Raw genomic sequence first — 72,089 nt, forward strand, 5'->3', positions numbered from 1 at the left:
CTAAATTGATAAAAATGAAATAAAATTTGTATATAATTTATGTTCAGTTTTCTATATGATTTGATAGTTTTACTTAATGTAATAGAAAATAACAATTATGTTACAATTTCTCTAAAAAAAAAAATACGATATTTTTAGAAAATGGCAGTACTAGGTACCTAGTATTTATAATAGTAATATTTTATTTTTTTTTCAATAATAACATAAATAATTATAATGTAAAAGAAGACTAATTCCGAATTACAGAACACGATAATAATTAAACATAAAATTTGTCACTGCCAAAAAACTAAATAATTTTCCATGTAATATAATATTTTTTCCTACATTTCAACAGGAAATTCTACTACTTTGACTTAAGTTAAATTTTTATGTCCACATAGTAATCGTTAATGTTCTAACATAGAAAACGTAACTATTTTCTTTTCTTCGTGTACACGGAGAGAAAAATATGATAACAGTTCTTAGTATTATACGTTTCTACCCATTATTTATGGGAAGTTTCCATAACTATATGAGAATAATTCCTATAATAATGGTAAAAGTTACTGTATCGTATGGTAATTAAATTATGGTATACCATAGTGATATGGTTGTATACCATAATACACTGGTCACAAAAATTAAGGGATAGAAAAAAAATCCGAAATTTTTAGGTGATTTTCAACATGCTGTAACTCGGTGAAAAATGGTCGTATAAGAAAATTAAAAAAAGCAAATTGTAGCCTCAAGTTTCTAGTTTTCAGATCTGGACCTCAAAATTTTTTATCATGTACAGTTCCGGAGTAATCATAAGAAAACCAACGAAAAAAAAATTTTCAAAATTTTTGCTGGTCTTTCAATACCTCTATGGGCGACAATAAATTTTTTTGAATAATCCGACTGTCTGACTTTTCTAGGAAATTTTATGCCCTTTAATTTGGTGACCTGAAAAAGTCTCTACGACGATTTGGCGCCGAGTTATCATTGATCAAAGCAAAAAAGTCCATTTTGGCTTTGATAATCAATAACTCCCGATGTATTGATCGTACAGAGAATGGAAGCAGGGTTTTGAAAAATTCCTAAAATTTTTTTTACCGCCAGCATTAGAGGTACCCAAAGCGTATGTTCGTTAAGTTGACATTTAAAGCAGATGCAGTTACAGCGGTAAAAAAAATTTTAGGAATTTTTTTTGACAATGATAAATCATTGCAGATACAACTAAAAAAAAAAATTTTGAAAAAAAATTTTTTTTTCCATTTTTTTCGATAATCGATCTTTTTGATCGAAGAAATGAAGATTATCGGTAAAAAAAACATTTTCAAATCGAAAAAATGAACAAAAATCGAGAAACTACCAATTGTGGTGATTTTTGACAAAATCGATAAATTTAAAGCTTCGGGGCACTAAGAAAGAAAAATCACAGCGATTTGAAATTTTCAGGGTTTTTTCAGGACACTTTGAGGTTGAAAAAAAGACGAAGATATCCTTTGTTCATCCGTTATATCCAAAGTTATAGCAAGATTTCCGAATATCCTTAAATTTGTGAATTTTGACCTGTTTTTTACTAAACAATATCGCTTTAAAAAAATTTTTTCTATCAAATGCCACTAACTTTGCCTTATAGAGAATGTTTTCCAGTTTTTAAAACCCTGCTTCCATTCTCTGTACGATCAATACATCGGGAGTTATTGATTATCAAAGCCAAAATGGACTTTTTTGCTTTGATCAATGATAACTCGGCGCCAAATCGTCGTAGAGACTTTTTCAGGTCACCAAATTAAAGGGCATAAAATTTCCTAGAAAAGTCAGACAGTCGGATTATTCAAAAAAATTTATTGTCGCCCATAGAGGTATTGAAAGACCAGCAAAAATTTTGAAAATTTTTTTTTCGTTGGTTTTCTTATGATTACTCCGGAACTGTACATGATAAAAAATTTTGAGGTCCAGATCTGAAAACTAGAAACTTGAGGCTACAATTCGCTTTTTTTAATTTTCTTATACGACCATTTTTCACTGAGTTACAGCATGTTGAAAATCACCTAAAAATTTCGGATTTTTTTTCTATCCCTTAATTTCTGTGACCAGTGTATATTGTAGTTGTTGCTGTAAATTTCTCTTCGTGTATATGAACAAAAGTTTTAACGAATTTAATTAATCTGATGTAATGTGATATTAATGATTTATAACGAAATCTACGTTTAGTGAAATTAGTTATATATTAAACTTTATGTGATAATAATAACCAAGTGTCCAAAATTCAAAAAATGACTAAGTATTTTGTTGTTAATTATTTGAACAATACTTAATTGACTGATTAATTTTAGAAGCTAAATAAAAAACTCTTTACGAAAAATTCAATGACTTGATGATAAAATTATCAACGATATATTTTTAAACAAAAAAAAAAAGACTAAACACTTAAAGACAAGTATTTTAGAACAGCCTATTATCTATACTAATATAATCCTCTCTTGGAAAAACGAAAGAGAGGTTGGACAAGATAGTCATCACAAAATTTGAATTTAAAAAATTTATTTTTTATTTTTTTATTAATTATCATCTATTTGCCAGCAAGGATAGAAAAAAAAAACATTTTAGCTTGCAACTCTTTTATTTTAAAAAAGTAATGAAATATTTTAAAAACAGTTAGTAAAAGTTATATTATACATTTAACAATATTTTATATATTTCCAAATCATTTACAATAAATGAAAAAAAAATTTTTTTTTTACCACTATATGAATTTTTTACATGCATCACATAAACTACAACAAAAAGAATTCATGAAATTCCATTGAAAGCTAATTATTATAGAAGGAGTGAGTATGGAAGAAGTATTGATTTTTTTTACATACTTGAATAGTGATATATTCAATTACTCGAAACATCAGCTATAAATTAAATTAACTTTGACTGAAATCATTTTGTTATTAAATTCCCTTATGATTGATGCAGATTTCAACTACTTTTTAATTACGGATCCTTCAACGGTTTTCAATTCAATAATATTTGACTTTTATGCTTTTGAACAATTAACCCTTTGGTTGCTAGCGTAAAACTGACTTTTCACTTGTACTCCATGTATTTTTTGCATACCATAAACGCGAAAGCGCTGAGGGTGATTTATAAATGTTTTTTTTTAATTTTCGAAAATAATCAATAAAATAAAAAATCAACATTAAAAAGTAAGAAAAATTGATTTAAAAAAAAAAAGTTTTTATTTCCAATGTACTCGTATTGTCCAAAATCTCTTTGCTAATGAGAACTCTATTCTCATCTCGTAACAAAGTGATTTAATATAAAACCTCAAAGTAAAAATTAACTTTCGTTTTTTTTTTTTTTTTTAGTCTAAGATAAATAATATTATAATTATTATGTATTCTATAATTAGTTTTTAAATCGGAATAACGTGAATTAAATTTACTATAATTGGGGGAAAGTTTTATGTTATTAGTATAGATATTTGGCTGTTTTTTAATCAATAATTTTTATATCATATTTAATTCAATTAACGTATATCATTTTACAATATGCGATAATCATTACAGTAACTATTTATTACTTTATACTTATTTTTAAAAAACAACAAAGAATAAATTAAAATTTCTTACTAAATTATTTACACGTTTTATTAAGTTTAAAAATAAACGTAGAAATTTTGTTAAAAAAATATAAAACATTATAAAAAATATAATAAATAATAATTAAAATGAATCTATTTGTTAAATGTGTGATAATGATACCCATAATCCCGAATGATTTTCATTAGTATTAATAATAATATAGAAATTAAAAATCAGTAACTCTAGGTCATCAGCCTGATATCAATGAAGCCTCAAACATGTAATGTCGATGCTGATATATATATACTCAGTGTATATCGTATTTAGGTAATATAATAATAGCTGCTGAGAACGAGAGAAGCCGAACAGAAACAGACTCGTATAAGCATACCTATAAGGTATACTGTTTGGTGGGAGGAAGAATCAGTTTGAAAGTGTGAGCCGCGAGAGACGAACACAATCTCTTTGACGTACTTTTTTATCCACCATGAGATCTTGGATATGTGACTCAGTATTTATAATCTTATCAATCATCATAACTGGTAAGACTACTCAATATATGTAAATATACACCAGTTTATTAATGTACACATATATTTATATGATTGTGTCAATATTATTGCCATCAGTTCATCTACAATATATCAAATTTATCATAAGGGAAAGGTCCAGTCGAACCGGAAGTTTCACTTCCTTTCTTATACGCAAGTGAAAATAAATTCCATGTGCAAAACGTTTCTCTCGCAATCACAATTTTTGGTCCTGTTTTATTTTATATTATTATAGATTGTATATTTTTTTAATTTTTTTATGCATAAATTTTACAAACAGTTACGTGTTTCAAGTAAAAGTATTTTCTTGTGTGTTTTTTATTTTTAAGTGTACAAATAATTTATAGCAATATATTTAAATATAATCAATTGATCACTTTCTCTATTTATTATTTTTTTTCATAGCTCACGGGTCATCCATCGATGTGCCGTGTATTGAGGACAGTAAATTTTATAGAAATCCAAATACATTAGCTCACAATGTATGGTCACCAAATGAATGTGCCAAATATTATTTATGTTTAGGTAAATATATGTTCAATTATAACTAATGTTAATTTTTTATTTATTGCGAAACTAAAACTTTATTTCTTATAAAATTTTACTTTTCTTTTAGTGTCATTATAATTTAAGCGTAGGAAATTTCTCACGATTGTTTATCAAAAGACTTTCTCGTATATAAATACATACATACATACATATACATATATATTATTCAATAATAAAGAATACGCAATTAAATTTACAGACAATGAAGTATTTGAGTTTAAATGCTCAGAGGGTCTTCTATTCGATGTTACGAGACAGATATGCGACTTCAAAGCCAATGTAGACAATTGCGATGTAACTTCAGGTATATAAAAGTATATAATTTAATTTAATTCAGCATAAGAACATTGATGCATTGTAAAAAATTCGCGGAGTGAATGCGGATTAAATCCGGAGTGAATGCGGAGTGAATGAATTTTTAATTATTCCCTCCCCTGAGAGTGAAATTCACTCCGAAGGGGAGTTTTCGCGGAGTAGATAATGTTTTATTAATTTAATCCCTCTGGAGTGAAATTCACTCCGGAGAGGAATTTTAGAAATATTATTAATAAAAAATCACTCCACTAAATAGAATCGAAGTAAAAACTCGCTTATTAGATTACTGATCAGCTGATACGCGCACACACACACACACTTGCACGCGCTCTCACGCATGCACACACACACACTCGCACACACACACACTGATTAACAGTTTAATATAAATTCATTTAAATGTTTAAACTACGGACCGGAGTGAATTGGGAGTGAAATAAAATCCGCGTTACTCCGAGATCACTCCGCTAAAAAAAACTTCCAATTCACTCCGCATGCGGAGTGATTTTTTTCAAAACTCCGGAACTCCGAGTGGCGGAGTGAATACGGAGTGAATTCAGATTGAAATTAAATCCGGATTCACTCCCGATTTTTTACAGTGTAAAGATGATGACATGATTTAAATAATTTAATTGGCCTAATTACGATCAATTATTTTTAACTAAAATTAAAATTTTACAGAACACCAACCGCCTAAGCCATTATTGGAAAAAGGGGACTGCAAAGATAACACACTAGCTTGTGGTGACGGTACTTGTCTTCCTAATTCATATTTTTGTGACGGAAGTGTTGATTGTACCGATGGTTCCGATGAAGGCTGGTGTGGTAAATTTTTTTTCCAATATCCTGAATTTAATTTATTGAATATTAATTATTAATTACGTAAAAATAATAAATGACAGGGTATGAATTTACTTTTAGATGGAGGCCCGGATAAAAATTCTGCGACAAATTGCAATTCACAAAAATGTTATTTACCAGATTGTTGGTGTTCTCAAGACGGTAAACAGATACCGAATAATTTAACACATACTGAAGTGCCACAAATGATAATGATAACGTTTAATGACGCTGTTAATGCAGAAAATTTTGATTTTTATAGTAGTAAGTTTTATTAACATAATTATTGTTATTTTATAAATATTTTATTTGGTTGATTGATTATAGAGTTTTTTAATGACAAGCGGAAAAATCCAAATGGATGTCCTATAAGAGGAACGTTTTATGTAAGCCATCAATACACTAATTACAGAGATGTCCAGTATCTTTGGAATAAAGGCCATGAAATCGCTGCTCATTCAGTAACGTAAGTTTATTTTAATTTTTACTAACCCTCCGTCCGTCGCGCGATCTCGCCACCCTTCATTCATCGCGCCGTCATGTATTTAATATTGCGGTGTTGCCAAGTATCATAACTATGATTTTAAAAAATTAAAACCACACAAGCTTATACGACTTAATTTTTTTTTAATTTTTTAATAAAATAAAAATTTTGTATTAAATAAAAATATTAAAGAAAGAGATGAATTAAATGAGCTGGAAATAAGTTGCTGGTGGTAACTGGCAACACTGCGCGGAAAATCCGAACAAATTAAACTCCCGAGTTTACTCGCGTCAGCGGCACATCGCCGCGTTTCTCAGGTTTTCTAACAAAAAAAAAAAATTTTTTTAAATATTTAAAATATCGAAAAAATAATTATCATTCATTCATTCGATACTAAAACGGACAGTAGAAGAACTCATAAAATTTCAAAAGACTAGGAAATTTTTTTTTTCTTTTTAAATAATCTTTTAATAAAAATTGCAGCGCTGCGCTCATAGCGTGACGGACGAAGGGTTAATTAAATACATTATATTTTCCAATTTTTAAATAAAATTTATTAAAGATAAAAGACGTTTTATAAATTGAAAATAAAGAATTAAAAAAATTAAAGATTAAACATCGTGCCTTTTGTTGACCGAAAATTCATGCTTGACTTTGTCCTAGTAATATTTTATGAACAGACAGAAATCTGACACATTATTTGAATTTTTAAACTGAGCGAATAAATACAACTGAATCTATTCGAACGTAAAGATATCAATCGTCTGTGATAACTGCTTAATGTAATAAGAGGTGTAACGTCCTTTTGTGTAAATAATCCGCTGAAGCATACATATATGCAGTGAAGCATTCAATTGTTCTTCATTCATCTAATTGTAAGGGATAAATGAATAATAAAATTAGAATTCAAGTATACTTGAGTATACTCATAGTTGAGCTTTTGAATTCCCTAACAATATATGTTAAGTTTTGACTATTGCCAGTGTCTAATTGCCATGTTTTCGACTTGATTTTTAGTGGAGAATTTAGAGCAGAAATACAAAGACCTACGTTTATGGTGAATAAATATATGCCCAAAGCAGCTTAAAGCGGCAAGCCGAACTCGCAATTAAAGTAATCCTGAGCCAAAAACAAAAGAAATACGAAAAAAATAAAAATTAATATGCTTTTTGTTTTATTTTTTACTTTTTATTGTTTAAAAATGACTCGTTCGGATTAACTTCATAAAAATGATTCGCTAATTAAAAAATAAAATTACTTAAACTGTAATGATTTTAAATAATTATATTGTAAGCCACTTTAATCAATTTAAAAAAAAATAATTAAAGTGAGTGATGAATAACTGAATCTATATCTATAGTTGGATAAATAGACATCGACTTTCGGCTAGGACAGCCTAATTTCAAAACCTAGTAAAAGCTAATTCTTACTTTGTTTTAAATTTATCTTATAAAAAAAATAAATAATAAACATATCAATAAAAGACATTTTAATATAAAAAAATTCCGAAACTTCCCGCTGTTTTCCAGCTCCTTAATCCGTTATTTTATCCTCGACTCAAATGTTAAAAAGCCAGGTTTTAAAATCGGATTTAAAATACCAGGACAGAGGTGATTTTAGTGATTCCGTCCGAGTAAGCTTATTCTAGTCAAACTTTATATAGTATTCTACTAGGATCGTGATACTAATAATCGTGATAAAGGACTGATTTAATTATTAAATAGATTCGAATTATTTTATCCAAACTCATCCGACTAATTTTCAAGTATAATTATTTTTTACAATCATTATCTGCTTATCTACCATTTTATCATTTCCAAATAAAGACAAATGCTATAAATACTTTTTATTTTTAAAATTGAATAGACATCGAGGACCGGAAGAATGGTGGTCACTGAATGCTACAATAGAGGACTGGTTCGATGAAATGGTTGGAGTAGCAAATATTATAAATAAATACGCTGGAGTAAGAATCGAAGATATCAAAGGACTAAGAGCGCCCTTTTTGCGTGTCGGTTGGAATCGACAATTTTTAATGATGTCAGAATTTGGTTTTGTTTATGACGCATCTATCGTTGCACCGTTTTCTGATCCACCTTTATGGCCATACACGCTAGACTATAAGATACCTCATCAATGCGCGAGTACGGGTCAAATGTGCCCAACTAGAACATATCCCGGTTTATGGGAACTGCCATTAAATCAACTTCTCTCTGGGGTACGTAAATAATTTTAGTTTGTTTGTCACTCATCAATGCTGTGCTTTGTTTTTTAATTTATGGTATTTAATTTCTATCCTGCAGGAATATACCTGCAGTATGATAGACGATTGCCCCATAAGTTTGTCCGGAGAAGAAATTTACAAAATGTTAATGCTGAATTTTAAAAGACATTATTTGAGTAATCGGGCGCCCATTGGCTTACATTTTAATCCGATGTGGTTCCGCAATCCTACAAGCAATTACGCTTTCAGCGTAAGTGTAACTAATTATCAATTTTTTAATACAACATTTTAAGTATAAGTATTAAATTATTTATTACTATGGCTTTTTTTAGAAATTTGTGGATGATTTGCTGCAATTACCGGACGTCTACTTTGTAACAGGTAATCAAGTTATTGAGTGGATGAAAAAACCTACGCCAGTTGTTGATCTAATGGAATTTGAACCATGGCAATGTAATAAACGATTTAAGCCCCATGAAATAGCATGCGAGTTTCCAAGCTCTTGTAAATTACCTAGTCGTGTTTTAAAGTCCTATAGATACTTGAATACGTGTTTCGATTGTCCAAAACAATATCCTTGGTTAAGAAATGAATTTGGAACTGAATGAGCTTTATAGACTCCTATAAATATTCATTTATTTAAAATCCTTGTTTGAATTATTTTTTAATTGAAAATTATGCTTTCATCTTTGTATGTACAGTCCAGTTTCGAAATCGGGACTGGAGGGAAGAAAATGTTGAAAATTTTGATTCCTCCACTACCGCGCATGACGTGTATTAAGTCTGGACTCGTTATAAAACTAGTTTCGATGTTTTTGTTTTTTTAAATGAGAAATTAGTATCTTGTCGTAAAATTGTGTAAATAAGAAAAAAATTAATTTATACTGCATAACTAAATTACGAATTTGCTACTTAATTTTTTGCGACTGGCGATATAAAATAATTGGGTCGTGATATTTGAATAGAATGATTGACAGAAGTGTTCGGGGCAATATTTAACGAATCACGGAAAAGAGTCTTATAATGAGATTGTATTGAGCATTGAATAAAACTGAGTAGTTGATAATAGAGGGAAAAAATAATGAATTATACGTCAGTTTTTATTTTAATTGTTTGTTGTGAATTGTATATATGTGTTTCAGAATTGTATTATTTTTTATTATTATTGTTATTGTTACAACTATTTGTAAAAAACTACAAAATTGGCATTCCATTTTTATTGTTTAATTTTTTTATTTTAATAAAAGACTGCAAGTTTCATTTGAATTTTTTGCAAATAAAAAATAATTGTACTGTACACTTCTCATAAATAAATAATCTGTAGACTCTGAAGAATTATGAATACATATACATGATTTTTTTTTTTAGTTTTATTATAAAAGTAAGCTTTAATTCATATCTATTACAAACAGTCACATATTTCATTGTTTGATTTTTATTTCGCTTATCGTTATTTTTCCGATTTCACTTCTCTACGTCTCTTTTATCTCGAATTTTTAACTACGCGTTTTGTCATTTTTAAATCAAGACAATAGCTACCTTTTTTTATTTAATCGTATAATGGAAGTTTTTTGATTGTCGACTGAATTTGTGATAAATTTTCCATCACCGGTTCTATAAGCATGTTGAGCTAAATTTCGATTTTGAAGTTATTGATCTGTTATTTACAAATAAAACGAAGTACATTTTCCACCCTTCTATAAACTTGGCAACTGCTTACGCAACAAGTTTAGCGCGCATGAAAACCCGGGTCAAAAAATTAGATCTGCTTCAAAATAAATGATAAATTCAAATACTTTAAAGTACGAGTTTGGTAGCTTTTAATTTTATATAAATATTTTCCCGAATATATTTCATTATCTATATTAATAAAAAATTTTAATATAAATTTATATGCTCAAGAAATATTGGAAGACATGAAAATAAATCAGCAAAGTATATTAAGTAAAAAAAACTTTATTGTATACTTTTTCTTTAATATATATATAATTAAATTAAATCAGTACATATTACTTTTCCCATTTCTTTGTAATTTACATACAGGCGAATTTCGTTAACTTGGAACTTCCGCTGAATCTCGACCCCTATTACCAGCTGCGCTGTCTCCCACCTGATGCTGTACGTTTGTATTTGTCTGTGTATATTTATGTGTGCATCATTCATGTAGGTGTAAACACGCATGTGTGTAATGTGATCTTTAAAGGAGAAGGGACATTCGATGAGTCGGAATTTAAAGGATATTTTGGCTCCTCTGTAGATTGACTGCCCGAATTAGTGAAGCCCGGCTGTAAATATATAAACTATTAAACAAGCATTAATTAATTAATTAAACAATATTAATATTTCAAAATTTAATTACTTCACGGAAAAAATGAATTTCGTCCTGATAATAAAAGACGGGATAACGAAAGATTTTTTTATAATGACAAACATGATTAGCTTACGGTAACAAATCAATTTGTTATAGTAACAAATGAATTTGTGTCGTAATTAAGAAGTCGATTTGTTATGAGTACACATGATGTTTATTATAATAATATTGTCGTATTTTAAAGCCGGCATTTGCTACCGTAAGTAATCTTAGCTTATGATTACAAATTTTTTTTTCAATGCTACAAATTGATTCTGTTACTTTAACAAATCAGTTTTTTTATTGGAACACAACAGTTTTGTTACAGCTACAGACCATTGTTTGGCCCAACAAAGAATTTGCTAGCATTGCAAAAACATTGTAATCCCAATGAATGCTTTGTTATCCGCATATTAAGGCAGAATTTTGTTACCGTAAGTTATCTTTTCTTGAGGTCACAAAAAATTTTTTTCCGTATTTAATTAGTTGATACTTCACAATAAAAAATACACAGGCTTTTGAAATATACTGTAGAGTTAGTAATAACAAAATAATATAATTACTTAATAAAGAAGACCTTGCAGTATTCTTATATTTTATAAATAACAATTCATAACAAAATTTGAATTGATTATCTTTAAAATAAATACACAATAACATCATCATTGTTTGAAAGATCATCTTCATCCAAGATTCGAATAGTTGCTTGATCAGCCTTTAATTTTTTATTTGACTGACTTCCTGTTTCCTTTCCTAGTTTTTCAAATTTTCTTTTGAGCTCTTGATGGCTTAGTTCGTCTTCCGTTTCTCGGTCAGTCTCTTGATGATTTAATTTCATATCCGATGATGAATCACGACTGTTGGATTTTATTGAAATAATATTTGAATTTTTTTCATCTCGATTTTTTTCACTTTGCACGCTTATGTCCATTACTTTTTCACCAGTCGACATTGCACTTTACTTTTATGTGATCAATATTCTATTTATTATTATTAGTATTATTATGTGTGTTAGATTATTTTGAACTTGCTGTGCACGATTAGCAATTGAACTATCAATAAAATTAATAAATATTATTTCTAAAAGGACCACTAAGAGAGAGTATTTATCAGCAACAAACAGTAAGGTGGTCTTTTAGAGAATGTAATTAATCTTGATAAATTTTCGGCTATACTATAAAGACAATTCTCCCCACGGAATATCTATATGTAAGTGGATACTGACGTCAATAACCCACACAATTATCTTATAAATTGACATCTCAAATAAACTGTTACGTATACTTACTATGTTCATAATTGATTAAAAGATATTGTTATTATTTAATTGTATTGTTTCGAATATTCTGTTAGCTCTTAATATAATTTGATGATACAGCGAAAAGAAAGGGTTTACCGCGATTTTTCATTTAAAAAATATTAATTCATGCCGAATAGATTTATTTAATAGATCTAAATGTAGCTGCATTCAGAGAAAAGTAAATACTCAAAGTAACTAATCAGTTTCCACGCAATTATATTTACAGTAGAATTTCTCTATATTTGACCGCTCTCTGTATTTGACCAAATTCTCTCTCTATATTCGACAATCCTGTCTCCCACTCTCTAAAAATGAATCAGTTAAATTAACTTCGAATGAGTAAATAATCACTGGGAACCAGCTATAAGTATACCACTGGTTGAATAAGTGGTATACTTATAGCTGTGGAAATAGTGACTATCCACTGATACGCAGTGAATTTCACTGATTCATTTTTAGAGATCACTACGACTGTAAACGCTTTGATTATAAGCGTTTGTTGGACCCTGCTTAGAAAATCTCATAAAATCCGATAGATTCTTATAAAATCTTCATGAGAAGGAATGAGTTTTATAAGAAAAATTTTAAAAGAACCGATCCAATTTTTTTTTGGCGGGCAAGTTTTAGTTATTGCAATTCGAAATTTCTCTGAGTTTTAGAATAAGTAAAATTATTGTTAGTACTACTAGAAGAGATAAATAATTTATTTGGATAGTATCTTTGATTTAAAATATTTAGTTCCTTGAAATAATAATTAAATAAATTTTCAGTAAATGAAATATTTACTTCGGGTAAGGAATCAAATTTTCTGTATGTATATTTAATATTCGATTTCTAATGATTAGACTGAAATCACTAACTTTTTTTTATTTTTCTATTAATTCAATATTTTCATTACGGAAACTTAAAAATTTTTTTTATATATAATCAAATAAATGTTTTTTTTTTAATTCTTCTTAGCTATCGTCCCTATTGGGCCACGTACCACTTACTGCTGTAATTGCCAAATAAATGGTTAGTGACGACTGATTTTATTTAAAACCGTCTATAGGGAAGAGATACCATTTGTGACCACTGCTCCATTTTTTGACATTTAATACTTTATTTTAATTAATAAAAGTCTTAAATAAAATTACCATTTTAATAGTGGGATAAAAGTATCGTTTTACATATTTTAAAAATTAATTGTCATTACGTCGTTTACAAATTATTTAATTTTAATTTTTCAAATGTCAAAAACTGGCCCTAACGTGGCCAAAAACGGTACCTCTACCCTATATATCTACATAAATAAAATGATAGAGGTCTGCAGTTGTACGCGCATCACGGAAAAACTACTGGATAAATTTCAATTTAGTTTTCTGAGTTTTATTTCTTTGACATTTGGCCCTAATCTAAAGAAAAATTATTGCGATATCTTCATTTAATATAAAGTTATTACAAAATGCTCAGCCAAGCGGGCGGGTAGCAGCTAGTATATATATATATATATATATATATATATATATATATATATATATATATATATATATATATATGTATATATACATCGACGTCTTCAATAGCAAACCTTTGAGCTCCGTTCTTTTTTTTTATTTTAGAGGAAAGGCTAAAAACAGTAATAATATAATTTTTTTTTCATATTCATTTTGTCCAACAGAAAAAAAAAATTCATAAAATATTTATCAGCTGATATATATAAAAGCAAATTATATAATAAAAACTAGCTGATTTATTTAAAAAATTTTTTTATCAATAAAGCTGCTCATTTTTTTGGGTTGCGAATTGAAAAATTCTTTATCAGCATCAATAAACTATAACCCATAAAAATTCAGCGAATCCCATCGAAAGCTGGTTTCTAAGAAAAAAATGCGGAGCCGTTTATTAAAAATACCCCAATTCATAGCATAATCAAGTACATTTTTTAAAAATCAAGTACTAAAAAAAAGTAGGTTTTATTGAACTTCATAAAGTCGTTTTACAATGAATATTTTAGTTTAATTAAAAAAAAACATTTTAACTTAAATACTATAAATTATAATAAATCATTTATTGGCGTGTTGGAAAAACAAATAATAATTAAATAAATTACAAGTTTAACTGTCTTGTTGTATAAATGGATTTGGTATAGATTCCATCCCGTCAACGGGACAAATCAATACAACAGAAGTACCTCTGCATACAACTAATCCCAGCATCCTGGTGTCTTGGTTAAGTTTATACGGATCATCAGGATCTGGAAAAAAATTTAATTAAATAATTTTTTATAGAGTCCTAGCAAATATATCAATTTTTTGAGTAATGTCAATTGATTATTAATTGATAATAATAAAATAAATAGATAAATATATAGAATACCTCGTAGATACTCGGTGGTATTGTCAAGAACGAGGTTCAACAATGGATCATAACCTTTCAAAATTCCAGCGGCTTCTCTGCCACCGGCGAATTTAACTCGTATATTTTTTTCAAGATACTTTGATAAATCTAATATACTTTCTTTCCTCTTTTTCTCTTTATGGTCTGCATTTTGTTGCTAAAAAACGATAAATTGTTAAAATAATAATTTTATTTTGAGGTTAATACTTGATAATTTTTACTAATTAAGTTTTCTAAATCTAGTGAGTGCGTAAGCAATGACAATAATTATTTAAATTAAGTAAATAAATAAGTTCATTTTTTAAAAAATAATTGACATTAATTAATTGTTTACTTACAGACATATTTAACAAACGTCGGTATTTATTTGTTGGAATGCGTGTTCTTGATATTGCTTTTTATTTGCAATTTGAAATTACGGTAACTGACACTAGAGACCGCGCAAAACCGATAAACACATCTTAGTATTTAGCGGGAATTTTGAATATTAACGTCCAGTAAATTTAATTTAATGATACCCACGTGATATGTTCGACTTAGTTGTATTTTATTAAATTATTAAAAAGAAATTATTCAATTCTTAAGTACAAAAATGCAATAATAATAATAATAATAATAATAATAATAATAATAATAATAATAATAATAATAATAATAATAATAATAATAATAATAATAATAATAATAATAATAATAATAATAATAATAATAATAATAATAATAATAATAATAATAATAATAATAATAATAATAATAATAATAATAATAATAATAATAATAATAATAATAATAATAATAGTAATTATTGTTATTATTATTATTATTATTATTATTATTATTATTATTATTATTATTATTATTTACAAGCCTATATCTAATACCAAAAATTTAGAAGGCGATATATAGAAAAATTTTCTTAGATAAATGTATATATATATATACATATATATATATATATATATATATATATATACATATACATATATATATATATATATTGTATCATATATGTATCGTATACGCAACAATTTAAAAAAATATTTAGCCAGAAGACAAATGATTTTAACCGTAAAATTTTTTTTGTTTTTTTTTTTTATAAAGAAAATACTCATAATTTTTTAAATTTCTTACTCATCAATTGCAAATGTTCAAATATCTAAAATAATGATAACGTCAATATAAATATTTATAAATCAACCAAAAGAGTAAACTACATAATTATAAATATAAATTTCAATTACGAAGGAAGACAGACTCAATATAAAAAGAGATAGTAACAAATATATATGTATATATATATATATATATATATATATATATTAGCCTTAGTAAAGTATAACTGTCCATATGAAAGGCTCTCGTGATAGGAATTTACCCTGAGGCTTTACACGCGTACATTCATCGTTGCAGACTATCTGGCACCTGTATATGTTATATATGTCTAACCAACCGAGGTACATGTATACGTATATATTTATATACATATTTTATAAATTTAAACTAGAAGGTCGTCATATTTATTTCTATTTATTTTCTTATCGATTAAAGAAAAAGACCTAGTACCCGATCAGGGAACTAGTATTCGATCACTACATATATTCACTGCGTATTTACTAAATATAGATATACAAATACATGAGTGATCGGGTACTAGTTCATTAATCAGGTATTGGGTCTCTTACCTTATGTCTGATATGTTTAAAAATATTAAAAGAATCTTCTCTATCTACTTCACCCATTTTATAGTATAGATGTAGTCTCAAGTTGTTTAAACGGAATTTGCCTCTGGGCTATCATTACCATTCAAAGATTCTCCACGTCTTCAATGTTATACAGCCTTACGATTTTTTAATCAATCTAACTTAACTGTTACATCCATATTTTCTTTAAGTTGTTTACGTTTTACTATTATTTAAATTCCATTGGTTGTTCTCCATCACATCTAATCGGTTAAACCGGTGTTACATGAAGTCGTCACGTGCGCGCAACTCAATAAAGGCTAAATACTCTGAGGTGTAAACACGTTGTGTTTATTTTTAATCATGTTTATTTTACCAACGTTTGATGCAGTCTCTCGAAAGTAATTAGTTGCAATATTTTTGTGCTAAGACCAAATAAATCTGCAGCACATTAGGTACCAATAGTACTTTGTACTTTTCAAAACTTATATAAAAAATGACATTGATAAAAAAAAAGTAAAATCTCTATTTTTGTCGCCATAGTAATGACCGTCGTCCACAACTTTGATTCATTCAAGTCGTATTAGATTCTAAAGATTCGTACCGCCTACTTCTTCATCAGAGGCGGGTCCTATCTCTATGACTCAGTGACGTATAAAAAAAAATTTTAGTTACACTGATACTCATCCATGGACCGTTCGGATATCTTCTAACATAAGAAAACTGGATAACGTTCCTTTCTCTTTTCGCAACTCAAAGTCTTTTGAAAATAAAGCCAAAATCAAAGTTAAAGAGACAGTCAAAGATCATGTCCATTATCTTCAAGAAGAAATAATCGCATACCTTCAGTTCCTGCTGTGAAGGTACACAATTATTAACGTAACAATTTTCCTCTTGAAAGTTAGGTCGTGTCTCATGCCTGGTTTTTCTACTGAATCTCTCGTCTTTTCATCACTTGCGTCTAAAGTTACATTGGATGGCGACTTGTTCTCCATAAGTTTTCTCTCTTACAAGTGACATGGATCAGGTAGACACGTGAACCAGTCAGGGCTCTTGTTGTCTTTAGCTACGCACCTGGGAGGCGGTGGTGAGGTCGAAATCGACAGGGACAGAAAACGGGGAACAGTCTTATTTCATACGAGCTTATTCAGATATTTCTTACCAGACAAACAGACTACGCGTACGTGGTGATTCAATTATCAAGTACATATTCAACAATTTATTTATCATTTTTTTTTTTAAATCCGTAAGTTAAATTAAAACATGCAATAAAATTGAGTCAATTAACAGTGACAGTTTCAACAATGGATTTATCATTATTATTTTATATCATCCAATTAATATTTGATTGATTGAATTGTCATTTCCTATACTAAACAGTTTAACGAAATTGTCAATTAAGTAAACACCACGGGGTCTGAAGAAGACGAAGACGAAGGAGAAGAAGAAGTGGAGGAAAGTATTAAAAGCTTTTGTTGTTTTATTATTTTTAATTATATTGTAAAGTGAAAGTCGTGAGTGTTCATAACTGTGAAATGTTTTTTGAACAAGTGTGTAAGGATAACAATAATTTAAATAATAATAATATCGATAAAGTAAAGAGACCGAGAGACAGCGTTTTAACATCATGTTCGTTGTGGTTAACTGCTGTTGTTTTTGTTGGGGTGATAAGTGAGCATGTGGTACCAGTTACGTCTTCGCGAATAAGCGGTCTTTATGTAGACAATGGACTGGACCAAACAGTGGTACACAGAGTACTCACTAAGCGGGAAAAACGGGATGTGGAGCACGAAATTTTGAATTTACTTGGGCTGCCGGACAGACCGCGTAGTGTTATCGGTAAGGTACCGCAGGTCAAGAGGTCAGCGCCCAAGTTTCTGTTGGATATTTATAAAAATGCGCTTGGTGAGGACGAGGATGGCAAACCGGTCGCAACGAGGCTACATCAAACCGACGGGGAGTTCGACCTCACTGGTCAGGATCTCAGGGCCATCGACCAGAGCGATGTCATCATGACATTCGCCGCGCACAGTTGAGTACTTCCTTCAATAACTTTTCCCGTTTATAAATTGTCTTTCATTTCATTGGTGACATTCGATTTAAATTTAAGATTAGAAAATTATTATTTTTATGATAAAACCGACTTGCATCAACATCTAAGTATTTTCTTACAGAGAAAGTTGCGAGTACTGATGATATTATATGTAATATATAGTAAACAACATTATGTAATGGTAAAAATTAATTTTTCATAAATCATCGGATTTATTTTTTTTTTTTTTGTAATTTAAATTTTTCTTGAGCAATATCACCGTTTGATTTTCTTCATATTTATAAACATGAATCCATTAGAAGTAAATTTAAGTTTATTTGCCTTGGACGATTGCAACTGAATATTTATTTACGCGGTTTTAATTTAAAGTAAATTGACATTCAATAAGTTATTGCTCATAATAATAATTCATTATATAAGAAGACAATACTCTGTACTGTGATGGATGCCTCTGTACATTAGTTATTTAAATAAATAATACATATAGATATCTGCCGCATAAATTACACACCACTGGCGTGTTAATGATTTGAATAAAATAAATAAAATTACAATAATTTAAAATAAAAAATTATTTGCTTCTCAAATATTGAATGTTTAAACTTACATACGATACCTAAATAAATATAAAAATTAGAGAACCACACGGCTTTATATATATGTATCATAAATTCACGAGCTATAACTATTATTCATTCGGTTTGTGTCTTGTACACGTACTCTGTCCTCCCTTCGAAAAAAAAAAAAGAAAAAAAATTAACGCAGAATGATAAATAATTCGATAAGAAATCGCTTATAAATAAATTCTATTTTTTTATTCTATCACGACAAATCTTTGAGTTAAAACATTTTATTATTTGGACAAAGGCACACTGACCGAAAGGTTATCTTGGTTCAAAGAGAATTATCTTGAGTCAAGAGAATATTTAGGAAAATGGAATAAATCTTGGTTGAAGAAAATTTTTTCTTAATTTTGATTATTTTGATTCAAAAAGTTATTTTTTCGACTCAAATGGGTTAAAGTTTTAAGTTAAAAATATATGATTTTAGTTCAAAAAGAAAAAATATTTTAAGAAAGTAAATTGTTTTTTGAATTAATATTTTGAATTTCTTCATTCATGTATATTGAATATTTTATTCTATGAAATTTAACTTCTCTACGTAAGGAGTCAGATTTCTTAAACCAACTAGTGGCTATTGCTTGAAACAAAAATAAAAAAAATTCAAGTCAAGAAAATCAAGCTCTTGGTTTTTTTCCATAGCAGCATTCGGATAACAGGAGCACTCGGGTCTATGCAGCTTCTCTACTTCGGACACTACTTTGTGTATACACGTAGACGCCCGAAGATCCCAAAAAAATGAAACGAGTCTGTTCAGCGCTGGCGCCGTATATGTGCAATTATATATTACACACCAATATTCTAATAGTATTAGTTTATTAATTATACAATTAACTAATTCATATACATAAATTGTTTTGAATTGAAGTGTTCGGTAAAAATGTGAGTTATTGTAGTTATTAGTCATTATATCTGGTGTTATTTCCTGATTTAAGTTAAGTTAAAGGGTGTCGTTTCAATCGCGAAAAAAGTAAGTTAATTTTTATTTATGCTGTTTTTAATCATATATCAGATAATCAAGTTTGTTTTCATTTCTAATCCTAAGTTCATATAAAATTGTTTCCTTTTTAGTGTGGTATCATGCAGTTCATAGTGTCAATGAAGCCAGGATAAATAACATAACCTTTAATTTATTTTCATAAACAAAAAAAATTTCTTATTGTAATAAAGAATCAAAATTTATTTTGATAATTAATTGTATATATTCTGAGAATTGAATTTTTAATAAAAACAATTAATTTGAAATTGAACTTATTTATTATATTTTAAAATAAAAGTATTTTTTATTTACATTGATGTATAATTTAGTTTTAAAATGAGTTTTTTATTTTTTAAATCTAAAATTAATCGTTCTAAGATGAAGTCTACATTTATTTTGAACTAAATGTTATCAAATCTTTAAATAAATTAATTTTTACTTGGAGTAAGTTAAATGTGCCTCCGTTTAAAAACTCGATGTATCGAAATGAATCGATATCGACTACATTCGAGAGAACGATGTTTTTAGAATGAGTTGGTATCTTCTAAAACCAAGAGCTAAATTTTCTTGAGCCAACCAAGTTGTTTTCTTGTTCGGAGAAACTAAAAACATTTAAAGCAAAAATTTATATTTTTAAATCAAAATTGAATTTCTTTATTGAAGAGCTTTATATACTCTAATTAAAAAAAAAAAAATTTTTTACCAAGAGAAAATTTTTTCAAACAAGAAAAGAGGATATTTTAATTTAAGAATTTATTTTTGGAAACGATTTTCTTCTTGACCCAAGAATTCCTTTTTTTGTGTGCATAAAAAAATACACGCTGAGAATTTTACGGTATTTTTTGCATCAAAAATTTATATAAAAATTACTATAGTCATAGTAACATGAGGACAGTATGGAATTATTGTACAAATTACCGATACTGTAGAAATTTTTAAAATACATCAAACAGAATTTACAAGGTGCATTGTAATTTTGACAAAGCATCAGATAAAATTTATACCAACTGCATACTAAATATTCTGATTTAACCTAATAAATTTTACTATGCAGTTGGTACAAATTTTATCTGTTGCTTTGTCAAAATTACAATGCACCTTGTAACCCATATAACAATCTGTTTCAATTCTTGAGCAAGTCTGCTCTCAAGATCGATAGGTGCTAGTGTCTTTTTCTGCGTATGTGTCTTGCTGCAGATACTTGTGACCAGATTTAAATTGCAAGTCTAGTACAAGCCTTACACAAGAAATTTGTGCCAGATTATAACTCAATTCTGGAGGAAGACTGTAGTTGAAAATAGTTGAGCATGGCTTGCTCAAGATCTGCTCAAGGCTCAAAATTGACCTTGAGCCTTAAGCAGATCTTGAGCAAGCCATGCGTAAGTACCTACTGTAAGTTACTGGTGCAAGAAATGCGTCAGACACTGTTTCTTTACACGTGTTCAAGATATCTTTAATATTCTTGCGTACGTTACCATGAGCAAGAGATACACAAATCTTGACATAGGTTTCTTGATACACGATCTTGCGAAAGACACATACGTAGAAAAAGACACTCGCAGCTAGGAGTCTTGCTCAAAATACTTACTCCAGAATTTTGCTCAAACACGTGTTACTAGGGAAATTCTGTTTGATGTATTTTAAAAATTTCTACAGTATCGGTAATTTGTACAATAATTCCATACTGTCCTCATGTTACTATGACTATAGTAATTTTTATATAAATTTTTTATGCAAAAAATACCGTAAAATTCTCTGCGTGTAGTAATCATGTCAGTTAAGGATGAAAATAAAAATAAGTAAACGCGATAAAAAGTCTATTTGTAATAAAGAAATGCGCGGAAGTAAATATATCATCTTAATAAAATTAATAATCGTTTTTGTGTGCATACATTTTAGTAATATTTATATTTTATATAGATATGAGGATCCGGAAATTGTTGAGATGAAGATCGATTAACGTGTTGGATATCGATCTTGTGGCTTGAGTGTACGGAAATTGAGCTATTTGAGCCTAAAATTTACGTCATCGGTGAGAGCATCTAAGCCTTGGGGTGGGTTATTTGGGTGTATCTGAACACACGCAAAGTATCAAACCACAAAAAAGTAAAACGTCGGCAAATTTATAAAGAAATCCACCGGCAGTCTAACATATCCCGGTTCCCGATGGTAATATATTATCCGGCACAGCCTGGCTGTTGTATAGTGAGTTGTATACGAAGAAAGGGTTAAGGAATAAAATGAAAAAAAATATTTAAAAAAGGAGTATCAGAAAAAGGCAACGGGGATTAAAGAGAAATAATAAATAAATTTAAAAAAAAGACAGGAATATTGACTCAATATCTTTTCCTTAATAGCCCGGGGTCTTGAAACATAAAAATGTCTCAACTTGCTCCTGCAGACTTTTTTAACTCAGGTCTTTAAAAAAACTTTTCTACATCGTTTTTTCACTCTTTAAATCTCGACGAGAGAGAGTTTAAAAAAATAGGTAGTATAATTCGAGGTAGAAAGAGAGAGTTTGGAGTAAAAAAATGAAAAAACAAAAAGCATCACCCGAGAGAGATCCGAGAAAACGGTCCCGGGGGCCGAACTATTCGAGACCACCCTGAGTGCCTGAGAGAGCTCTCCGGGTCTCTACAGCTTTTAGCTCTTATATAGCAATCAGGTGTGTTGTATAGTCGTCTACTCGGGAATAAGAATGCGACCATCAGCAGCAGAAGCAGCAGCAGCAGAAAAAGAAATGAGAAAAACAAAAACAAATTTTTATGCTCTTGTCTTATCCAAGCTGGAAACATTAAGCATTACTTAGGCACCACCCGAGGGAGTCCGGTTTGCTTTCTATATTCGGTCTTTTTCGAGGGGCGGTGGTCGGCTAAGCGGCATTCGACTGTAAACCAGGATGATGGGAACCAACGAGCCTCTGACGATTTCACGCTGCGAATCCTCATCCACAGCTCGTTATGTGATTAGGGACTTTTAGAATCTGACCTGCTGATACTCTATACTCTTCTTTGTTTTATCTACATATATAAATATATAAAAAGGCCTGTATTGTTTTCTTTTTTTTTGCGATACGCTATTGCGGCTGTGATTTATTGGTTTGACGAATGACCATATAAATTACCGTTACATTTGAATTTAATCACCACAAAAGATCATAATAAAAGTCATTCTACAGTTTTATTGCATTTGATTTGGGTCTTTATAATTTATTGGGCTAAATGGAGTGTGTGTCTTGTGAAACTTTAAAGAATTGCACAGCACATTTATATGACTGTGCCATAATGATAAAATGTAAAACAAAGTATATAATAATTCTGTATAAGTTAATTCCGTTTTTTTATTTTTAATAGTTTAATAAAAATTTATCAATCAATGGCATTGCAATTCATTATGAATGAAAATAATAATCAATTGTTATTTGTCATGTTTGAGCATTACACAGAAACAAATTCGCGAATTAAGTCCGCAGGTGGATTTGGAGTGACTTCCGAGTGAATCACACCGGAACTATTCGAATGATTTTTTTTAAAACTCCGGAATTTCGAGTGACGGCGTGGATTTAGATTGAAATAAAATCTATAATCACTCCGAATTTACTCCTAATTTTTTGCAGTGTATTGACCAATAGCTTGTCTGATTTGCAGATCATCACGTTCCCGGTGTGCGGCACGAGCGCGGAAAAAGGCTGTGGTTCGACGTGTCTGAGGTGCCTCCCGGAGAACACATAATAGGTGCCGAGCTGCGACTCTATCGCACAATGGACATTAAGCATCGAAGAAATCGCGGTTCATTTATGATCACCGCGTACCGAGTTCTACGCGCCGATGACGGGTATAAATTTTTTTACATCAACAGAAAAAAAGAATTTCTTGACGCAAGAAATATTTTTCATTGTTAAATGCGGAAATAAATTTCCTTAGGGTTAGGAAAAATTTTTTGGCACAATAAACTTTTTTTTGCCCCAAGAAAATTTTTGTTTGCGATTTGAAATTTTAAAAAATTCTTAGGGCGAGTAAAAATATTTTCCGTCAAGAAATCCTTTTTTCCTGTGTATTAAAACTTTATTACAATTTTATTTTTAGCCACTCCACCCCGCGAAAATTTCAAACTGCATTACTGTTATATTTGTTTATCAAACTTTGTAAGTTCTTACTTTTAAATACTTCCGCTCGGCGATATATTTTGAAAGCCTGAATTTATTTTTGGATTATTTTAGTTTTCATTCAAAAATAATTATAATTTTATTTTTTAATTTTTTCAAATAAATGAAATAGGAACACCCATACAGTAAAATATTTCTATTCATCATCATTATACATATATACACTTAACTAAACTAGACCTTTTTACCTTCGACTACCAAGAATTACCTATGATTTTAAACATCATCTTGTTCTTCCTAATTAGACGTTCGAACGTTGTAAAATAAAAAAAAAAAAAAAAAAAACCTTCGAAATGTCTATACCTGTACTATTAGTATCTTAAAAGTTTTGATCTAAAGACCAAGATTTGATCTTGTGAAAGTAATTTCAAGGTTTTGCCCAGTAACTGTCAATCAGCTAAACATCTTTTTTTACAACCCGTCAAACATAGACAATAATAAAACACTATATATATATTTATATATATTACGGTTTAGTTACAGTTGAATAACCTTGTCCTTCACCTTTCGTAAAACGTTAAAAAAAAAGAGGACAACTAATGGTCTCGTCAAAGTAATAATACGACCGGAAACAATATTCCGTAAATTGAAATAAATTAACCGCGCAGACGGTCACTGAGTCGTTAAAAATAATTTATCCTACGCAGTTAACGTACACATATTACTTTATTACTACTCGTCTTTAAAATTTTTATACGTGAAGAATAATTTCTATCATCATTATTTTATTTTATATATGATCTTGTCTTAGTCTTAATCTGCTCAATCTTTGAGTCACGACGCGCGATTCTTAAACGTCTAACGAGACATGACGGCGACGTTTCTATTATATTCGAGTGAATAAAATCTACAGATTTTGATTTATAGACTATGTTATTATGTGGAATTTAAAACGCGCAACATAATTACGTAATTTATGCTTTTAAATTACCCCATCAATATATATAGAATTCTAAATGTACATATATTTGTAACTAAGTTCATTTAACAAAATAATTATAATTTTATTTATTACTATAATCAAAGTTATGTAATTAATTATTTATATATTTATTTAGGAAAAAAGAATTACAGTATGTTGATTCAGTCAATACGACTACTGGAAAGGAAGGTTGGCTAACGTTAAATGTTAGCGCGGCACTTCAACACTGGGTAAATAATCCTGAAGGGAATCGTGGTCTTTATCTTTCTGTTCATCCGGCAGATCGGTCTGGTAAGATTGTTATTATTGTTATTAACAAAAAACAAATATAAAATTTTTTTCCTTGTGTTATTTTAAAGAATGTTTGGTATTTATTCAGAGAATAATCAATGAGTCATGTTGTCTAAGTGGTAGAAACTAATAAAAATTTTTTTACATAATTAATTAATAAATGATAATTAATTCACGCGATAATAAAAATATATTATTTTTAGAGTTAATTTCGCGAATAACTAAACGTTTTTTATAAAATATTTAAACAATTAAAAATTGCGTAATAGATTTAAAAGTAAATGTTTGTAGATGACAAAATGATAAAACTCAATGAATTAAATTCCGCCACCGAATCAGCGGAGAAAGAAAGAGATAAAAGATAACAAGTTGAAGCAACTTGATACTGTAAACGTATACGTGTATACTAAAGCTATAAAGTATAAGTAAAAAGGGTTTTGAGGATCGTCGAGATACGATCCAGCAACGGATAAAGAAAGTAGATACACCTGTTGAATGTTTCCACAATACCTCCTCGGTGTAATGCCACTATGGCTTATATACTTTAAATAAACTGTAATCCAGCATCTAGTTATTTTTGAATACTCAATCATTGACCTTAACAACAATATATAAACTCATCCGTATAATAAGTACTCATACTTTAAATTAAATAACATACTAACTACAAGTTTTAAATGAATTCAAGCAACGAGTTTACCAGAAGAAATCAATTTGCCACACCTAAATAATTTTGTCTCCGCTCTCTCATCGGTCTCTCTACTTTATCTTTTATACATATATATCTTCTGAGCAACCTCTCGTTATTCGCGTTGCTTCTGTACATATATATATATATGTATATATTAAACACAAACCCCACCAGGTGACTTCTGGTAACCGGTTTACCTTTGATCATTTAATATACCTAGACATTGGTACACAATATTTATATAAAAGTCACATACAGAAATATATACAAATATATATATATACATATAATAAACGTGTATGTACACTGAGAATTGCGGACTCTCTAAAACTGAGTTAGTGAATATTAACTAATTCACTTTCAGAGAGGAGTGAACGCGTATTAAGTCCGGAGTGAATTCGGAGGAAATGATTTTTCATTTATTCAATTCCTTCTGCACAGAAAAAAAAAAATTTCTTGGAGCGAAAAATTTTTACTCGCCCCAAGAAAACTTTTATTTGTCCTAAGAATTTTTTAAAATTATGAATTGAAAAGAAAAATTTTCTTGGGGTGAGAAAAAATTTTCTTGAGCTACGAAATAACTTCTTGAGGCAAGAAAAAAAATTCTTGCGCCAAGGATTTTTTTGTCTTCATTTCATAATGAAAAACTTTTCTTGAGCCAAAAAATCTTTTTTTTCTGTATGAGTGAAATTTACTCCGGATAGGAGTTTATTTAAAAATTAAAACACCGGATCGGAGTGAATGCGGATTTAAATAAGGTTCACATCACTTAAAAATCACTAGATTTTTTACAGTCTATTCTATACTAGTAAAACAATACTAGAGTAGTAATTTTTACTTATATATATATTTATATATTTATTTGACTTGCAGATTGTAGATGTCTTATTCTTATTACTTTCGAAAGCAACTAAAATCTTGTTTCATTTCATCAGTTTATGAATATCCACTTACTTAAATATCACACTTACATTACCACCCACGCATTCGAGTAACCGTTTATTTTCTTACCGAGTATTTTCATTTATCAATATAAATTTTAAATTCCAATGAAAAATAATTAGTAAGTAAATATCGGCAATTAATAAATTAGTATCGATGTTATTATAATATTTTAATAATACACTGTAAAAAGAGCGGTGTTAAAAATGGACTCATTTTAACTCCGTCCGGTGGTAAAATGAAATTACACCGGTATAGGAGACGTAATTCGGCGGTGTTAAACCGGTGTAAAAACGGGGTAAACTGCGTCCGCTCAGAGTATTAGCTTTGGGTAGCTTATAAAACGCAAAAAATATTTTGACACACACACACGCACTCAAACACGCGCACACACACACACACACACACATATGCACACATTCCCAAAGTAAAATATTTTAACAGAGAAAAATTTCATTCAACACCGGTAAAGAATATTTACACCGGTGGCAGCGTTATTTTCACACCGCTTTCGGGGTTAAAATTTAACACTGCTGATTTTAACACCTACACCGCTTGGACTTACCCCGGTGATTTTTTACAGTGTAAACTCGTTTTTATTTTTATTGATAAAGATATTAGTTAAGGCTTTATTAGAGTGAAAAATAATTTATTAATTATTGATTGTCAGGTGTAAGATATAATTGAAAAGTATAAATAATATATGTTAATAATTAATTAATAACATGTATTATTAATATTTATAATTGTTATAAATAGTTATGTTAAATGGTTTTATTTATAAGTTTTATGATATATTATTAAAAATTGCGTATGAAGATTCGACAAAGAGAACGTATTGAGTAGTATGTAAAACTGCAAGGGTGTTGAGTGCTGACTCTTAATAGCTGATATATTTATATGAAGGTTGACTATTAATAACCGTAATCGTGCACACATGAGGCTTTTAAATACTTATTATAATTATTTCTTACACATATTTCTGTATAATAATAATAATTATTATTATTATTATTCATAAAATAGAATGTTCTAAGCGTAAATATTATGTGTATATAATTATATTGCAATTTCACGTGACTGTAAGACCATAAAATATAATCAGTAATCTCAATTATAGGCTCTTTGGACTACTATATATATATGTGAGGATAAATACTACATTAATCAATATTATTTTTTAAATTAAGACAAATTAATGAACGAAGGAGAATAAGAAGAAGGATAAAAATTGAAATTTATATGCCTTAATTTGACATAATAATTTGATTATAGTGCATGAAATGAGACCGGAAGACGTTGGTATCGTTGGGTTTCGCGGAGATGTCGACAAGCAACCGTTCATGGTTGGATTTTTTAAAAGCTCAGGGATTCGTGAGAAAAAAATTCGACAAAAACGTGACGCCAGGAGACGAAGGAAAAGTGACGTTTCTCCACTTGATTATCGTAACCCGTATATTGGTAATTATTTTTGATTCATTTTTATATAGAAATTGTAAACTTCAAAATTACCAAATTAATAAACATTTTTTTTACAGATCCTGCAATACAATATAATTCTCGTACATGCAGGATTCAAACGCTCTATGTTAGTTTTCGTGATCTTCAATGGCAGGTAATTGAGATTAATATATTCTACAAAGGTTATGATTTAGTTTACATAACTGTTAGTTGCTGAGATTAGACGCGATTATTATTTTCCTTATTTATTTGTAGTTTCAGTTAGTTAGTTAGTTAATTAATTAATTAATTAATGAAATGCTTGAAGCAGAATGAATATTAATTATATTTTTTTATGTAGGATTGGATTATAGCACCGGATGGATATGACGCTTATTACTGTAGCGGCGATTGTAATTTCCCACTGAATGCTCATATGAATGCTACCAATCATGCGATAGTGCAGACTCTCGTCCATTTAGTCAGCCCAGGAAAAGTACCCAAGCCTTGCTGTGCGCCTACTAAACTTTCACCAATCTCAGTGCTTTATTTTGTTGACGAAAGCAATGTTATACTTAAAAAATATAAGAATATGGTCGTTAAAAGCTGTGGATGCCATTAAAATTTCATTTCGCGCCATCAAATTAATTTATCATTTAGGGTACAGAAAAAATTTTATATTTTAAAAAATTAAATATGTCATTAATGGAGTTATATCTATAAGTATATACCCGATTATCATGTCAGTTTATTATTATTTTGAAATATTTACTTAAATTGAAAAATTACTGGTTGTCAAGCCAACTACACAGTATTTATTTATCTTTAGATATTATTAGCTACTCACTAACATTTTTATCTCTCAATCATTCATTTTTTTTCATATTTTTTTTTCGTTTGTAATGTAATGCTATTTTAAAATATTATTAAATTTTTTATTGAATAATAAATAATGTTAAAATATTTTTAAGATATTATTATGTATAATGTTTTTAGTTTTAATTAATGCAGAGAATTGTTGTTTTACAAATTATCGAACAAATAAATATAATTATTAATACAAAATGATCATCTCTGTATATAATAGTCATTTATATGATGTAAGAAAATTCTAATTACGTAAATAGAGGAATCGGGGCAGTTAAATTAAAGTGTGTAGCGTCTTTTTAAGACAAAAAAAAATTTCAAAAGATTTTTTAAAAATGATATTTTAGAAAAAGACCATCTGTCCCGGAATATAAAATTTTAAAATGTAAAAAATCATTATTTTACATTTTTTACATTTTCAACTATAAAAATTGCTGTAACTCATAAACTATCGGTCGGAGCAACTTAGGTACATGGACCTTTTTTAAAGAGGATAAAATTTTCTTCACATATATGTTTTCTTTGTTTCCCTATACTTAGCGGTTCGTCCTAAAAAATGAAAAAATCACGATTTTCGTCAAAAAATTTAGTTCGATAGCTCTTACTGGTGAACCAGCGTGAGCTACATTAAAAAGTCCAAGAGCAATTTTAAAGAGCATGGAATCCTCTACAAGATTCAACAATTTGTTGAAAAGTAGCTCCCCGAGCAGAAATTTTGACCTGACACTAGCCAGGGCCGGACCCGGCTTTCCTGCTTCGTACCTGGCTTGGCATGTAACGCAGATGAGTACTCCGGACCCAATCCGGCATGCCTGGCCCGGGCCCTGTCGGGCGTGCCGGCTGTGAAACTGCTCCGGCAAGCCTGGCCTAAGCCTTTAGAAATTTCTTTTACCAAATTCTTATCGCTACATCGGGAGTAAAAATTACTTTTATAAAAAAAAAAAATATTCACGATCAAAAAAGTTGACGTTTTACAGACATTAAGAATTATTTTTCAAAAGTATTTTATTTCGCAATAAATAATTTGAAGATTTGCAATAAATTAATTTCTTTGATCGAGAATGTATGTTTTTTTAAAAGTAATTTTTTTCTCAATACACGGATTAACGGGGATTTAAAAATATAAAGAAAAATTAATTTCATTTATTTTTTTTTTATTGTTACTGATACATTATGTAAGTTGTACATCCTTATAAATCGATTTTTTTTTATTACTTTCTTCTAATCGCATCAATCGATGTCCATTCCAATCTCTAGCATTATTCTTTGCTGATGATAAACCTCCCTGAATTTCATTGTCATCTAAAGGTGTATTAGAATTACTGCGTAAAATTCTTCTTATTACTTCTAAAACAGAAAATTATATACTTTTAATACAATTTTTTTTTTTTTTTTTTTTTTTTTTTTTGTTATATTATAAAATAAAACGATAGCTCTTCAAAATTGAAAATAATTCTATTTAGTAATTGAAAATTCATTAATTTACCTGTTATACATAAAAAAAACGGTGTATCTTTGAAAATTTTCTTATTGTTATTGGTCGTGTTTTTTATCGCCACGTATAATAATACAACGTCTCGAGTCAGATAAACTCGCAAAATTGAGCCGATATTTTTTGATATGTTTTTTTTGTTGCTCACTAAATAGGATAATCGGGTCACCTAAAAAATATGATAATATCAGCTATAACTCTTTAAAGGATTTAATATAATGTTTTTTATAAATTATTTAATAATTAATAACATCTTACCAAATCATGACGAAATTTATGGTTATTTGAAATTTTTGTATTAAATTTTTCAAAATCTTCATCATTCTCAAGAGGAAAATGAAGTGAAAAATCTTCCTTTTCTCCTTCTCCTCCTCTTTCACTTCCTTCTTCGGCTTCTTCTTCAAAACTCATGTCCTTATCTAGAGCCGAAGAGCATTTGCAATTTTTTTTTAGTAACTTTACTTGACAAGAAAGTTCAATTAATTGTCCGTTGATGTTGGAAAATTGTTTACTCATACTTTGAAAAGATGATTTCGTCAATTTGTAAATATCTTCTGTAAAAAATAAAAAAGTTTATTTTGGATTTCTTTGCATAACATATATCTTTTTCAAATAAAAACAATAAGTCTTACGTGTGGTCATTGGTGTTGTTCTTATTTCATTACTATCATACTGTGACAGAGAGCTGCTACATGCATCTATATCGTCCTATCCACTGGTGATTAATTTTGGGCGTGGTTCTTTTGATACAGACGTAACATGAACATTTTTATCTTCATTTTCTATTGTCTCAATAATATGATGATTATCATCTGTCTTAGTTTTTTTGGTATTTTTATTAGCATCAAAACTTGATTTTCTTTTTTTAGATAAATAGCCACTAGCACTTTTATTGATGATATCGTCTGGGTCATCACTGCTTACATGACTTAAATCGTCGTCCGAATTTAATTCAAAACTTTCATTCTCTGATGATGAAGACGATTGATGAATAGTTTTGGGTTTTTTTTTATATTTTGAAACTATTTCAGAGTTTTTCCTTTTTTTTCCAGTAACATCTGTTAATTGGAGTCTCGCTGAATGAAATTTGTTTGAAAAACAATGAAAAAAACTTACTATTTTTTTTTTTCGAGTCTCTTATGAAAATTTGTCGGCTTGCGATGTTTTAAGAAGCCTCTCCAAAAATCAGCTCGATAAAACATTTTCAAGAGATCGCTCACGAATTTTGAAAATATCGAAAATGATTGAAATTTGGATTTTTTATTTCTAAATTTTTTCTTTCTCGTGGCAACAATAGTTTATACTTGTAAAATCATGACTATGCTGAAAATTTAAGCCCAAAATTTAAATATTTAAACCTCGCTCAAGAATTTTGAATGTTTCCGAGTGCTGTCTTTTGGACATTTTCGAGCGACCCTTGAATATTAATAATAAAGCTTCTCGATTTTTTCACCATCAATTTATATAATAAGTTTTTTACATACTTTTTTATTTTTTAATTCAATTTTTAGGTTTTTTCGCTTATTCAAAACTTACCAAATTTTATTGTTTAAGACTGTCCTGTATATTTTTGGTTATACAAAAGTTATATTTTAGTGAAATAACAATAATTGAGTTATAGAAAAATACAAAAACTACTTCAAAGTATTAGTTATATGGGTCATTCCATGTCAAATCGACCAATAGTTGGAATCGACCCCTTTCAATTTGGACGAATTTTGGTCAAAAGTTTTCTCTCATCATATAACGAAGTTCTGCTAAGGGAAAAAAAATACAAAAATTTTTGTCAAAAGTTATGCAACTTTGAAAATTTCACTAATTTTCCTGTTTCTTAAACTTATTCTTCAAAGATCTCGAAAACTATTATAATTACTCTAATGATCTGAGCTAGGTTTTAAAGAGGATACTTAAAGGTACCAAAAAAAAATTTTTTTGAAAAAATTTTTCAAAAATTCGCTTTTTGGGAAAATTTTGAAATTTCCAAAATTGCAAAAGTCGATGACCGCCATCAAATTTTTCGCTCAAATTTTTTTCTAGAGTACCTCTAATTGATTTCAAAAGATCCTGAAATTTTTGAGTAGGGGTTTTTTTTTGTTCAAAAGATATAAATTTTTGAATTTTAGGAAAAAAAAATTTTTCTTTCTTTGGCATTGACTGAATAAAACAATGATAAATTCACTTGTAATTTTTAATTTTAAGGCTCAAAAATTTATTTTAATGCAATAGAATCAATAAAAAACTTATTAATGTGATATTTTTGTTTTACAGCTACATTTTGATTTCAAATTGGATATAATTGTGTTAGAATGATCGTTTTTTCTTAGCCCCTTGCTGTGGTATTGATTTCGCACTTCTTTTTCTCAATCTGAAAGTAAATAGTATTATTAGAAAGCTATTTTTCGATGGAAATTTTATATGAATCGAATATACATGTATACTAATAATACTATTTACTTTCAGATTGAGAAAAAGAAGTGCGAAATCAATACCACAGCAAGGGGCTAAGAAAAAACGATCATTCTAACACAATTATATCCAATTTGAAATCAAAATGTAGCTGTAAAACAAAAATATCACATTAATAAGTTTTTTATTGATTCTATTGCATTAAAATAAATTTTTGAGCCTTAAAATTAAAAATTACAAGTGAATTTATCATTGTTTTATTCAGTCAATGCCAAAGAAAGAAAAATTTTTTTTCCTAAAATTCAAAAATTTATATCTTTTGAACAAAAAAAAACCCCTACTCAAAAATTTCAGGATCTTTTGAAATCAATTAGAGGTACTCTAGAAAAAAATTTGAGCGAAAAATTTGATGGCGGTCATCGACTTTTGCAATTTTGGAAATTTCAAAATTTTCCCAAAAAGCGAATTTTTGAAAAATTTTTTCAAAAAAATTTTTTTTTGGTACCTTTAAGTATCCTCTTTAAAACCTAGCTCAGATCATTAGAGTAATTGTAATAGTTTTCGAGATCTTTGAAGAATAAGTTTAAGAAACAGGAAAATTAGTGAAATTTTCAAAATTGCATAACTTTTAAAAAAAATTTTTTTATTTTTTTTCCCTTGGCAGAACTTCGTTATATGATGAGAGAAAACTTCTGACCAAAATTCGTCCAAATCGAAAGGGGTCGATTCCAACTATTGGTCGATTTGACATGGAATGACCCATATATTATCAGTTAATATTCAAAATTCTTGAGCGCCGTTTAAGTATTTAAATTTCTGGCTGAAATTTTCAGCATAGTCATAATTTTACAAGTATAAACTATTGTTGCCACGAGAAAGAAAAAATTTAGAAATAAAAAATCTAAATTTCAATCATTTTTAATATTTTCAAAATTCGCGAGCGACCTCTTAAAAATGTTTTATCGAGTTGATTTTTGGAGAGGCTTCTTAAAACATTGTAAGCCAACAAATTTTCATAAGAGACTCGAAAAAAAAAATAGTCGGTTTTTTTTGGATCACCCTAATATATATATATATATATATATTTTTTTATTTATTTATTTAGTGTATTACAACTGCGCATAAATTGTTGTTATTCTTCCCTTGTGATGCGCAGCTTCCCACTGACTACCCCCTGTGGTTATAAATGATCGGTTTATATATAATAGCCGTAAATTTCATATACTTGTCATAGTTACAATTCAGACGACGTGCTCGAAGTACTGAATGATACGAAGTAAATATAAAAAATGACCAATCATACAAACGAAATCAAAAATAATGAAATTATTTATGACATAATTACTGCAGTACTTGGTTTCATCGGAGTTTTTGGAACCTTACTGAATTTATTTGTTATCATTGTTATTATTAAAGATTCATCTAAAAAACTTTGGATACCTATAAACATAACAGTGTTAAGTCTTGCAGTATGTTTTCAATCATTAACATTTTATTTTTGATAATAATAAGACTTTTTTCCGATTAATATTCAGTAATTATTTTTTTCAAGTCCGGGGAATTTTTAGTAGGTCTTTTTGGAGATCCTTTTACTTTTACATCAGCTTATAACCGTGGCTGGTACTGGAGTTATGACACTTGTATTTGGTAATACGATTATTTTTTATTATTCATTAGAACTTTTTCATTCAAAATATTCACAATATCAGTACTTTCATAAGTGACACGCGATAAAATAAGAATTTTCAAATACGATAGTAAGGCTGTGATGAAAAATTTTTAAACGTCAAAATCCCGTAATTCTACTCTGATGTGATTATTTAAAATCTAGTCGATCATCGTAATTAATTAAAAGTATTTTCATCTTGTTATTACGATTATAGTAAATTTTATACTAATGAATTTAATAGATAATTTTCCATTCTCCATTGAAATGTTATTTCGCTAACATTAACATGCACGCAAATATATTTGACCGTATTTGATTTTTAAAACTATTTATGATTGCAGAAAAAAGTGCAAACTGAATAATAAAAATAAGCATATCTCTGATTAAAAACTTCAATATTTTTTTTTAACTTCCCGCTAAGAAAATTGTAAATTTTCAAAAATTCGGGAAGTTATTGGTTTCGGTCCGATTTACGAAAATCGAATTTCCATCAGATGTCGACGTTTCGAGGTCCTAGGAAGCTATCCTGACTAATTTCACGATGATGTCCGAGTGTATGTATGTGTGTACGTACGTACGTATGTATGTATGTAAATATTCATAACTCTTGAACGGATGAACCGATTTTGATCGTTGAGGTGTCATTCGACGCGGCTTGTTGATGTCTTGAAGCCGTAAAAATTTGAACTTAATCGGTAGGGTGCGTTCAGAGATATTTCAAAAATAAAATTTTTTCGAAAATGTTTTATTTGGATAACTTTTAATTTGCTCGATGGATTTATTCCAAAATCTAATCAGCTCTAAAACTCTATAAGCCGCGTCGAATGCCACCTCAACCATCAAAATCGGTTCATTCGTTCAAGAGAAACCGTTGACGAAAGAATTAAAAAAAAATTTTTTTTTTGGTTTTTTCGAAATTTCTCAAAAACGACTCGATAAATCGATTTCAAAATTTGATCAGCTTTAGAACTTGATAAAACACGTCGATTGCCGCCTCAACCATCAAAATCGGTTAATTCGTTCGCGAGATATCGTGGGAGGAAGAAATGCTAAAAAATGGTTTTTTACAAAACAATGGCATACAAAAGTATTTGCGAGCTCAACGAGCTCGAAAACAGCGGGAAGTTTTGGGGCTGGCCCGCAGGGTCAACTGACAGACCGATTTTTTTTTTTTCAATGGGTTTTAATCGTAGTTTTTAATGAGGGGCAATATGTAAAAATTTTTTAAGCGCGAAATCTATCTATATTTGTGACACGCCAGGACGAATAATTTTTTTTAGCCTAAATTTTCTAAATAAATACATAACTTATTCAAAGCAATTAGGAGAAGGAGGGGGGGGGGGCAAAACGGGGTACCCTCAAAATTTTATATTTTACATAGTTTTTAAACATTCCAAAATCACTTTTGTAAATATAATTGAGCGTTATTTTTAATTTTTTTTGTTAAACTTTTTTAAAAATTAATTGTCAGTTGAAAAATATTAATGACTTTTGTTTTATGATAAAAACTATTAAAAATTTGTTTTTCTTCTTTTATATCTAACAATCATGTAAAATATTATTTTTCTTTATGTAAATTACTTACAAAAAAATTTAACTTAATCAAATTCATTTAAAATCAAGAAATTTTTTTTTTTTACCTTTTTTAGGGCTACCCCATTTTGCCCGCAAAAATGAAAAAAAATTTTTTAACGGTAACTGAAAATTATTCTTATTTGCTTTGAATACCATTAAAAAAAAAAAAAGATTTAGTGTAATAGAGTTGGTAAACTTGGTATTTCCTTCAGTTTCCCGTTTTGCCCCTCCCTCTCCTATAATCCGCTAGCAATTTACAAAAATGAATAAATGTATATTTTTTCTACTGATAACGTGTAGGTTTATATGTGATGATAACTAATTAATTAGTAATAATTCCTGGTAATTGAACAAATATTTATAGGGGTGATTTCTCAGGGTGCAAACGTAAAATGAATTCGGATCTATTTTTCTTTCAGCATCAAAAGTAATAAATTTTTTGAGAATTATTTTATTACTATTTATTACCTCAAGGGTAGAAAAACAGCGAGAGATCGTCAACAAGCTTAATTGTTTTATATTAGTTTTATTATTGCTAGTATTAGTAGTATATGATTTAATAATAATTTTGTTATTTACTCTTTTAATTATTAAAGGTACGCTTGGTTTATGTCAACTCTTGGCCTCTCCAGTATTGGTCACTTAACAGTAATGGCAACTGAAAGATGGTTTATGATTGTTAAACCAATGTATTTATTAACCATAAAGTGAGTAAGGGAAAAAATTATTTTTCATGATACCAGCATCGATACTTGAACTTTCAGTGTCACTACAGCCAGTCGAAAGAAGCTAATTTCAGTCCGATGTCGCGAATTAATATTAGCAAACGCGTAAATTGCGAATGCCTTCAGTCAGCGGGCAGAAACATACTTGTTTCGACCCTTGGGAAGAAACAAACTTGATTCGACCCTTGGGAAGAAACAAATAATGTTTTTGCCCACTGACTGAAGGCTTCCGCAATTTAAACTGATACTTGTCGTTTAAAATTCGATTAAAGTAGAACAAACGATTTTTATAACTGTGCGGCGCTTGATATATCTAATTTGATATTTTCCTGAAAGCTGAGAATTTTTCTCATAAAATATATAATTTTCACGAAGTGCACATTTTTTGTTTAAGCAAAATTAATAGTTGTTTAAGTGCATGATGTTGAAGTGTGTCATTGATTTTATAGTTTTATCAAAATGTAATAATACGTTGAGTGACAAGGGATAAAACAAAGCGATTTCAGACGAGAGTGAAGTTGGCTGCCCGAGCCGTAGGTGAAAGCTGACATTACCCGCAGTTTGAAGAAGTCTTTCATCCTGTGTTACACACTATATTTTTGTGTCGTCTACGGCTCGGGCAGCCAACTTCACTCTCGTCTGAAATCGTTTTGTTTCATCCCTTGTCACACAATATGCTATTTATTCTCACTTACGTTCAATATTTATAGCTAATAATAACAATAACTCATTATCAACATATAATTAGATCATCTTGGATTCTCGCAGTTTGCGTATGGATTTATGCATTTTGTTTGAGTTTACCACCGCTTGTCGGATGGGGAAAATATGGTTTCGAAGCAGCTAATCTATCGTGCAGTGTTTTATGGGAAATAAATGATCCATCAACCCACAACGATACTTACATTGCATTTCTTTTTCTCTTTGGGTTCATCGTACCTGTTGTTATTATAATCACTGCTTATATTGGAATCATCAGTAGATTAAAGAAATCTAAAAAACTCCATGGTACATTATGAAAATATTACTTGGGCTTTTATAATTTATTGTCTTAGAATCTAGAATAATAAAAAAAAAAAAATAGCCCGATATTATTTTAAAATTTTCAAAATCCTTCGACTAAATAAAAAAAATTTTTTTTTTATCGAATTTAATTAAACTATACAATTAATTTTAAAATCAACTAAAAAATTTTTTAGATAAGTAATTCTGCTCTATAAAAATAATATCAAGTTATAAATTTTTTTTTATTATTTCAATATTTATTCACCTCAGAAAGCTTACTAACAGATCGAATCAAAGTATTATTATTAGATATAATTATGTACGATTGTATACAATTGGATCGGGCCATTTTTTCTATCCAATTTATATATAATTTTTTACAATTGTATAAAATCTTTTTTCATCGGGTATCGAAAAATCGTCGGCAAATCGATAACTTTAAAAGAAAATAAGGTGAAGCGAGCCTGAATCAAGTTTAATTTTTGACCCGGGACTCCACATACGAAAGGAATAAAGTAGAGGTACCATTTGTGGCCACTGCTCCATTTTTTGACATTTGATACTTTATTTTAATTAATGAAAAAGTGTAAAATAAAATTGCCATTTTGATAGCGGGTTAAAAGTATCTTTGAACACATTTTGAAAATTAATTTTGTCATTGTGTCTTTTACAAATTATTTTATTAAAATTTTTCAAGTGTCCAAAACTGGCTCTAAAGTGGCCAAAAATAGTACCTCTACCCTAGAGTTTCTATTTTTTAGAGTAATTTCAGTAATGTGGATTTTATTACAATTCGCACACACCAATCCGGAGTTAATAACATAAACTTTTTTCGGAGTAAATTTCACTCCAAGAGGATTAAATAAATAAAAAATGATCAATAATACATTCACTCAAGGTTTAATCCGCTTTCACTCCACAAATTTCTTATACAGTCTCGAGTTTTATACATATATGTACATTGATAAAGTATATAAGAATTAAAATCACCTTCCCGCACACGGTTAGAAATAGTAAATAAAAAACTAGTTTGACTTTCCCTTGCCCTTAAATTTATAATGTGATTTAAGTACAGCTACAGCTCTACAAATATTTTAACGAATGTAAAATATTAATGATTACTATTATACTTAAATTTCTAGCAAAGGCAGTGGGAAAACGTGAAAGAAAAGTAACAATAATGGTCGCAGTTATGATTACTGCTTTTATGGTTGCATGGACGCCCTATGCAATGTTTGCACTGGCGGCTCAATATTTTTCTGTAAGTTTATTACTATTAGTGTTATGTAGAGAAAAAAAAATATCTAACGAGTAATTATTAAAAACTTTTCAGTTTAAATTGACGGGTTTAGTGTCAACGATACCGAGTATTCTGGCGAAGTCATCGATTTGCTACAATCCGATTATATACGCGGGGTTAAATCCGCAGTTCCACAAAGCTCTTAAAGAAATGTTTAGAACTCGGGATACTATACAAATAACGATGCCACAAAAAAAAAGAAAATTCAGTAACCTTCAAACAAATACAACTAGAGTTTAAATAGTTGTAAACTAGAGTAGAACACATCCAATGCTTTGCGTTTGAAATATTTACAGAAGTTAAAAAAAAAAATGTTTCAATTTCTATTATTAATTAATTAATCATCACAAATTATTATTGGGGATATCAATCTGCACTGAGAGAAAAAATCGGTTTTCTGAACTAAGAAATCGTAGTTCACAGACGACTCAGCTATTGAAGTCAGTTTCAGTAACTAATATGCCACAGTAAAGTGCTCTACGACTACATAGTCGTTCTTACTATTTTTAGTTACATATACTAAGATAGCATTAATGAACATAACTAGTTTAGGGAAAGTTTTTATTACTATCAGTTTAAAGTTAACATAACTATAATTTATATTGTAGTAAGCAATTTATTCTTAGTCTAATAAACAATAAGATTATTGTGATGTTAATAATGTATACTTAGTTCTTCAAATCATTTATAATTGTAGCCATAAGAATTTGTGTCTAGATGTACACACTAGAAAATCGAATTTTCTGAGAATGTACTAATTGGACTTATTGTAACTAAACATTCGTAGTTGCCATTTCCATAAGTAAGTATTGCAAGAAACAAAATTATTTAGCGATCTGTACTGCAGGTTTTGGTTCATCCTTACTAATTTTTTTTTTCTTTAATAGTCAGCATTTATGTGATCAATACAGAAAAATTTTTTTCTATTACCTTAAATGTACTTGATGTTTTTCTATTATAACAAAAATTATTTTAGGATACCTTAATGTTAAACATTAAGGTCTTAATGTAATTTAGTAAATACTATATTACAATCAAAAATGATACTTGTCACTCTGTCGAATAACAGAGAAATACTTATACCAGAATTATTCTCAAGCTTGGAATATAATACATCTGAAATAAGTTTCTTACCAGGGACACTACAAAAGGTGGGCGCGATCTAGTGGCGAAAACCGAACTACTCCTGCTGCTGTTGCCTTGCTTTGATGACTTCCCTCTCCTCCATGTATATCTTTTCTCCCAGGAAATTTATCCCTTAGTTTAAGCAACTATTCTGTTTTGGTTCGAGCATAAAAAGTTCTTGCGTTAAATAATAGTACTCATTCCGAGAAATTTTATTTTCTTCAAACAAAAAAGTGCAGATTGCTACAAAAAACTAATACATCTTGCTTCAAAAAAATATCTAATATTGAGAAATAAAAACTTCTGTAACAAGTCCAAATTTATCTTGAATTTTTTATCTCGAATCGAAATATTTTTTTTCAAGTCAACATATTCTCACGCTTAAATAGAAAAATTTTTACCTTTTTAAAGGGTTTTAATTTCTTAATATAGGAGATATTTTTTGTAGCCAGATATGTTAGTTTTTATTGACAATTGCATTTCTTAGTTTGAAGAAAATAAATTTTCTCGGAATAACTACTATTTTTTTAATGCGAGAATTTTTGTATGCTTCAACAAAAAAAAAAAAAAAAAAAAAAAAAAAATTGTTTAAGCTAAAAGAAAAATTTATTGGGAGAAAAGATATATATTATCTTGATTAATTTTTACTTTAATAAATAATTCCGAATTGATTGGCAACAAAAAATGTTTACACGCCCTTTTGGTATAAAAAAATATTTTTTTTTTTCACTTTTTCAATCAATCTTCACATTTTTAACAATTCGGAATTGATAAGCAAAAAAAAATGTTTGATATGCTTCTTTGGCTCAGCAGAACCAATAAGGCGTATATTTTGCAATACGCACTTTTGGCATTAGGAACGCAATTTATAGCCAGGGAAACTAAATACTAATGGTATTCATAACTATATTCTCCTTTGAATTTTTTTTTACATTTGATTATTAGTCAGCAGAAATATTCTATAATCATTAAATTAACTAGAAATCGATTGTTTAGAGAACTAAGATAAAATAGTACGGTTGATACTTTTGTCAGTAGTAAAAGGAACTAAATAAATGCAGTTCTATGAGACGACAACTATACTCTTATAGTTGAGTCAACTATTGAAATTATTTCTACCAACTATCACACAGTTACTAAGCTAACATAGTTACAGTATCTAATTTATGTTAATCGAGCCAATGATAAAGGTAATATTGTGTTCACTACTAAGCCTTGATTTAAAAAGATTGAAGTTTTGTAGTGACCATAATAAGGCAAAAATAGTTTCTTAAGTTTAGTTAATGTAACTATTTTTTCGTGCTGATTCACACTAGTATATAGTTCCAGTAACAATAAAAATTGGTTAGGGAGACTATATTTTTATATCTGTCGCTGAATAGTTCAGGTTACTAAGCACTTTTCTCTCAGTGTGCCAATCACGATAGATAAGATGCAAAAGCAAAGTAAATGATGAATAAATTATTCTTGAAATTAATCAGTGGAATTCTACTGTTTAATATACGGAGATCTAAATTCCGCATAATTAAGATCTGTGTAGATATAAAAATAATTAAATGGCATCTACGTAATAAAAATTAAAAAATATATATACATATATAATATATAAAGATATATAAAACTGTAAAAATTTAGAATGTAGATTTTGGAAATTATTTTGTAACTGAATAAAAAAAAAATTTGTCTATCGGTTGACCCTGCGGGCCAGCCCTATAACTTCCCGCTGTTCTCGAGGAGCTCGAAAACATTGTTATGAATACATTTTCGAGCTCTTCGAGCTCGAAAACACTTTTGTATGCCATTGTTTTCGAAAAAACCGTTTTTTAGCATTTCTTTCTCTCACGATATCTCGCGAACGAATTAACCGATTTTAACCCAGCGCTCTTTAAGGGGTAACGGTAACCGATTTTCAATTCAATTTAATTTACGGACAAACACTAGAAACCTAAAATAGAGAGTCTTTAGCGTTTTTTAAAACTTTAACAAAGAGCTAGAAATTTCGTATTTTCAAAAATTCTAATTCGTCTCCGAGAAAAATTGTTTTAAAATTCTCATTTACTCAACGAGTGCAACAAAGATAGTCCCATTTATTTTTCTGAGTGTGAGAAAGAGGTCCGGTAGCGTATCCCCTTAAGACTCTAAAAATTCTTCAATTCGATTCACTTTTCGACATCAACTTCATTTTAAAAACTCCAACTGTTGAATGGGCATATATTCTACATAACTTTCTCAGTAAATCAAAATATATTTTATCAAATTACATTAAGTTAACTTAAAATTGAAAAACTCCGTGCAAACTAAAGCCAAATACACAACGGCTATGTAAAGAAAACAGTTCAAGCCATTAAATCAAGTGAAGTGTTGTGAAATACTGACATCGACGACTTGCTCAAGACAACATACAGATTCAAATGCACAATACAAATCTACCAGCAACGAGATTATGTTAAAAAAGTTTTATAGTCTTAATGAAAAATAAATCTTTGAAGATTAGTTTGCGTCTTTATTTATTGATTGTGTAAAACCAAAAACGTACATGAATGATAAGATATATAAACACAGACAAAAAGTAACTTTTTGATGTGACTGTTACAATTGATTTACTTTCAAAAATATATTGCATTAAAATCTGCATCTTAGAGAATCGGCTCCGGAATAATAGAATTTTGTACTGCCTGTATGGAATTATATATCGCCATCATTTCTTTTCACCACTTATGGCGCGTTGGCCGCCATTTTTCCCTGGTTTTTTCTCCAGTCACGATGAGACATACAGTTGCCTTGAAACCAGTCACTGGAGCACGTAAAACCTTCGCAACAACCGTAACCCTGCGAGGAATGACACTAAAACAAAAAAAAAATTAATTTTATTAATTTTTTATAAGTTTTGGAATTTTCGTGCATTTCAGCAAAGTAAATAACACATTGCTTTTTGTGTTTGCTTATGGTTGACAATCATTTAGACATGATTGTCGCATGATCTTGCCTTATTATTTTTTCTGCGATAAAAAGAATAATAATCGATTCGCTGTGCGTGTGACTACACCGCCAGACAAAATATGAACTACGGGAGGCTGTCAGAGTATGTTTTTATACGTATGTCAATAGCAAGAAACATAAAAATAAATAAATATTACAAATAATAGTAAAAAAAAAAGTTACATAAGAAATATGTGACAGTTTTATGGTAATTGCAGTTTTGTTTTTTTATTCAACGAATCAACAACAAGTAAGTATAATGATAAAAAATGAAGAAGAATGCAGTAAACGTTTAGATTAAGTTGTTTGAAATTCATATCAAAGTCAAAAAATGATACTAAAGAAAAAATCATAATGAAAAATAAATAATTAAATGATTATCTCAATGTAGTATATAAATATTTATTTAATTAATATATGTAATAATAGCCTCCCGTAACGCCAAAAGTAACCACTGCGTACGCTTCAGTCGATTTAATTTCCCCTACCATGGCTTCACTCAGAACGAATGGGTTTTATTATTTACGAGTCACCAATAAAAGTTTACTTACCCATTTGCCGGGGCATCCTTCCTCAGCTGCACTAGCATAAAGGCCAATTATCAAGAAAATTGACAATAATAATAGAATTACTTTCGACATTTTAGTTGTTTGATTCTGGAAAAACGAAATCATTGTTGAAATAAATCATTCTGTATGTACTATAAAATTTGTATAAAAAATATTAAACATATTTTCGCAAGATAATCAAATCGATATAAAATGTTTCGAGTAAATTTTTATTTAAGTTTTATAACAATATTTAATATCTGACACGATAAAAATTTACTCACATAAGTTTATAAAAAATTACATTACTTTAACCTTCCGTTACACACGATTAGGTTGAGTGGTGTTGTGCAGGGAATCGCCGTATAGCGCGTGTAACGAAGGGTTAAACACCAAAGTGTTGAGTTGTTTTTATATAAACTACTGTTGACTATTGTACTGTAATTAGAATACTGTAGTCCTACGGTAGATTTATCGTAAGACTACAGCGAACTTAACCCTAGACTTGCAATAGACTTTACCGTACAATTACAGTGGATTTCACCGTAGATTTTCTTAGAGTAGCAAGTGTTTGAGTTGGCTCGCAGAGTCAACTATTTTCCGATTTTTTTTTTTAAATCGATTGTTATAGGAGTTTTCGGGGGCGTAAGAATAAAAAATTTTCAGGATTTTTAACCAAGAGACCTAGAGATTTGAACTTTGAAATGATAATTACCTACGAGAAAAGGAAATAGATGGTATAAATTTTTTTAAAACACCTGGCGGAGGTGTAAAAAAGAAAATTTTCACGTCTTTTGACCTAAAAACCCACAGACTTGAAATTTTTAATGATTATTACCTATGATACGAAAAAATGAATGTCGTTAATTTTTTTTGTACTAATCAACCTCTTTGGTGGTTTGTTAGGACGTAATAAATGAAAATTTTGAACCCTTCAGTACATGCGTGTTTTGACTCACGTTATTTACTCTGGCAGTGAGAAAAAATTTCATGTCTCAAAAAGTCTCATTTTTCCACAAAAAAGAGTTTCGAGATACTAAAAAGCTATTCTGACTATTTTAGAAATGATTTCCAAAAGTATGCTATGACGAAGTATGATTAGATCACAGCTATGTGACCTTTTCATTACTTCTATCTGATGAGATCTGAGATATAATATTTACGGTTTAAAAAAAAAAAAATTCAGGCATCAAGATGTCTATGAAGATATGGTCAGATATGAACAGATGTATATACATGTCTACATGGTTTAAAAAAAAATAAGATTATAGTAAATAACATGAAATAAAATACCTTTTTACTTATCGGCAACGTGAAATAGCAAACTTGATTGAAGGTGTTTGTTGTATATTTTTCTGGATTCATTGTTTCAACGCGTATTTATACGCCTCGACTATCGTCTTAATTTAATTAATTATTCATTTTTCTTGTTATCGTCAATTTAAATACTGGTATATTGCGAAATTGTTGTTCAATTAAACACTAATTACTTAATAAATAACTCATTAAGTCCCATAAATAATAATCATGGCTAAGGAAATAATTATTTTCAGTAATTTATTACAAATAGATAATTATTGATTGAAAAAAAAACCAATAATAAAATTTAAATTACTAAATTAAAGAGAAGATTTGTTATTTTTTAGTGTTATTAAAATTCAACTAAAGAAAAATGATTAAGTGTATGATTTTTTTAATCAGGTTCAGAATTCTAGGAATTTGGATATTAATTAATTTTCTTTAATTAAAGTTCTCTAAATTCAAGGCAGACCTCTTCTTGTTAAAAGCTAGACCCTTCAAATCTGATCCCTTCAGACATGGACAGGTATTATCAGGCCTGATCATGTCTAATTTCAGGCCTGATCATACATGGACAGGCATGTTCAGGTCTGATCATTTTCTCCCGGGTTATTTATTACAGTGTAGAGTAATACATACTTAAAAAATCTGGACATCGGTTAGCCCTGCAGACCAGCCCCCAAACTTCCCACGGTTTTCGAGCTCTAAGAGCTCGAAAACATTAGTATAAATACATTTTCAAGCTCGAAAATACCTTTGTTTCTCTTTTTTATGAGCTTTTTAAGCTCAAAAGGGTTACGTTTTATGTTAAAGTTTGAAAATTTAGAATCTAAAATAATGAATGAATGAGCGTTTTTTATATTTGTTCATAATTATGTTCAATAATTAGCTCAAAAATAAGTATTTACGTGATACGTTGTATCTATATCGTGTAATTATATCCTGATACGAGCGAACATGACGATTATTAGGCAGTCACTTCCAATGACTTATATAAAGAAGAACATATTAGTTTTAAGTAATTTTGTTCAGTAATTATGATGTTATTCAATGAAAAAAGCAGATATTGATTTAACATTTATTATTCCGTCGACGATATCTCTCGAACGGATTATCCGATTGAGACAGTTGAGGTGGTAATCGAATGCTTATATCGAGTTCTAGAGCTGATTAGTTTTTCGAATTGATCGATTCGATAGTTTCCAAAATATTCACGAAAAACGAAAAAAATAAATTTTTTCCATTCTTTCGTCGACGATATCTCTCGAACGGATTATCCGATTGAGACGTTCTTGGCGGCAATCGAAAGCTTTTATTAAGTTCTAGAGCTGATTAGAGTTCGGAATTGATCGATCCAACAGTTTTCAAAATATCAAAAAAAAACGAAAAACAGAATTTTTTTTTTTTTGTATTTCTTAAATATCTCAGAATCTATTTGACTCAATGATTTAAAATTTTCTGAAAATCTAAGTTCAGAAGGAATCTTTCGAATGCCGCAAGAACCATCTAAATCGGTTTATTCATTAAAAATATATGAGAGGTTTACATCCACACACATACACTCACACACACACACACACACACATACATACATACAGACAGACATCGCTCTGAAAATGTCAGAATAGCATCAAAGCACCTTCAAACGTCGACATATGATGAAAACCCGATTTTCGAAAATCGGGTTGAAACCAATAACTTCCCGAATTTTTTGAAAATCGTCGATTTTCTCAGCAGGAAGTTAAAAAATTCCGATCTTAAGAAATCTACAGTAATATCTGATTAGCTCTAAAAAAAAAGTTTTTTAAATCTACATTAATATTATTAGGTCTGGGTATATATATTTATATACCTATGTATAAATTTTTTTTCCCGTATTTTTATAATACGACATTTTTACAATACTTCAATTGGTAAAATAAACATAATTGTAATTTAGACCTAAAAAAATAAATAAATATTTAATGATAAATTATTTATATTTTCATCCCCGACAAAGTATCTTAATGTATTTTTTACCACCATATTAACCCCGATTATCTATAATTTGATTTACTGAATCACACCAACTATGTTTGCACTGATTTCTGAAAATCCCCTGATAAAAAGCCTAAATAACTTAAAATTAATATAAATGATTAATTAGCAATAAATATTACTCCGCATAAAATTATATTAATATACGTTTATTTATTGTTTATTAAAGTATTAATTACATACATAATTAAAATAAATTTACATAAAAAATAAAATTTTATTCTGAGTTTACTTATGGGCTCGAATGTAATTTTTTAGCACAGTTCAATATATAACATATACACATACAATTGTGATGATCAAAGTATAAAAATATATATATATATATATTATCCTCAAGGCACACAATTACAAACGTTTGATATTATCTATTAATACTTAACCTTTTTTCTTGAGATCATATATCAAAATGAAAAATTATATTAAATTAATTTATCAAACCACTATATTTATAAAGAGCAAGTGAGTGACGACATCAATAGTTCCATTTTGTTTAGAAAATTTTTACCTTCCATTTTGTCCCACTGTACTTCTTTAAACGGTCCACATTGGTGTTCCCATTTACGCTCGCGCACAACCTGCCCCGGATAGAAATCTGTTCTAGGCGAATGTGAAGTCGAGACTTGCACGCCATTCTGAGGATCACAACGCACTGCAATCATACGATCACCAGTAGGTGATGCTAAAAGACAGCTCTTAGCATTACCCAGTGGTTCAACAGGACCCAATCCAAGATGGGAACTGTTTGCTAAAAATTGCCAGCCCATACATTTTGCCAAATTTTGCACCGCCAGTATTTGATGCTGATTTATCTAAAAAAAATTATCAATAAACATTAAACTCCTAATTTAGGCAATTCTCGGACAGTGCCCCCCACTTTGTAAAAATTTTCAATGACTTTCAACTGTCATGAGCGTATCAAATTTTTATCAATTAATTAAAAAAAAATTAAAGCATTAATTGAAAAAAGGACAACGTAGTCGTAATTTCGCCGATATATAGATTTAAAAAAAAATTATTTACACTTGATATCAATTAGGAGTTAAACAAAATTCATTAAATAAATTTCAGTAAAACCGTCATGTCAATTTTATAATTCGAATTTTTAAATTTTGTTGGCTAAAATTTATTCAACAAATTTTGTTTAATTCCCAATTGATATCAATTGTATGTAATTTTGTTTAAATTCGATATCTCAATGAAATTACGACTAAGTTGTCCTTTTTTCAATTAAGGTTTTAATTTTTTTTCTGCCCTCCGGCCGGGAAGTGGCAGCTTTCGGACCGCTGCCCTGAATGAAGTTGCAACTTCCGCCTCCGTCGAGGAGAAAAATAGTATACACTCCTCGGGAAGTAAATAAGAAAAGCCTCAGATCACATGTTTGTTGACCTCGGCTTCGCCTTGGCCAACAATTCCATGTGATTTGAGACTTTTCTTATTTTACTGGCCTAGGTACGTAATATACTATTTTAATTAATTAATAAAATTTTAATACGGCTACGACAGTTGAAAGTCATTGCATATTTTTGAAAAGTGGGGGGAGGGGCACTGTCCGAGAATGCCCTTAAATAAATTTAAAAAACAAAAATGAATATTAATGATGATAACCTGACAGAGTAAAAGATTACGAAGTTCTTGAGGCTCGTAACTCATGTGCATAACTCTGCCGTCTCTACAAACGCACTTGAATGACTTTTCATAAACATAAATAGCTAGGGACGTACGACAAACGGTGTCATAACCATCAGTCCATATGTTTATTTTTACACAAGCTAGTGTGGGTGTGCTCAGCGCATTCCAGTGTGAAACAATTATCGGGTCTTTTACATCTTTAGCAATTGAATCCAGCACAAATGCAGCACGTCTTCTCATTATGTAGTGCTGAGTTTGTTTTATTATTTGATCTAGAATCGTTTGGTTCTTAGTCATCTCCAGGAGCTCGTAGCGATCTGCTGCCGATGGCCCGGCAAGACAGCGGCGTTTGCTGGGCCAGAATTGTCCCGACGACGGATGCGGAAATGAATGATGGGTATTTTTGTGGTGGATTTCGCGTAGTAATTGATGAAGTGAGTGCTCAAGCACGTGGTCATGTTCAGCGCTGTGAGTGGATGCCGTTGATGGTGAGGATGTAGATGATTTTTTACTGTCACTGGCGCTTAGACCGTGGCACAGTGCGATTACCAAATGAATGTTAGGGAATATAGATGCTGTTATCTGATTACCGACCACCAAATGCGGTATCAATGCATGTGAATGTATCGCTTCTCGTGCCAGTTGATTAAATAGCTCCTTACAAAATAACACATTTTGTGCAGCTTCGAGTTTTTGTTGCCAGTGCATGTCACTGTCAGCTTTTTTCGCGCTTGCAGCTGATAAATTTAAATTAAAATTACATAAATCTTCTTGATCTTTTTGACACAAGACTTTAATGTATGCTACGCCTTGTAATTCAGTTGGAATGGATACGCGCAGAGATGAAGTTTTTGATGATGATGACGATGAGGAGGACGGTACCGTTGCTTGACTTGAAGACAAAGGTGAGCTTGATTTTGAAATACTCTCAGTACTTTCATCATCATCTGCTTTAGTTACTTCAAATATTCCCGCTTGTGCGTATTTTGAACCAGCAGTTCGATAACTCAGATCACCGATTATCGAATTAGACACTTTTTTCAATCGCCAATTCTGACGTAGCCTCAACAACTCAACGTGGAACTCAGACGTTGATTTATTGGCAGCCATGTCATTGCGGCTGTTTTTCAATCTTTCGGCAGCAGTAAGCAAGACATTAGTTGCACCTTCAAGTGCTTTTTTTCGTGCGTAAACTTGTGCCATTGCTTTAACTTCCGGTGACTCTTGTGGTATCGGATCCAGTACCATGTACCGTTTTTCTCTTATCACCGCCAACACATCATGTAGAACACTTATCTCTGTGTACGCATTTCTATTTAAAATAAATAAAATTCATTATAAATTATTTAACAATAAAAAAAATTAATTTAATTACTTTAATTTTGTTCTAATGCTATCGAATGGTAGCAATGGATTTGGTGGAAATGATTCCTTAGAACCCTGCTTATTGTCATTTTCACCATCATCTCCAACAGATTCATCATTAAAGTCATCAGTGTCTGATGCTGAGGTATTTGTTTTATTAAAATCTATTCTCTGTGCAGTTTTTGCCAAATTTTCTGACAATGTGAGCGGCCTAAAATATAAAATAAAATAATAATATTATATAAGTACCAGGTTATACATTTAATAATAAAATATCTGTGTTTGTTTGTATGAATTAAATTTCTAGATACACTTACGCCTGATAAATTTCTTGTCCATCATAAGTGATCTCTTGAATTTTATTTTCATTCGGTGCTTCAACAGAGATACTTATCGATGACACCATTGTAATTATTACAATTAACTTATACACTCCCGATGCTTTAATTGGTTTGTATATAAACGAAATAAAGCTGTTTGTTTACTATATCACTATTCACTTGATGAAAAGTAAAATTTTTCAGTTGGAAACTAATTAGCAATGAATAGATTGCTGATAATTGATAAGGATTTTTAAGTGTATAATTAAATATTTCTTATTATGAACTATCGAGGAGAGTAAACAACAAATATATAGATATAGGTTATATAGATCATATAGATAAGAGCGACAAGAGCATTGGAGATGTTGGAAAAGAATTGAGGGATAGTGTCATCTACAAATATCATGTGATACTGAAGTTAGTCGACGTTCAGTAATTTTTGGATTTTTTTCAAAACGATAGATTATAAAAAAAAATATTTCAAAAAATTGCACATAGTTTTTTTGATTTTCTACATGTGTATATGTTTTTTTTTTTTTTTTTTTTTGTAATCGATTTGTTAGAAAACGAATCCGAAAATTTTTAATTAACTTCAAGATTATAATTTGATTTGTATGTAAAAATAATAATAATAAAATTATTGTTAATGAAATAAAAATATTTAATTAACACAATAAATTAAAAATGAATAATTTATCAGTTTCAAACTGCCAAATAATTATTTTAACGTATAAATATTTCCGAATGCACTCAAATTAAAGTTCGTATGTTAAAATAAAATGGCGGCAGATTATGATGAAAAATATTTAAAATATTAAAAAAAAAACACTTCAGTATTTGAACAAACCTTGGCGGGGAAATAATATGCAGAAGGGTATCCTAATACACTTGGAGATTTAAATAAAATTGCTCCAAGTGTATTGCAGCTAAAAAAACGTCACTTAACTGCTATTTCCCTACCAGACGATGCCAGATGAGTTTGCTTAGGAACTAGAAAGGCATCAGCATCAGCCATCAGCAACACTTTACACTAGCACTGAACACTCAACACTTTACACTAACACTTAACACTTCACTACACCACAGATACTTTGCACAAGTTAAATTAAGAAAAGATAAATTTTACAATCACTGCACTATTTTGAACGACGCCACAATACTGGGTTTCAATTCGAACGTAAAGAACAAAGAAAGATCTGGACCACTACTGCCATTGTCGATGATACTGACTGCTGCTATCGAACCGCCAGTTGATACAAAGCAATCGATTTTACGACCTATCGCCCCCACTTTACAACGACGCGCAGTGGCGCCAACTTGGCGCGAAATTTCAAAATTGAAATTTATTAATTTTATTAAAAATGATTTGTGTGAATAATTACATTAATTAGGGTGCATTCGGATACATTCTAGCTCTAGTTCTCGCTATGTAGCAACGCTTGGCTAGAGCTAGAGCTGTAGTATTTCCGAATGTACCCACAAACAAATTTTAATAAAATTATCAAATTTAAATTTTGAAATTTCGCGCCAAGTTGGCGCCACTGCGCGTCGTTGTAAAGTGGGGGCGATAGGTCGCAAAATCGATTGCTTTGTATCAACTGGCGGTTCGATAGCGTCAGTCAGTATCATCGACAACGGCATTACTGGTCCAGATCCTTCTCTGTTCTTTACATTTAAATTGAAACACAGTATTGTAGTGGTGTCGTGTAATCATCCATAAAATTTGTTGCTCGTAGTTATTGTTTAATTAAATCGTGCAGTGTTTGTAAAATGTAAATTGTGCAAAGTGCCTGTGGTGTCATTAAATGTTAAGTGTTCAGTGCTAGTGTAAAGTGTTGCTGATGGCTGATGCTGATGCTGATGCCTTCCTAGTACCTGAGTAAACTCATCTGGCATCGACTGGTAAGGAAATAGCAGTTAAGTGACGTTTGTTTAGCTGCAATACACTTGGAGCAATTTTATTTAAATCTCCAAGAGTATCAGGACACCCTTCTGCATATTATTTCCCCGCTAAGGTTTGTTCAAACACTCCAGTGTTTTTTTAAAAATATTTTTCTATCCTATTCTGCCGCCATTTTATTTTAACATACGAACGTTACCCTGGTTAAAAAAGAGAATTAAAAAGGATTAAGCCATGTAACGTGGCCATTTGAGAGAGGAGTAAGAGTATTAAAAAGGATTAGAAATATTGAAAAATTAATTCTTTTTAATTCTTTTTTTTAACCAGGGTAATTCGTCTCAAATTTTTAAAAAATTATTTTTCAAACATTTAAATTTACCGCCCAAGTAATAATAATAATTAATTTATTTATTACTTTGGGTGCATTCGGAAATGCTCTAGCTCTAGCTATCGCCAAAAATAAATCAATTTAAATGTGACACATATTTCGCGCCACTGAGGCGTTACAATTTAAATTTCAAACTAGTACCAACTGAATCCAACAGATAACAGTACCATCGCGTTAAAAAATAAACTTGCTCGCGATCTTAAATCCCGCGAAGTGAGTACAGCACAAACTATAATCCATTAGTTCGATACAATCGATCTTACAAATGTCGATTGTATTAAATTTTCTCATTCCAAAATATACAACACAACTATCGACAATATCGTTTTTTTTACACTACGATGGTCGGCGAACGTGTGTTCTGTGAACATGGAGTATCATAAAGACTCGTATAATTATTCGCGTTGACAACAGGATTTCGTTGTCGTATTATCATCACAATTATTAAGTTATCATACAGGGCAATTTATAAAAATTCATAAATACCACTTGCTACTTTATTTAAATAATAATATCACCGTCAAGTGACAATAGTGTCCTGTGTGTTCATCTTAAAAATAATTTCAATATCTGTGTGCTATTTCTCCAAAGAGTGTTGCAAATTGTCAAACATCAGTGTTTATTTATTATTATCATTGTTAGTTATTACATTTATATAACAACCAAGTCAAATAATTTCATTAGTGTGTTCTAGTGCTGATTAATTACTTTAAAATAATTATTTATTAGTAAATATAATATCGCAAGCAGGTACGCCCATTTACAGTTTCGCATTCTGTATTTTACGATCATCTTTTATTATTATTTATTATACTCGCTAATAATTAACCATAAATACTTAAATAAATATATATCTGTTTCTAATGAGATGTTCGGTTTCAGCAAATCACTAGTTTATTTTTTTTTTAATCATGACATCATTGATATCCAAATAAATGTTTAAAGTTAATTGATAAAAAAGGTATAAAGGCCACGAGGAAGACCTCTCCCTTAACATTACTTGGATTATGTGCTCATATATATGTATATATGTATTTAATGTACGTAAGTTGATTTCTCTTCAGCATCGCGGAGAATCGTGCCACTTTCGTTTGGGCGCAAAATCGATAGACGTTCACATCATCATCACATTGTATGCATGACTAGTTTGTCTCATTCTCATTCTCATACTATTTATCTGGATCTTATTCTTATTACTAGACTTACTTGTTGATAAAAATAACTAGCAGCTACACAGTTTAAAATTTCTTTTTTTATTATTCAAAAATAATAAAAACTTCATAATGATCCTGAAGTTACAAACGATACTCAAGTTAACTGACGTCTAGAAGCTTTTGAATTTTTTTAAAAACGTGAAATTATTTTTAAAAAAATTTTTTGAAAAATTCCACCTGTAGTTTTTTAAATTTTCTACACATGCATTTTTTTAGTTTTTGTTTTTTTGTAATTTCTTTGTTAGAAAAAAAATCTGAAAATTATTAATTGTCTACTAACTTCAGAATCTCAGACGATACTCAAGTTAGCTGACGTCTAATAGCTTTTGAATTTTTTTAAAAACGATAAATTATTTTTTAAAAATTTTTCTGAAAAATTCCACCTGTAATTTTTCAAATTTTCTACACATGCATTTTTTTAGTTTTTGTTTATTTTTCTAATTTCTTTGTTAGAAAAAAATCAAAAAATTATTAATTGTCTACTAACTTCAGAATCTCAGACGATACTCGAGTTAGCTGACGTCTAATAGCTTTTGGATTTTTTTAAAAACGATAAATTATTTTTAAAAAATTTTTTGAAAAATTCCACCTGTAGTTTTTTAAATTTTCTACACATGCATTTTTTTAGTTTTTGTTTTTTTGTAATTTCTTTGTTAGAAAAAAAATCCGAAAATTATTATTTGTCTACAAACTTCTGAATCCCAGTTAAAAAAACAATTAGCAATTTTCGGATTATTTTTGCAACAAATTAATTCCAAAAAAAAATATGCACATGTAAAAAATTAAAAAAGCACTAGGTGCAATTTTTTTAAATATTTTTTTTTTATAATCTATCATTTTTAAAAGAAATCCAAAAATTATTAGACGTCGACTTGAGTATCATGACTTCATACCTCGGATATTTTTTACATTTATTAGGTATCATTTTTATTAATGATTCAAATACTTTAATTTAATCAGTAAGATTGTTATTTATCAGGAATTTGTCCAAAGTAATGTCGAATAAAAATTAATAACATGAACTCATGTTGAAATCTATAATTCATAGTTGCGTGAAAACGGTTGAATTTAAAATTGCATCATGATTGAAAGTTTTTATATTAAATCCGATGCATTCTAATACCTTGTATGGTGATATACATGTATATTATCTATAGGCATGTATAAATATATATAATAGTCAGTAGTTACGGGTTAATTTACACGATTTCAAGGTCGTGATGTTTTACGTTTGATGTAATTGCGTGAGGCGAATAACAACAACTATAAAACTTTTTAATTTAAATGAATCGACAGTACAGTTTACTATATCGATATGTATTAAATAGTTCTACAGCTATCAAAAACAATTATCTTTTATATAGATAGATCCATATAGTTATCAAGCGTGATAAAAAATTTTGTTTAAATCGTAATTAAATTTTGATTCGTTTAAAAATTTATAAATCATATCTCAAGGAAACAGATATAAAGTAAATTAACAAGTGATTACTAATAAATAATTATAAATTACTTATCCAGTTTTTCGAGTACGCGTTATTGATCCCGACAGACAAAGGAATTGCAAAGAAAACTGAAGGATACTCGTGTCTAGAATGTCCAGATTGAGGAGCAGTAGAATTAAGTGTTAGAGGATACATAAAAAAAAAAGTTAGCAAAGGTACTGATGAATAATCTGTGACCCACGTTGAATGTGGGGTACGATATCGCGGCTGTTCGCGACGAAACCAAGGCCATCGGTCAGGACACCAGAACCCGGTGAAGAAGCCGTCGCTGCTGAGGAGGAGGAAGGGAACTATTATTACAATAACAGTGATCCTGCGTGTAAAAATCTAAACGACGTGCCTCAGGCTGAGCTGGCTGTCCATGTTTTCGAATCGATGGACCGTAACATGGGAGACGACCGACGTCCAAAGGGTGGTCCTGGTGATCAGCATGGAGTTACCGATAATGAACACTTCTCCGATGCTTATGACAAACGTCAGGTGAGTAATTATCTTAATAATACATTTGCATGGCTGGGATCTCTCCCAGAAAGGGAGGGAGAGACAGAGAGATTAAGGACAGATTGACCGCAAATTAAAATAAAATACTGTGCACTGCTCAGTGTTTAATACTAGTGAGATTCAAAAAGTTCAAGGACAAATACCTTGAACCTTTTAACTAACCATCATGTACATTGACAACGAGCTCTGAAGCTGCTCAAGTGAAAGATCGTGCTCAGAATTGCCTATGTACATGCTGTGCATTCAAAATTACCTTCTGATGCCGTTGTTTAAACACAATCGTGAGTCTCGACGGCTCTTGAGACATATATGTATATGGTGTGTATCCACTTCCTGTGGGCAAGGTTTCATAGTTATTTATTTAAACATCTTGCTACACATTACATTACATTTATACATTTTATATATATGTATTCTGATTATTATGTTATTTGGTTCATGGGTGTGGTAAAATTGTAAGCATGTTGCTATTCGCTACTGCGACACATTACTGTTGTCTATTACTTCTTAACATTTTATAAAATATATGTAGTCTATTTGTCCCACAAATGTTCTGCATGAAAAACTTTTTAATTTTAGATGAGAAATTTCGTTAGAATTGTTTGCATTTATTTTTTAACTTTGGTAACAAATAATAAGTTGGCTAGAATTTCGAGTTTAAAATTTTCAAACGTTGTCATAAACTGTCACTTGAAATTCCAATTTTAGTAAAATTCAAAAGTTTTTCATGCGGAAAATTTTCGGAACTGTTTTTTACACGGATTCGTTTAAATTATTCATATTTTTTATATGTATATATATATATTTTTTTTTTAAATTGTCGCAATGTCAAATCGATAGACAGGTGACCTCATTATTATGACGAATATTTGGCTATTGTCCAGTTGGATTTACGATTGTCATCATAATCATAATCTGTCATGATAAATTTTTTATCTCATATATGTGTGAAAGTTTTTAAATTCGGTTATACGGCATTGAATATATTTAATACTCAGTTATAAAGTTGAATATGTATTAATATCAATATTATGATTGAATAATTTTGTGTTTAAATTAATCAGATTTACTGAAGATAACTCATAATTTGTATTTTCATTTGCACAATCTAATTAATTATTACTCATGCTTAAAATTTTTCATTAATTATAAACTGTATTTACTCACTAATAAAGTGAGTGAATTCATTGTTTATGTAAATATAAATTTGTAAAAAAATTTTAAATCTTAAAATTCAATCAACTTTTTTTTTCTTTTATCTCCAAGAGAACGGGTTTTCAGTTAAATTAGTTTCATAAAGTATTCTCGTTGAGAAGAATAAGACAAGCCTTTGTACGAACAATAGAAAATATCGATAATCGATAACAATGTTCACTATTCATTCATAAAATTTTATTACTAAGCGCTTTTATATTTATTTCTTTATTATCACTATTGTTTTTATATTTATTAACAGTAAGGAGGGTCTACAGTAATTTTTGTCGAAGCTTTTCTTTCAAACAAAATCTCTTAACGCCAAATTAAGAACGAGGCTCGTTGCATTACTCTATAATCTAGCAATTGATGTTTTCATTTTCCAAAAATGTTCATTCGTTTAAGAGAAAAACGTGGACAAAGTTTCCATTTACTGCGCAAGTGCAACAAAGATAGTACCGTTCGTTGACTTGAGTGTGAGAGAAAAAAGTACAGGCTCTTCTAAAAAAAAAAATCTGGAAAACGGTTGATCCTGCGGGCCAGTTCCAAAACTACTCGCTGTTTTCGAGCTTTTTGAGCTCAAAATCATTCGTTGATGCGTCGAGTTCTCCGAGCTCTACGATAATTCAAAAAATGACAATTGTTTTTTTTTTTTTTTTCAATAGTTCATCGCCGATATCTTTTGAACTAATAGACCGATTTTGACGTTTGAGGTGACATTCGATGCAGTTTTTTAGTCTCTAATGCTGATTTTTTTTTTAAATAATTAATCAAACGTTTTTGATTTTATTCGAAAAAAACACTTTTTTAAAATTTTATTTTTCAAATACCTTCGAACATACTGTACTGATTAATTCTTCGTAGATTGTAGGAATTAATAAGCCGCTTCAAATGCCACCTCAACGATCTAAACCAGTCCACCCGTTCAAAAGTTAGAGTGTTTACATACGTCGAGATTTGTTGAAAACTCAGTTAATAAAATCAGTAACTTCTTTTTTTTTATTAATTTTTAATTTTCTTAACGGGAAGTTAAAAAATCTCATAAATTTTGTTTCTCAGTAGTTTAAAAATCATTGAAAATAAATATATGTTTGCTCAATTTTATTATCTAGTCTCTTATCTCGAACGTAAAATATAAATTTATTGTATCCTGTTTTATTTTGACGGCTACAAGGATTTAAAAAGTATATTTCAAATACATGTTTATAAAAAATGAATCATCTTTGGCTTATTGCCCATACCACGTACATAAATTCACGCTTTCATTGATCGCTCTCAATGATTCATACAAAATACTTATCCATTAAATCTCTTTTTTATTATTACAAATAAAAAATTTTATTTAAAAATAAACTTCATTAATAAAACCAATTAAATAATAAAATACATTTTATTTTTTATATTTAAAGACTAAAGTCAACGAGTGCACGTGGTGTCTGAGTTCACTGAGACAGAATTTGACAGATCCCTCAGATCTGGCAACTTATTCACATCGTTTTTATGGATAAAAACACTGAGCACTGTTGTTAGCTTGAGAATCGAGTCTCGACTGACACGTTCTCTTTAGAATTGTCTCCCTTCTCCACTCAAACATGTATTACTCCTTTCAGTACCCACTGAAGAACACCTTTTGTATATTACATGAAATGATGCTAGTCAGTACTCGATTCCAAAGTAAGTAAGCTAGAAGAGTTTACCCATTTGTATCGGCAGTACGTCGCGTTTAGTTATTCCCCGTCTTCCGTTTTACTCAGTCCCCAAATAATCTTAAACAATTCACATCTTTGACAATAATAATTCAAAATTTATTTAAACTTACATGTGTTATTTAAATTTAATAAAAATCGCTCAAAGTCACCATGGATTAATTTCACTGAATGGAGTAAAAAAAAAATATTTTAACGTGATGTGACACAAGTGCTGTGATGAAATACAAAAAGAAAATAATTTTGAATATTTTAAATTGTATTTAATATATGAAATTACAAGTTATTAAATGGTAAGTCAAGTTATGCTCGCGTTGAGGACGACGCCAAAGGCGTCATGTGAAAAAGACATTGACGACGTCAGGGATTTATTCAGAAATGCTTCCGTTTCAACCATTTATGTGAGTTCTCGATTCGAATTTATGTTATTTCTTCCTACATTTTTTTTTTTATTGTACTTGACAACTTATTACAAGGCTAGACACAAGGATTGCAAATGCAAATTTAGAAGTATACTTGCAGAATTTTTTTTTTAATGACAAACTTTGACTGAATATTATTTATATTCAGTTTTTAGATAAATTTGAATAAACGTTCTTAGGTTTCGGGTGATTTTAACACTTTTAATAGGGGAGAGGGGGGCAGAGTGGGCCCCTTAAGGAAAATAATTATGTCATTCATTTTTTTTACGCGTTTACTTCTTTTTGGACCCTTGATACTTATTTTCACTTCATTATGCTGCGTCCATTAAAATTGAAAAATCAAAAATTAGGGCAAAGCGGGCCCTCCAAAAAATTTCGGATTTGATATTTTTTATTCTTTACACGTGTGATATTTGCAAATAACTATAAAACAATTGTATTTTAATAATATAAAAGTCATTTTAATAGTCTGCTGCGATATAACTTTAAAACGTAATTTTATTATCTTTAACTTTCTTCTAAATTATATTTAATGAACAGTTTTGGTGGTCTATGATAGCCCTCATTATATAAGAAATTTCGATAAGCTTATTATCCGTTCGAATTTATTGGCGTATAGAAAATTTTGAGGGGCCCACTTTGCCTCCATATTTTTTGAAGTTTTGAAAATTTTAACGGGCCTACTTTGCCCCCTCCTCCCTTATTTTTTTCTGGTTATGATAAATATAATTTATTGTATCATGACCAAGAATGGGAATGTCAAGGTGAAATTGTCATTCTTGCAGAACGATCACGTGGAAAAGTATATAAAAAGATCGGTGGAGGAGGAAGAGACACTTGATACCTTATTCGATTACTAGCTAGACAAGTTTAATCTCCCTGGGAACGATAAAAATTTTTTTTTTTTTACAATCATCAACTTTTTATATTTATTTATTCATGAGTTAGTTTTTTTTATCAACTATCAGATTCAATGTACGCTGACTAACAATTTATTATTAAGAAGTATTTTTTAGGGTTTTGGTTTACTTTTGAAATGAATTTTTCCAGCATGGAAAGGTAATAAAAAATTCATAATTGACAAGTTTAAATTTTAACTTGTGCTGACCATAAAAGAGGTAAAGCCGCGATAAGAAAAATTGAATAAGACTTAGAATAGTACTACACAATACAATAGAATAATAAAAGTACATAGAGAATTTAATATATAGAACGAGTAACTAAGTAGTAACATAAAAGGAATTTAAAATTCTCATTGCAAGAAAGTCATCTAGTAAAGGAAAATAGTCGAGAATAAAATTATGTTCTTTAAATTTATCAATGTACATGCGCGTTCGTAGAAGCATTATTACAGTATGATTTGTCGAAATAAAATTGTAGTAAGAAAATTTCCTTTTCGGGATTAGGTCAAGATTATATGATTCAATTCATAAAAATATTCATTTATTGAATTATTTATTAATTTCATTGAAAACAGTGCAGACTAATTTTTAAAACAACTAAAATTATGCGTAGGTGGTTATATTACAACACCAGAAAAGATCCATTCGCTCTGTTTCATTTAGACAAGTCGTATATAACTTCCTGCAGATAAAATTATTCAATTCAAAAAAATTTACACTTTTACTTTTCTAAATTTTCACTAAAAATACATTTTATTTTTTATTTTCAACTGAAATAATTTCATAAATTTATTGGCTTATTACACAATTAATTAATAGCTGCGTATATTTATTTTCATAAACGAAAAAAATGTATATGAGATTTTCGAAATCGTGTGGGTTAGGAATGATGTCCACCTACATAAGTCTGTATGAGAACGAATTCGATTTCACTATCGATTATCGCAGCAATAATTTATAATATTAATAGTAATAATCGATACTTTTCATTACGGAAGTATCTCCTTTCTTTTAATAACAACATTTATTTTTATTTAATAAAAATATAAGTATATTAGGCGAGGTCTGCACTTTTTTACTATCACATTCAAGTAGACAAACGGTACTATCTTTGTTGCACTTGCGCAGTAAATGGAAACTGTTCACGTTTTTCTCTTAAACGAATGAACATTTTTGGAAAATGAAAACGTTAATTACTAGATTATAGAGTAATGCAATGAGCCTCGTTCTTAATTTGGGGCTTAGAGATTTTGTTTGAGAGAAAAGCTTCGACAAAAATTACTATAGACCCTCCTTAATACATATATATTAGGGTGTTTCATATTTAGGCGATGTTTTTTTTTCTGTCATACCTGAAAAACTAACAATTTATAGTACAAAAAAAATATTCCCGCTTGAAAAATAATTTTAAGTCAATTAGGGCCTTAGCGCATCGAAAAATTCGATTTCCCATTTAAATAACATGGGAAAAAAAATTTTTTTAGTTTTGAATTTTTTACCTCGGCAATGGCTGATTGTACGAATAAGCCCAGCATACATTTCTGTAGGAAATTTAACGCTCTACAAAAAAAGTCTCTTATAATTTTTCGATAAATCCATCTGTTCAAAAGTTATTGGACCTCGAAGTCAAGTTAAAGTAAATTTCGAGATCTTTTTACTTTTTCGGCGAAACTATCGGACTTATCATAAAATGTCATAGAACCTTTTTTGTAGACAATTTTGTTTCCTACAAATTATCTCTGATAAATTTTTTTTTAATTCTGCATTGTTTTCTAGTTATTTCTATTTTAATGCCAAGCTCCTAAAAAAATAGTGTTCTGATCGATTTTAAGAAATATATTTTTATATATTTATTTACAGTGGTTACAGTAATTTATGATTTAATCGTTGTAAATTTTACTCTGGCCATAGTAATTTTCGCATGCGTTTACTTCAATTTCCGTCAGCTGGCCAACATGGTTCAGTTTTACTATGACACCATCGCATTTTAAACGAGAATAATTTCTCCGTGTTCATATATCTATATATTCATACATTTACAGTTAACTATATTCACTCGTCTTATAATTTGAATGTGTAGATATTTTCAAAATAACATTTATTTATACTTTGACATTTCTGAGCTTCTTTATAAAGCTGATGACATTTATACATAAATGTATTTCATCGCTCTAGGCATGACACTACTTTAAATATTGTTATACATTTCAATTTCAAGCTGCTCTGTCTGCTTGAGTCATTTGGACGCTTGTAGTTGTTATGTTGCTTGCGGGTACTTAGGCATCAATAATAATTATATTTCATGTCCTGCAATGTTTCCCGTCTCCGAGTACCATTATATGTATTTATATAAAGTTTAATTAGTCGCGCTTATAACTATTTACAAAACATGGAACGAAAAACGACCATTAGTATCTTTAGTTTGAAACAAAAACACTTTAATTACAAGCAGTACTTAAAAATCCTTAGTTTGATTTAACGCAAAGTATTAAAATGATAAAAAAAAATTTATTATAAATTCATTGTCACGTAAAATATTGTTGCTTATTAAATATCGTGGTGTAGGTGTTCATAAATCTAAAGTGATTTCACCTTGTATCCATTTCCATGAGTGAGAAGTTGATGGTTTTCGGATAGCAATAATATGAAAAAATATAAAATACAAAAAAAATGTATATAACAGATTATTACATTAAGTTGTGAGAATTAATGAAAATTATTACAATAGTTGCTTTGACTTTCCAATGAATTAAACTCTGTGTGAATCGATTTATTTTCTCCTCTACTCTCACTTTTAGATTTTTATTAAAATAAGCCTCAGTTATGAGAAAGAAAAAGCCGAGTAGGCGTATGTGGGTGTTAAATTATCTTACATCTTTGTCTTATTTTTATTGTGAATTACAGGCGTTTAAGATTCATCGTTTTTTAAAATAATTCAGTCTTTTATTATGTTGTTTTAAATTATTACCGCGCAGTGTTCTAAATACTTAAATATTAACCTTTAATCTGCTATACTGATTTATGAAAAAGATTATACATGTATGTTAACTACATTGAAGTAGTTTCTAATGAAACAGTTAACGATTTCTAGGTCATTTTGTATACACAGTATGACATGACCGCGCCTTTGTAAATTTATTTTCGTGTTGGGTATCTCTCGTTCCAATACAATAATTAAGTTTTAATTGATGGTATCAATTGACATTAATGTGTCATTTCATTACCAGTTTTTGTTTTTTTAACTTCCCGCTAAGAAAATTGTAAATTTTCAAAAATTCGGGAAGTTATTGGTTTCGGTCCGATTTACGAAAATCGAATTTCCATCAGATGTCGACGTTTTGAGGTCCTAGGAAGCTATTCTGACTAATTTCAAGATGATGTCCGAGTGTATGTATGTATGTATGTACGTACGTATGTAAATACCTGTATCTTTTGAACGGATGAACCGATTTTGAACTTTAAGGTGCCATTCGACGCGTATTGTTAATATCTTGAAGCCGAGAGAAAATTGAGCTTGATCGGTAGGGCTCGTTCAGAGATATTCCAAAAATAAAGTTTTTTCAAAAATGTTTTTTTTGGATAACTTTTAATGTGCTCGATGGATTAATTCCAAAATGGACTGGGCTCTAGAGCTTTATAAGCCGCGTCGAATGCCACCTCAACCGTCAAAATCGGTTCATTCGTTCAAGAGAAACCGTTGTCGAAAGAATTAAAAAAAAAAAATTTTTTTATTTTTCCTGAAATATCTCAAAAACGACTCGATAAATCGAATCCAAAATTTTATCAGCTTTAGAACTTGACAAAACGCGTCGATTGCCGCCTCAACCATCAAAATCCGTTAATTCGTTCGCGAGATATCGTGGGAGAAAGAAATGCTAAAAAATGGTTTTTTACAAAACAATGGCATACAAAAGTATTTGCGAGCTCGAAGAGCTCGAAAATATATTCACAATAATGTTTTCGAGCTCAGCGAGCTCGAAAACAGCGGGAAGTTTTGGGGCTGGCCCGCAGGGTCAACTGACAGACCGATTTTTTTTATTTGAAAATTTCTTGGCTCTTTTTTTTTTACAGAACGAAAGTTAATTTCGACGGGAATGTCAAAATATTTATTGAATTTTTAGTCATTTTCCAAACTTTACAATCAGTTTTTAAAAAAAACACTAAAAAAAATGAATGACATTTTTGTAGATTAGTTTATAAACCGGAAGATTTATTTGAGAAGCAATGACCTAACTTGCAACCAGCAATTTCATGTCACGTGTTTTCAGGTGTATAAATAGAGATTTACAAGCTCATCGTTTCAGCTCCCAAAGTGGACACACTGTCTTTATTGTTTAATATTAATTTTTTATTTCTATATTTATTCATAATTAGTTACAACTGTTTTCTAAAACATATTTTGAAATTAATGTCAATCGTTTCAATTATTACACGAAAAAAAACGAATTTCTGGGCGCAAGAATTTTTTTGTATTATAAATTAAACACAAAAATTTTCTTGGGACGAGAAAAAATTTATTTACTCAAAAAGTTTTTTCTTGCTCGGAGAAAATTCATTCTCGCCGTAAGAAAATTTCTGTTTTCAATTCATAATGCAAAAAATTTCTCGGGCTGGAAAAAAATTTTTTGTGTCAAGAAATCCTTTTTTTCTGTGTAACTGTCGTCAATAGATGGCTCATCCTAAAAATTCTTTCGCTGGTTGATTGTTTTCTGTACCAATAAATAAAAATATTTTATTAGCGTTTGCGCATCTACAACTGAATGATTGTAAACAAATAATATTCAAAAGTCAAAGAATCTCATAAAAGCTAAAGATTAGAAAACAAAATTACAGAACACAAATATACGTCTTTAATTGCTGGATAAAATTCACAAAATAATGATCAAAATATTAAACGTATACATTTACTTCCGTAAATTTCTAAATTCCTTTTTACGCAAAAAAAAATCTTGTCATACTAACCACAAATGAAATACTAAAATTATTATTTATATCCGTTCCGATAACTGTTAATTAAAATAAAAGTAAACGGAAGTTGTAAGTATGAAAATAAAAAATCAAATCGTCCATGTAGCGCGAATAATATTTAATGTTAAGTATACGGTATACTTATCGATACAGATATTGCCTTTTTTTCATTCCATTAGCATAGACCGCACTAGTTTCAATTTTATGCATAAAAATATTATTACATCTCAAGTCATTGACCGGAAATTAATCATCGCATATCAAGATTAGTTTAATTCCGTTAGTTTTACACCTTTTTTTTACGTTAATTTCATAATACTAAAAAATGTATGTATACTTGTCTATACATACATCCATATATGCATGTATATACACTTATAAATTGGGTCGATAAAAATTTTTTAAATAATTATCGTCAAAATTAATAAAAAAAATAAGTTTAGTGATTTGTTAAATTAAAATTAACGGTTAATGAATTTAAAATGATTAGATGCGTATCGAGATAGAGCTCTAGGATCTGTCGTATTGCTATCGGAAAAAGTTTGTATACTTTTTCTAATCCCATTTAATGTCCATCTCTACTCTTTTTCACTCAACTTAACTCTTCCGTGTTTAGTGGTCCACTTTCACTTGAGACTAGCATATATAATGCATTTGGCTACTTTGAGATTGTGTTGCGGTCATTAACCCAGCAATTAAGAATGAAGTTAGCAACGATGCGTCGCGCCGCAGCACTCGGTCAAACGATCATTCCTCTTATATTTCTTCTGTTATGTGGTTAGCGATGATGAAGACAACCGTAAGCGAGGATTTACGATTACGATCTTGGGTGCATGTTTCCGGATAGCAACTGATTATTCATTTTTATAATCAATTACTTAATTTTTTTATTTTTTTTAATATTCATGGTTTCCTACCAACATAAATTCAAATTTAATTAATGGAATTTCGACATAAGATATTTTATTTTTTAAAAATCCGATGAAAACATAGATAATGTATGTTAATTATACAAGGGCTTAAATAATTTATTACTTGTTAAAATATTTTTAGATTTACCTTCTCATATATGATGTGTTTGTTACTATATAAATATATGAGTTGTTTTGGCGGAACAAGTTACAAGTTATTTTACACGAATGAATTATGTAAATAATATTATATGTGTACATATATTTTATAATTAGAGCATTTATTTCATTCATTCATTCCTCTGTAATATTAAAAAAAAATAACTTATGATAATAATAATAAATCACCGTCTAATTTATTATTATAATCGTATTTGTATTTATAAAAGCAACAATGTGCTAGAGGATGTACGTCATTAACAATTATTACACATGCATATAAAGTTGATGTTAACAAAGTGGCAAACACTTAAATATATTTAATGAATGATACTTCTCTCGAATAAGAGCCAGTTTAGATGCATATTTATTGAAACTGTCACAGTCCATGTGAAATATGTTTCAAAAAGGTTCATAACTGTGAGCTTACAAATTCTGAACTTTGAGTTGATAATTTTTGGAACATTAAAAATCTTCAAGAATAAAAAGAATTTTTGACTTGAAAAATTCACTGGTTCGAAGAAAATTAAAAAAAAAACTTGAATTTTTATAAGAACTTTTGAAAAACGACGTCTAGAGATGGAAAATTTTCATACTCTTGAATTTTTTAAAAGTTCCAGAAAAGACCAACTTACGGTCTATAGTAATTTTTGTCGAAGCTTTTTTTTTCAAACCAAACCTCTAACCGCAAAATTAAGTACGAGACCTCAAAAATTAGTGTTAGAAATTATGATTGAGAACCTGGGTGACAGTATAGGAAATTTGAATATTCAAAAAAACAAATTCTGTAATACGTGTCATAAATTTTTATGTATAAGTTACGATTTTTAAAGTTCAAAAGTTACTTTTTCCTCCATAGACAATAAGCTTCAATATCTATCTACAATTATTTCCATTTCAAATATAAATTCAAGAATTACTGTTCAGAATGATGGTATTCACTGACCACTTGATCATTATATTACTTGTCGCTTTTCAATTCTTCATTTTTTTCATCTACGTTTTAATTTTCCGAAAATTTCAATTTTTTTAAGAGAAAAACGTGAATAAAGTTTCCATTTACTGCGCAAGTGCAAGGATAGTACCGTTCGTCGACTTGTGTGATAGAAAGAAAAGTTCAGACCCTTCTCAAAGCTCATAATTTTCCCAAATTTGGAAGTTCGCTGTTATGAGCTTTTTTTGAATTTATTTCTTTTTACATGGAAACCCTGGTGGAAATTTTTCGGACTTTTCTCTGAGAAACTCTGAAAATCCCTTTAGATTTTTAGAACTAAGTTTTTTAGAGAAAATTCCGAAAAATTTCCACCAGGGAAGCTTATTCTATTAATATATGAACATAATGTATAAAATATTACAAGTGATAATCATTAATAGCCATTTTAATATGTACCATGATATTAGTTCGTATATTTTACACGAGAGTAACAACCCCACGTGAACGGTTAGCATGGTCATCGATGCGTACATGACGATCCACATACGAAACAGTGCGAGTTCCTCGGACACGAGCTCAGCCCAACCAACTATTCTTTCTTCCTTACTATTTCTTTTTCCTCAATTGCTGTAGTCTTACGATGATGTTCGTTCAAAATACAACTTGTAACTTTATGTTGCCTTTTTTTTATTATTTTCAATTAACATTTACTAATTAACAATAATTTTATGCCTAAATTTATCATGTCAATAAATTCCCGGTTAAGTGGCTGATTAAAATCAAACATATTTATAAATCATGTTTTTTTATTTTTTAATAATTTGTTATTGTGAGATCCAAGAGACCGAATGATTTGGATACTAAAACTTATTTTGGTAAATATTTTTTAACAACTTTACTACTCATTAAATTAAGTAACTTATTAAGAATATATTGCTCAATTAAATATAATTAACATACTGTTGAGTTAATTTTTAATAACGGATTTCGTATGCACATCAACTATTTTCTCAGTATTTTATTATTATTTTCTCAAGATTACACTCATTACATAATAAAAATAGTATTAATTTATCGAATAGCATTATTAAATTTTAAAAGAATAACGGAAACAGCATTCGCGAACTACTCGACCTACACCTTAGGTGCAGCTAACCCACGCGAGTTATGACGGAAATATATTAGTTATGTTATACATAATAAATAAAAATATTTATATTAAAATAATAATCGAGCTACAATTGCCAGTGTCTTAACCAACATCGTCATCATTGATTATCTCATTTAAATCTACACACTGAGTATAGTATTGGCGCGTAGGTTTCAAATGATTTGTATCGAATTGTTGTTGAATTTAATTTTTAATTATTACTATTGACATTTAAACTTTTTCTGTCATTAAAAACATTTATTTAGTATCTGTCAGTAATATTTACCTGAAAAAAAATTATGTAACTTGACAGCTGAAAGGTGACTTGAGGGGTAGTTCTGGTTGGGGAGGCCTGCAACTTTTAGATGAATAGTTTATTTTTGAAATCTGGAAAATTCAAATAATTTTTTAATACCAACACTTATAATTGGACATGCCTGAGAAAGGTAAAGTTTGTAGGATAGCTTTCATACAACTCGATCTCACTACACTACACTTCTTTTTTTTTATTACTATTGCCTCAAGCGGCCTACCTATCAACTTATCAACCTACTCCAAGTTTCAGGTTTCGCTTAACTTGTTAATCCACAGCACGAGGTTTTAGTGAAAGAGTAAAAGTGAGGAAGATATTAATTCCGAGTTTAGAGTTGGGTTTATCCGCGGATACTTACTAATAAAGTACTACTTTATTCCATCTTCATTATCCTACTCTCTCTTTTTGTGGTAAACATAAAAGCGGATACACTCAAATGCACTATCTTAGCATCCACATATCCACTTATCGGAAAAGATCTGAGAAACAATTCGTAACACTTTTGAATCTTGATAATATCACCTTTTAAATGTTGACCGTGAAAAATTTTATGATAGTAATCTTAATGTTTCACTTGTACTTTCATTTATTACACTTTTTATTTTGTTTTTTTAATATGATTACAGTCAGATTAGATAATAGATTGTTTTTATATTCATTCATAAATTATTTAATAGCTGAATAATAGATTTGAAAAATGTATCTGAAGATCGGAACATTTTTATGTACCTGAAGATCAGAACGTTCTTCGCGCAACGGAAAAAAAAAAAAATAGCAGGCAAAAACTCTACTGGATGACAAGATTTCTGAAATGTTTCGCGTATGAATGCTGGTATGTCAGCCGAAAATCTTAGGCCACATGTCCACATCCAATCTCCAGAACTATCCCTTAAGCAATCAAATTACACAAATTTTTTTCATTTTCGTTGCGCGGAAAACGTTCTGATCTTTAGGTACATATAAAAAAAAAAATCACTATTTATTTATATCAATGACGCATCATAATTTTGTTAAACACATAATAATTATCACATATATACGATATATATCTAGTGAATCGGGTTGTCTTGATATCGTAATGCAATGTTTGTATATCGTTTGCCGTGACGCCCTTCCCGATTGTCGTCAGTTAACGGTGACAACGTGTCTTTTTATAGTATCATTATTACTGCATACATAAAATCCTCTGTATCATTTACTAATATATATATAAGTAGTGTATAACAATTTGAGTTACGTTACTTGTATTGCACATAACAATCAAGGTGACCGTGAACATTAGTGACTTTGATCGTCCGTGACGGCTTCTAGAGTTCATTCATGCGAAATTTTAATAATCTAAATGCAATATCGATCGAAAGTAATGCAACAAATATTTATGATGAATTCTATACTATAAAGAAATCAAATTTTTATCACACTGTAAATTTCAATTTTATAAAATTTTATTTCTGTCATGGGAAATATTTTTTTATTACGTCAAGGACAAGATTATTTTTCATTGCAATTTCACGGATGACGTATGCGTTACTTTAATTTTTTCATTTTATGGATCGACTACATATTTTTTTTTATATATACATTTATAAATTATTATATTTATTTTTTTATTTTCATTTTGAAATTAAAAATTTTTTTCTCATTGAAATGAATGCAAAATTTTTTCACATTGAAAACATAAATAAAAATACTCGGCCTTTATATTTTTAAAATTGAATTTTTTAATCCTTCAGCATTTACTAATTAATTAATTAGTCTCAGTATAATAAATTAAAATAATTTTAGTCTTTGATCGTGTGGATTTTGTTTATAAAAAAAAATTTCTTATTTATGATTTTTCTAATAATTTTTTTAATGTAAGTGTTTTTTTAATGTAATTGAACTATAAAAGTCAAGTAGTAAAATAAAAATAACGAAGAATGATTAATGAGAATGAGATATTTTAGAAATTGTATATTAATTAAAATTGAAAGTCGAGTAGATATAAATCGGTCTCATAAATTTTCATTTGCGTTAAGTTTTATAATTATGGTATTGTCTGTAAAAACTTGATAGGCCACAAGTAACTCCGATCTGCTGACCCGTTTTCAGCGACCTGCACGCTTTCAAAGTCAAACTCACCCAGTCATCCACGACCAAATGATAAATATATACAATAACTATAAATAATAAATCCTGTTTGATCTATTTTTTATTTTATCATTTACAAAATACTACTGTTATTAATCAATAGAAATTTACTAATAACTTTCTTCAGTAACTTAAAAAAATTAATAAACAGTAAAATTAATCATTACTTATTTTAAATATATTCAAACAGCTTTCATTAAAATTCAAATTTTAATTTCAAAACTAAGATAATTCATGAGCTACCTGATTAAATTAAATACCTGCGCAAATTCACGCCGATTTATAAACGCGAACTCCTGCCATTGGATCGATAATTATCGTATACGTTCTATTAAAACAGCGACCCCCTTTACCAACTTTTCTGCATGCCTTTGACCCCAATTGTCTTAATCTATGATCAGTATAATAATTAAGTCACACCATTTCTAGTCTATATTATTTATTTATTCATACTTATTCACAAATATTTATAAAACTGTAAGATATAGAGTCGAGGTACCGTTTTTGACCACTTTAGGGCCAGATATGGGCACTTGGAAAATCATTTGTAAAATACGCAATGAGATAATTAATTTTTTAATTATGTTCGAAGATACTTTTGTCGCGTTATTACAATGTAATTTTTTTTATACCTTCTCATTAATTAAAATAAAGTATTAGATCTCGAAAAAAGGAACAGTGGCCACAAATATTACTTCTACCCTAATATAAAACTGAAAATAAGTAGAGTGATCGGTCCAGTAAATGAACATTATATAATTTTTACCTCCATCATTTAGACTTTAATCACAATTACATAATAACCCTCCTTTTTGCTTCGCCGTAGTCGGGTAAAAAAAATTCATAGCTGCTTGATTGACAACTTTTAGAACTTCATTCATAATTTTTTGTATCCTTCTATATTGAAATATTCAAAAATACGACCGCTCATTCACTGGTTAAGTGATCAATTACTGACACACCCACCCCATCATTAAAAAAAATTTGGAAAATCCAAAAGTGCACGCCTCGAACGCTCATGTTATGTTTTTTTTTAAAAGTTAAATTTCGAATAAAATTGAATATCCCGCTCTTTTCCCATAGAAATTTCCATGGTAAATATACGGTAATAAAAGTAAAAAAAAAA

At 29.4% G+C, this 72,089-nt stretch overlaps 7 protein-coding genes and 1 long non-coding RNA gene across 21 annotated transcripts in view; 4 read left to right on the forward strand and 4 right to left on the reverse strand.

The window, feature by feature from the left end:
* Nucleotides 1-3,901: 3,901 nt before the first annotated feature.
* Nucleotides 3,902-9,836, forward strand: LOC130668446 (chitin deacetylase 1). The gene is made up of 9 exons (XM_057470745.1): nucleotides 3,902-4,087; nucleotides 4,502-4,621; nucleotides 4,845-4,949; nucleotides 5,642-5,785; nucleotides 5,882-6,064; nucleotides 6,128-6,266; nucleotides 8,151-8,502; nucleotides 8,588-8,758; nucleotides 8,841-9,836. The coding sequence occupies exons 1-9, from the start codon at nucleotides 4,033-4,035 to the stop codon at nucleotides 9,114-9,116; spliced, it is 1,545 nt and encodes a 514-aa protein (XP_057326728.1). The 5' UTR covers nucleotides 3,902-4,032; the 3' UTR covers nucleotides 9,117-9,836.
* A 4,359-nt stretch (nucleotides 9,837-14,195) lies between these two features.
* On the reverse strand, nucleotides 14,196-15,020 carry LOC130668003 (U6 snRNA-associated Sm-like protein LSm7). The gene is made up of 3 exons (XM_057469977.1): nucleotides 14,876-15,020; nucleotides 14,517-14,694; nucleotides 14,196-14,394 (listed from the first exon to the last, which is right to left on the reverse strand). Exons 1-3 carry the CDS (start codon nucleotides 14,879-14,881, stop codon nucleotides 14,255-14,257), a joined length of 324 nt encoding a protein of 107 aa, XP_057325960.1. The 5' UTR covers nucleotides 14,882-15,020; the 3' UTR covers nucleotides 14,196-14,254.
* Nucleotides 15,021-17,335: 2,315 nt separating this feature from the next.
* On the forward strand, nucleotides 17,336-29,330 carry LOC130668002 (protein 60A-like). The gene is made up of 6 exons (XM_057469976.1): nucleotides 17,336-18,247; nucleotides 23,516-23,702; nucleotides 25,092-25,246; nucleotides 28,155-28,340; nucleotides 28,418-28,494; nucleotides 28,681-29,330. The coding sequence occupies exons 1-6, from the start codon at nucleotides 17,752-17,754 to the stop codon at nucleotides 28,939-28,941; spliced, it is 1,362 nt and encodes a 453-aa protein (XP_057325959.1). The 5' UTR covers nucleotides 17,336-17,751; the 3' UTR covers nucleotides 28,942-29,330.
* A 5,043-nt stretch (nucleotides 29,331-34,373) lies between these two features.
* LOC130667370 (blue-sensitive opsin-like) lies at nucleotides 34,374-39,905 on the forward strand. The gene is made up of 6 exons (XM_057468881.1): nucleotides 34,374-34,553; nucleotides 34,637-34,731; nucleotides 36,925-37,035; nucleotides 37,802-38,061; nucleotides 39,201-39,319; nucleotides 39,392-39,905. The coding sequence occupies exons 1-6, from the start codon at nucleotides 34,374-34,376 to the stop codon at nucleotides 39,596-39,598; spliced, it is 972 nt and encodes a 323-aa protein (XP_057324864.1). The 3' UTR covers nucleotides 39,599-39,905.
* Nucleotides 39,906-42,965: 3,060 nt separating this feature from the next.
* On the reverse strand, nucleotides 42,966-45,439 carry LOC130667849 (uncharacterized). Its single transcript, XM_057469719.1, has 3 exons — nucleotides 45,304-45,439; nucleotides 44,014-44,118; nucleotides 42,966-43,327 (listed from the first exon to the last, which is right to left on the reverse strand). The coding sequence occupies exons 1-3, from the start codon at nucleotides 45,373-45,375 to the stop codon at nucleotides 43,199-43,201; spliced, it is 306 nt and encodes a 101-aa protein (XP_057325702.1). The 5' UTR covers nucleotides 45,376-45,439; the 3' UTR covers nucleotides 42,966-43,198.
* Nucleotides 45,440-47,498: 2,059 nt separating this feature from the next.
* Nucleotides 47,499-50,976, reverse strand: LOC130668249 (mediator of RNA polymerase II transcription subunit 17-like). The gene is made up of 4 exons (XM_057470437.1): nucleotides 50,661-50,976; nucleotides 50,354-50,554; nucleotides 48,955-50,290; nucleotides 47,499-48,158 (listed from the first exon to the last, which is right to left on the reverse strand). Exons 1-4 carry the CDS (start codon nucleotides 50,747-50,749, stop codon nucleotides 47,796-47,798), a joined length of 1,989 nt encoding a protein of 662 aa, XP_057326420.1. The 5' UTR covers nucleotides 50,750-50,976; the 3' UTR covers nucleotides 47,499-47,795.
* A 2,284-nt stretch (nucleotides 50,977-53,260) lies between these two features.
* LOC130669014 (patronin) overlaps nucleotides 53,261-72,089 on the forward strand; it is a 70,484-nt gene continuing 51,655 nt past the window's right edge. For 3 of the 10 annotated variants that reach the window (XM_057471656.1, XM_057471658.1, XM_057471661.1), the window contains exons 1-2: nucleotides 53,262-53,704; nucleotides 55,690-56,153. In XM_057471656.1, the coding sequence (XP_057327639.1) occupies nucleotides 55,860-56,153 (294 nt within the window). In that variant the 5' untranslated portion in view covers nucleotides 53,262-53,704; nucleotides 55,690-55,859. Of the gene's footprint in view, nucleotides 53,705-55,689; nucleotides 56,154-59,235; nucleotides 59,476-72,089 lie in introns of those variants that run through there. The other 7 variants (XM_057471654.1, XM_057471655.1, XM_057471657.1 and 4 more) reach the window with 4 other exon arrangements.
* On the reverse strand, nucleotides 56,110-70,386 carry LOC130669016 (uncharacterized). Of its 5 annotated transcripts, none has more exons than XR_008990101.1 (4): nucleotides 69,740-70,386; nucleotides 69,192-69,562; nucleotides 68,807-68,907; nucleotides 56,143-56,507 (listed from the first exon to the last, which is right to left on the reverse strand). It is a non-coding gene; the product is annotated as an uncharacterized LOC130669016 (long non-coding RNA). The 5 variants fall into 5 exon arrangements; XR_008990100.1 differs by having other exon boundaries at nucleotides 56,145-56,507; nucleotides 69,192-69,536; XR_008990099.1 differs by having other exon boundaries at nucleotides 56,145-56,507; nucleotides 69,192-69,536; nucleotides 69,625-70,386.

The sequence above is a fragment of the Microplitis mediator genome, chromosome 5 (assembly GCF_029852145.1).
Source record: "Microplitis mediator isolate UGA2020A chromosome 5, iyMicMedi2.1, whole genome shotgun sequence".
NCBI classification, from domain to species: Eukaryota; Metazoa; Arthropoda; class Insecta; order Hymenoptera; family Braconidae; genus Microplitis; species Microplitis mediator.

Bases quoted from the DNA above. Each gene is read 5' to 3' on its own strand.
- LOC130668446 (XM_057470745.1), top strand. From the start codon at position 4,033: ATGAGATCTTGGATATGTGACTCAGTATTTATAATCTTATCAATCATC. The intron at 5,786-5,881 runs GTAAATTTTTTT...ATTTACTTTTAG, and splicing joins TTCCGATGAAGGCTGGTGTG to ATGGAGGCCCGGATAAAAAT. The intron at 8,503-8,587 runs GTACGTAAATAA...TCTATCCTGCAG, and splicing joins TAAATCAACTTCTCTCTGGG to GAATATACCTGCAGTATGAT.
- LOC130668003 (XM_057469977.1), bottom strand. The intron at 14,395-14,516 runs GTATTCTATATA...ATTTTTTTCCAG, and splicing joins TACCACCGAGTATCTACGAG to ATCCTGATGATCCGTATAAA.
- LOC130668002 (XM_057469976.1), top strand. From the start codon at position 17,752: ATGTTTTTTGAACAAGTGTGTAAGGATAACAATAATTTAAATAATAAT. The intron at 28,341-28,417 runs GTAATTATTTTT...TTTTTTTTACAG, and splicing joins TTATCGTAACCCGTATATTG to ATCCTGCAATACAATATAAT. The intron at 28,495-28,680 runs GTAATTGAGATT...TTTTTTATGTAG, and splicing joins TTCGTGATCTTCAATGGCAG to GATTGGATTATAGCACCGGA.
- LOC130667370 (XM_057468881.1), top strand. From the start codon at position 34,374: ATGACCAATCATACAAACGAAATCAAAAATAATGAAATTATTTATGAC. The intron at 34,554-34,636 runs GTATGTTTTCAA...ATTTTTTTCAAG, and splicing joins TAACAGTGTTAAGTCTTGCA to TCCGGGGAATTTTTAGTAGG. The intron at 34,732-36,924 runs GTAATACGATTA...TAATTATTAAAG, and splicing joins AGTTATGACACTTGTATTTG to GTACGCTTGGTTTATGTCAA.
- LOC130667849 (XM_057469719.1), bottom strand. From the start codon at position 45,375: ATGAATCCAGAAAAATATACAACAAACACCTTCAATCAAGTTTGCTAT. The intron at 44,119-45,303 runs GTATTTTATTTC...TCGTTTTTCCAG, and splicing joins CGTTGCCGATAAGTAAAAAG to AATCAAACAACTAAAATGTC. The intron at 43,328-44,013 runs GTAAGTAAACTT...TTTTTGTTTTAG, and splicing joins AAGGATGCCCCGGCAAATGG to TGTCATTCCTCGCAGGGTTA.
- LOC130668249 (XM_057470437.1), bottom strand. From the start codon at position 50,749: ATGGTGTCATCGATAAGTATCTCTGTTGAAGCACCGAATGAAAATAAA. The intron at 50,555-50,660 runs GTAAGTGTATCT...TTTATATTTTAG, and splicing joins GGACAAGAAATTTATCAGGC to GCCGCTCACATTGTCAGAAA. The intron at 48,159-48,954 runs GTTATCATCATT...AATTTTTTTTAG, and splicing joins GTAATCTTTTACTCTGTCAG to ATAAATCAGCATCAAATACT.